At 47.5% G+C, this 69,959-nt stretch overlaps 3 protein-coding genes across 9 annotated transcripts in view; 2 read left to right on the plus strand and 1 right to left on the minus strand.

Moving 5' to 3' along the window:
• Positions 1-15,807: 15,807 nt before the first annotated feature.
• Positions 15,808-40,388, plus strand: CMBL (carboxymethylenebutenolidase homolog). Of its 2 annotated transcripts, none has more exons than XM_004017085.5 (6): positions 15,808-15,993; positions 28,392-28,625; positions 31,901-32,008; positions 35,621-35,763; positions 38,683-38,774; positions 39,645-40,388. In XM_004017085.5, the coding sequence occupies exons 2-6, from the start codon at positions 28,411-28,413 to the stop codon at positions 39,822-39,824; spliced, it is 738 nt and encodes a 245-aa protein (XP_004017134.1). In that variant the 5' UTR covers positions 15,808-15,993; positions 28,392-28,410; the 3' UTR covers positions 39,825-40,388. The 2 variants fall into 2 exon arrangements, with proteins under 2 accessions (XP_004017134.1, XP_004017135.1); XM_004017086.6 differs by lacking the exon at positions 15,808-15,993 and adding an exon at positions 19,709-19,871.
• Positions 40,389-47,302: 6,914 nt separating this feature from the next.
• CCT5 (chaperonin containing TCP1 subunit 5) lies at positions 47,303-58,582 on the minus strand. Its single transcript, XM_004017087.5, has 11 exons — positions 58,424-58,582; positions 55,728-55,788; positions 55,028-55,192; positions 53,579-53,777; positions 51,746-51,938; positions 51,516-51,665; positions 51,195-51,314; positions 50,432-50,617; positions 49,674-49,811; positions 49,080-49,260; positions 47,303-47,858 (listed from the first exon to the last, which is right to left on the minus strand). Exons 1-11 carry the CDS (start codon positions 58,526-58,528, stop codon positions 47,731-47,733), a joined length of 1,626 nt encoding a protein of 541 aa, XP_004017136.1. The 5' UTR covers positions 58,529-58,582; the 3' UTR covers positions 47,303-47,730.
• A 359-nt stretch (positions 58,583-58,941) lies between these two features.
• ATPSCKMT (ATP synthase c subunit lysine N-methyltransferase) overlaps positions 58,942-69,959 on the plus strand; it is a 19,167-nt gene continuing 8,149 nt past the window's right edge. For 4 of the 6 annotated variants that reach the window (XM_060400571.1, XM_015101343.3, XM_060400572.1 and 1 more), the window contains exons 1-4: positions 58,942-58,979; positions 65,606-65,895; positions 66,578-66,715; positions 68,552-68,602. In XM_060400571.1, coding sequence (XP_060256554.1) covers positions 58,961-58,979; positions 65,606-65,895; positions 66,578-66,715; positions 68,552-68,602 — 498 coding nt within the window. In that variant the 5' untranslated portion in view covers positions 58,942-58,960. Of the gene's footprint in view, positions 63,937-65,605; positions 65,896-66,577; positions 66,716-68,551; positions 68,603-68,963 lie in introns of all 6 variants that reach the window. The other 2 variants (XM_042233938.2, XM_042233940.2) reach the window with 2 other exon arrangements.

Below are 69,959 nucleotides of genomic sequence, written 5' to 3' on the forward strand. Positions count from 1 at the left end.
CCACCTGAGCTACTTAAACAACAATGAACAGGGATTTCCCTGGTAGTTCTGTGGTTAAGATTCCACACTTCAAGGCAGGGGACGTGGCTTCAACTCCTAATCAGAGAACTAAGATTCCATATGCTGCACAACAGGGCAAAAAAAAAAAGTAGTCTGCAACAACAATGAACAGTATCTCACACAGTGGTCCAAGGGAAGACAAGGAGAAAGTCACAATGTCTCATATGACCTAGTCTCAGACGGCACAAGCCGTCACTTCTGCCATATTCCATTTATTAAAAGTGAATCAATGAGGATGGTGACTGCAGCCACAAAATTAAAAGACACTTGCTCCTAGGAAGAAAAGCTATGACAAGTTTAGACAGTGTATTAAAAAACAGAGACATCACTTTGCTGACAAAGGTCCATATTGATAAAGCTATGGTTTTTCCAGTAGTCATGTATGGATGTGAGAGTTGGACCATAAAGAAGGCTGAGTGCAAAAGATTTGATGCTTTTGAACTTTGGTGTGGAGAAGACTCTCGAGAGCCCCTTGGACAGCAAGGAGATCCAACCAGTCAGTCCTAAAGGAAATCACTCCTGACTATTTATTGGAAGGACTGATGCTGAAGATGAAGCTCCAATACTTTGGCCACCTGATACGAAGAGCCAATGAATTGGAAAAGACCCTGATGCTGAGAAAAACTGAAGGCAGGAGGAGAAGGGGACGACAGAGGATGAGATGGTTGGATGGCATCACTGACTCAATGGACATGAGTTTAGGCAAACTCCAGGAGAGAGTGAAGGACAGGGAAGCCTGGCGTGCTGCAGTCCATGGGGTTGCAAAGAGCTGGACACGACTGAGTGACTGAACTGAACTGAACTGAACTGAAGGTTAAGCTTCATTTACGTTGTTACAAAATACTGACTATATTCCTTGTGTTGTACAAAAGGTCCTTGTAGCCTATCTTAAGGGCTTCCCTGGTGGTTCAGATGGTAAAGAATCTCCCTGCAATGCAGGAGACCTGGCTTTGATCCCTGGGTCAAGAAGATCTCCTGGAGAAGAGAATGGCTACCCACTCCAGTATTCTTGCCTGGAGAATCCCATGGACAGAGGAGCTTGGTGGGCTACAGCCCATTTGGTTGCAAAGAGTAGGACCCAATTGAGCGACTAACACTTTATGGGGCTTCCTATCTTATACCCAATGGCTGGAATCCCCCATCCTCCATTCCTACATTGCCCCTCCTCCCCTCTCTGCTGGTAACCACCAGTCTGTTCTCTCTATCTGTGAGTCTGATTCCCTTTATTAGCTTGTTGTACTTTTTTAGATTCCACATATAAGTAATATCATATAGTATTTGTCTTTCTCTGTCCAATTTATTTCACTTTGCACAATGCCCTCCAAAGCCATCCATGTTGCTGGAAAAGGCAAAATTTATGGCTGAGTCACATTTCATTGTATATGCAGCACATCTTTATCCATTCATCTGTTGATGGTCAGTTAAGGTGCTTCCAGGTCTTGGCAATTGTGAATAGCAGTGCTATGAACATTGGGGTGCACGTATCTTTTCAAATTAGTGTTTTTCTTTTTTGGGTATCTATATCTAGAAGTGGAATGGCTGGGCATATGGTAACTCTATTTTTGATTTTTTGAGAAACCTCCGTACTATATTCCACAGTGTCAGCACCAATTAACATTCCCGTCAACAGCATATGAGGGTTCCCTTTTCTCCACATCTGTTATTTGTGGTCTTTTTGATGATAGTGGTTCTGACAGCTGGGAGGTGATATCTCATTGTGGTTTTTATTTGCATTTCCCTGATGATTAATGATATTGAGCATCTTTTCACACATGCCTGTGAAAACTGAGTTCTATCCCCGTTAATTGGCTAGCCCTGGGAGGGGCAGTCTTTCCAGGCCCCAGAGATCAGTTCAGTTCCGTTCAGTCACTCAGTCGTGTCCGACTCTTTGGGACTCCATGGACTGTAGCATGCCAGGCTTCCCTGTCCATCATCAACTCCTGGAGTTTGCTCAAATTCATGTCCATTGAGTCAGTGATGCCATTCAACCATCTCGTCCCCTTCTCCTCCTGCCCTCTATCTTTCCCAGCATCCGGGTCTTTTCCAACGAGCCAGCTCTTTGCATCAGGTGGCCAAAGGATTGGAGTTTCAGCTTCAGCATCAGTCCTTCCAATGAACACCCAGGACTGATGTCCTTTAGGATGGACTGGTTGGATCTCCTTGTAGTCCAACGGACTCTCAAGAGTCTTCTCCAACACCACAGTTCAAAAGCATCAATTCTTCGGCGCTCAGCTTTCTTTATAGTTCAGCTCTCACATCCATACATGACTACTGGAAAACCATAGCTTTGACTAGACATACCTTTGTCGGCAAAGTAATGTTTCTGCTTTTAATATGCTGTCTAGGTTGGTCATAGTTTTCCTTCCAAGAAGCAAGCATCTTTTAATTTCATGACTGCAGTCACCATTTGCAGTGATTTTGGAGCCCCCAAAATCAAAACATCTTAATACAAATGGTTAATACACATAGTGACTTTAAAAATTTTAGTGTGAGAGTCAGGAATCTGGGAGTGGCTTAGCTGAGTGGCTCTGGCTCAGGGTCTCTAGGTTATCATCCAGATGCTGGCCAGACCGCGGTCATCTGAAACTGGATGGGGCCAGAGGATCTGCATCCAAGATGGCCCAGGCATCTTGTTTACTCTGTTGGAAGGAAGCCTCCATTCTTTGCTGACTTTGGCCAGCAGCCTCGGTTCTTCACCACATGGGCCTCTTCAGAGGGCTGCTGGCTTCTCCCAGGGCAAGCGATCCGACGGTGAAAGACATAAGGCATAAAAATCAGTGAATATCAGAAGTGACGTACCATCACTTCTGCCGTGTGCTGTTGGTCAGACTAACCATTGTGAGGGGAAGGGCTGGACAGGATATGAATCCCAAGCAGGCGGGATCTCCGTGTGCCAACTTGAAGACCACCATGGTCTACCAAAGATTTGTATCCTTCCCACGGGCAGAATATAGTAAGCTCCTCCCAGAGTCCCCAGAAATCTCACCCTGGGATAGCATCTGCTCAATGTCCGCAATCTCACAGTGCACATCAGGTCCGGGTGTTGTCATAGTTCCTTAAATCCAATTGCTGCATTCCAGTTCTTCTTGCTAAGTTGTCTGCTCCACCCCAACCCCTTGTGTATTAGTCAGCTCAGTCTGCTGTAGCAAAATCCCATAGATTGGGGGCCTTACACAACAGACATTTATGTCTCACATTTCTGGAAGCTGGAAGTCCAAGATCAGGGTACCAGTGTGGTTAAGATCTGGTGAGGGCTCTCCTCCTGGCTTGGAGCTTAGTTTTTTTTTTTTTTTTTGATAGCCTTTTTACTGTATCCTCACATGGAAGAGAGAGAGAGAGACAGAACTAGTTCTCTGGTCTCTTTACAATCTTATCACGAGAATCCCACCCTTGTGGTCTCATCTAAACCTGAGTACCTCCAAAATCTCCACCTCCAAATGCCATCGCATTGGGAGTTACGGCTTCATAATGAACTTTACTGGGCCACAGATATTCAGTTTATACACCCTGCCCTACTGCACACACAGTGGGACAGACACAGAATCCACTCTAGACAATCCTGCTCAAAAAGGGAGAAGATGAGAGCATGGAGCAGTTGCTGGTCCGTACAGGTTCCAAGCCAAGCAACTGTTGTTAAATTCCTTAATTTATGTCTCATGGTTTGGGAACCAGACGACAAGGCTCTGGTATACATATAGCTGAGTCCCTTTGCTGTTCACCTGAAAACATCACAACAGTGCTAATTGGCTAATCAGCTATGTATATGTGTTAATTGCTCAGTTGTGTTGACTCTTTGCGACCCCCTGGACTGTAGCCCCCAGGTTCCTCTGTCCATGGAATTCTCTAGGCAAGAATACTGGAGTGGGTAGCCACTCCCTTCTCCAGGGGATCTCTGTAATCCAGAGATTGAACCTGGGTCTCCTGCATTCGCAGTCAGATTCTTTACCACCTGAGCCACCAGAGACTGTGCTCTAACACAAAATAAAAAGTTTTTTTAAAAAAGGGAGAAGACAAGAGTAGGAAGCAGTTGCTGGTCCATGAAGATTCCAAGCCAGGCAAATGTCATAAGTTCCTTGATCATGTCTCAGGGCTTGGAAACCATACTCCAAGGCTCCTGACTGCCTTCTGGGCTCTTGATCCTTCCCTGTGACTCATCCTTCCTTTTTCAAGAAGGTATCATGTGTTAGTACTGGGGAATATTCTCAGCCTGCTTCTTGTCAGTAGAACTTTGAGGGTCCAAAGACCTCCTTTTTTCTTGCACTACCTCTGTCCCTTTCAGTCCAAATTGGTAATGATTCTGGGCATGTAATTCTCACAAAAACTTTATGGATTCTCTGCTAATCTCCACGGATCTCCTCCATCAGACAAAGGCAACACGCCCAAATCTCTTCGAGATGAGATCTTCTCCACAAAGATAGGGCTTCTGAAGACAGCTGAGGGGCAATGGGCTAAAGCTTCAGGGAGCACTAGGTAATTTTTTGGCTGCACCGTTTGACATGCAGGATTTTAGTTCCCCGACCAGGGATTGAACCTGTGCCCCCTGCAGCAGAAGCTCAGAATCTTAACCACCAGGGAAGTGCCAAGGAGCACCATCCTTTGATTGCAAGGGTCTGTGAGTGTCTCAGATCACTGGGGCTGCTGTAACAAAACACCACAGACTGGGTAATTGATGAACAACAGATATCTATTCGCACAGTTCTGGAGGCTGGAAGGGTTGAGTCCAGGGTACCAGCTTGGTTGTGTTCTGGTGAGGGCCCTCCTCCAGGTTGCAGACGTCTCCTGTGCCCTCACATGGTGAAAAGGGCTAGAGAACTCGGTGGGGTCTGTTTTATAAGAATGCTAATCCATTCAGGGGGCTCCACCCTGTCAACCACAAATTGGCACTGGGCATGGTGCTTGCTGGATTTCCCTCATAGCTCAGCCACCAAAGAATCCCCTCCAATGCAGGAGACCCTGGTTCGATTCCTGGGTCGAGAAGATCCCCTGGAGAAGGAAAAGACTACCCACTCAGTATTTTGCCCTGGAGAATTCCATGGACTCTATAGTCCATAGGGTCACAAAGAGTCGGACACAACTGAGCGACTTTCACTTTCATGGTGCTTGCCATCTACTTCCTCAAGGATTAGGTCATGTACCACTGTAGCTGCTGACCTCAACCACCCCTGAAGGGGTTCAGGGCGGAGAGCAGAAATGAGGCACTCTGGGCTCCCGGAAAACTGGCAGGATGGGTCTTCAGATAATCAGATATTCTCAGGAGCTGACTCTATGAGCCCAATTCTTGTATCTCCTCATATCTAGAAGAGCACTAAAATCCACCATGGCGATGACTGTTTCTCATGACTAGCAGAAGCTTCACGAGACCAGTAGAAATGTTCTAAAAAGTAAATAGGCTTGATCGCATGTATTCTCAGTTCAGTTCATTTCAGTTGCTCAGTCTTGTCCGACTCTTTGCGACCCCGTGGACAGCATACCAGGCCTCCCTGTCCATCACCAACTCCTGGAGTTCACTCAAACTCATGTCCATTGACTTGGTGATGCTGTCCAACCATTTCATCCTCTGTCGCCTTTTGCCTTCAATCTTTCCCAGCATCAGAGTCTTTTCAAATGAGTCAACTCTTTGCATCAGGTGGCCAAAGTATTGGAGTTTCAGCTTCAGCATCAGTCCTTCCAGTGAACAGTCAGGACTGATTTCCTTTAGGATGGACTGGTTGGATCTCCTCGCAGTCCAAGGGACTCTCAAGAGTCTTCTGCCTTCACCTAAATCACACATATACTGACCTTCCCCCCTGTTTCTTTGGAGCAGTTTCTCAGAGCTAGTTGAGGTGCTATCTTCCAGACTGCAGTCCTCATTTTGCCCCAGATAAAACTTGACTTGAAACTCTCACATGCGTTTTTTAAGTTGACCTAAGCACCTTCCAAACGCCCCACCTCCTAATGCCATCGTGTCGCAGGGTTGGGATTACAATGTAGGAATCTGGGGGAGACAGGAGCGTTCAGGTCACAGCAGTGAGGCACTTTTAATCTCATTAGAGGGCTTTTTGTCTGACAAAAGTGCTCTGGGGGTAGGGCTCTATGTCTTTCTGAAACTTTTCAAAATGATTTATAGGCACAGTCTAGGGTCTATCACTGGACCACGGTTTTCCTGGCAGGGCTTTGAATTTGACCTTTTGCTTGGAAGCCATTTCTTGATTCTAGCATAACTTGTCTTCTGGCCGAGCTGAAAACCATCCAGTCTGAGCTCCTTTCAGCTTAACGGCCTTTCTGTTCATTTCTCTCTCCCCCTGACATCTTATTATGAGTAACTAGTGGAAACCAGGCATCCCTGGCTCCAAATCTCCTTGACTAGATCACAAGCCTGCTGGGTGCGTTCTCCTCCGTCCACGTGACTGCAGGCAGCGGCATCACTAGCATCTCCTTCCTCCAGTTTCCGACAACACTTCCCTCACTCTCCTGCCAGCTCTCACCTGAGTCTTTAAAGGCCTTGGCTCTTTTTCTTTTTTTTAAATTGCTTTTAAAAAATGCTTGCCTTAAAAAAATATTTAGAGGGCTTCCCTGCTGGCTCAGTGGTGAAGAATCTGCCTGACAATGCAGGAGACGCTGGTTTGATCCCTGGGCCAGGAAGATCCCACATGCCCTGGAGCAACTAAGCCCAGGCGCCACAGCTAGTGAGCCCATGTACTGCAACTACTGAGGCCCGAGCACCCTAGAGCCCGTGCTCCGAAACAAGAGAAGCCGCTGCAATGAGAAACCCTTGCACTCAGCGAAGGGTAGCCCCCAGTCACTGAAATCAGAGGAAAAAACCCATGCAGGAGCAAAGACCCAGCACAGCCAAAAGTAAAAATAAATAAAATTATTTCCAAAACTATGTTTTTATTTATTTGGCTGCACCCGGTCTTAGTGGCGGCAACTTTGATCTTCCTCGTGGCATGCAGGCTCCTTTAGCTGAGGCATGAGAACAATTAGTTGTGGCATGTGGGATCTAGTTCCCTGACCAGGGATTGAACCCAGACCTTCTGCGTTAGGAACGCAGAGTCTTAGCCACTGGACCTTCCCTTGTGGCTCAGCTGGTAAAGAATCCACCTGCGATTCAGGAGACCTGGGTTCGATCCCAGGATTGGGAAGGTCTCCTGGAGAAGGGAAAGGCTACCCACTCCAGTATTCTGGCCTGGAGAATTCCATGGACTGTGTAGTCCATGGGGTCGCAAAGAGTCAGACACAAGTGAGTGACTTTCACTTTCACTTCAGCCACTGGACCACAGGGAAGTCTCAAGACCTTGACTCTTTTATTCGAAGCTTCTTCAAGGGGCTCCAAGCTCTCACCAATACTCTCAACAAAGCCCACTGGCAGGTGCCAAAGCCACCCCCACATTTTGAATTTCCATCACAGGACCCTGCCTACAAATGGGTACTCTCTGTGCTACCAGCTTAGTCCTGAACTGTGCAGCTTAAAGCAGTAGAAGTTATTACCTTGAAGTTTCTGAGGCTCAGGTATCTGAGTGGCTTAGCCAGTGGTTCCCATGCAGGGTCTCCCAGGAAGCTCCCGTCCAGACATTGGTGGGTGTTGCGGTCATCTGACACTTGACTGGGTCTGGAGCATCTATGCCCGTGAGGCTTTCTTTGCTACGAGGGCCTCTCCATGGGGCTACTAGTGACTTGGCAGCTGACTGCCCCAAGAGCAAGTGATGGGGAGGGGAGGGAGTGAAGACAAGATGGAAGTAGCCACGTGTCTGTTGTAACATAATTCCAGACGAGACCGGCATCACGATTTCTGTATTCTCCTGGACCAACCCTGTACGATGTGAAAGGATGTGAAATCCCAGGAGCACGGAGCATTATGGGTCATTTTCGAGGCTGATGATCACATAATTATTTAGGGGTGAGATGTCATGCTGTCTATAACTTACATACTTCCACAAAAAAAAGAAGAAGCAAACTTAATAACAATACTGTTAAGTCCCTTCATATGAACCTTCCAGTTGTAAACTTCAATGATGTGAATGTGCATTCACATGCCCAATCATGTTAGCTGGTTCACGTGTCTGATGTACATTGGGTTCACTCAGCTCCTGGAATTTCGGGCTGTCGTATACATGCATCTGACAAGTGGTTGGGCTTTGGTGTACCTTACTGCACAGTACTATTAGGGTACAGTAGTGCAGTATCTTTACTTCAGGCTCAGGATGTTAAGAAGCAAGCATAAAAGCAGCGGCGATGTAGCCTGGTGATCAGGCGTGAGTGAAATCACAGCTGGCCCTCCGTCTCCTATTGCTGGTAATTGCTCTGCCATCTCTCACCTCTTCTCCCTCCTCCAATCAGTACCCCCTTCTTGCCTGTTCTCTTGATGCCAGCCCATGTGCCAGCTGTTGTACTGCACCACTGGACTTTTCACGATACAGTACGGTAAGATTTACAACATTTTCTTTATTTTTTGTATTTGTTTCCTATGTATTATTAGTGTGAAAAGTATTATAAACCTATTATGCGCATGCTCAGTCACTTCAGTCATGTCTGGCTTTTTGCAGCCCTAAGGACTGTAGCCCACCAGGCTCCTCTGTCTATGGGATTCTCCAGGCAAGAATACTGGAGTGGGTTGCCATGCCCTCCCTCAGGGGATCTTCCCAACCCAGGGATCAAACCCAAGTCTCTTACATCTCCTGCACTGCCGGTGGATTCTTTACCACTAGCGCCACCTGGAAGCTCCTGTTAATAGTACAGGACTATACAGCCGATTGTGTTAGTCAGGTACCTAGGCTAACACTTTGGACTTGTGAACAGATTTCACTTACTCTTGGCATGGAGATCCTTTGTTTGTAGAGGCGTTACTGTATGTGACCCTTTGTGATCTTATGGGTGTAGCTCACCAGTCTCCTCTGTCCATGGGATTCTCCAGGTAAGAATACTGGAGTGGGCTGCCATGTCCTCCCCCAGGAGATCTTCCCAGTCCAGGGATCCAACCTGCAACTCCTGCATTGGCAGGCGAGTTCTTTACCACTAGCGCCACCTGGGAAGCCCCAGGGGACTTCCTGTAATTATATCTAAATCTATGGGACTTTACTGAGCTTTTCTTTCTACTTTTCTACATATTCACATATTTTCATAGTAAAAAGTGAGAAAGAGAAAACACCAATTTAGGTTTTCCGTGTGGGGGTAACCAGATGGCCTACTGGTTCAAGTATCATCTAGAAACCAGCTTTCCTTTCTCCCCAGCCTTCCGACATTCAGCAGCAAAGCCTGCGCTGCACAGAACTCAGTGCTTTCCCAGCTGGCTACCTGCAGCTGCACACAAAGGGGGGTTTGGCGGGCGAGCTGAGTCAGCAACACGGCCCAGAAATAGGAGCAGATGAACTGCAAGACGCTCTCCCCCAGGTATTCCTGGGAGATGTTCTCAAACACACCAGCACTTTTTGTGATTTTGCTCCTAAATTTCTTTAGAGGAGCAGTTACACAGAATACTTTTCCTGACCTTGCCTTCAAGGTCAGTGTTGATCCCGGGGCTTTAGCAGAGTCAGCGGTCTTGTTTAACTTTGCCTTTGCCCTGTTTGTTAATTCAGCTTGGGTTCACTTCCTGGAATTTCGATCCTGATTTCATGATAATAAATAAAACAACTTTGGAGGGATAACCAGCTGTGACTGTTGAGTCACAATTCTAATTTATTAAGGAACTCTGTGAAATCCCAGTGTTCAGTAAGAGTTTCTATAAGAATAGAGTTAAAAAAGAAATTCTTTTTAGAGTTAAATATTAACTTGTGATCAATTTTCCAGAGGAGTTTGAAACTGAAATTGGTGAAGGTGAAAAACTGCCCTTTGGGGTGTTGCGAGCCGTTTGTACATTTTGAGATAGAAGCAAAAATTTATGTTTAGAGTTGACCTTCAATTTGTCCTGGGTGATAATACTTTGGTGACTTCTTTTACTTATTCAGATATTAAAAAAAATACCTACACATTATTTTGGAGAAATCCTGAGGAAGTTTGAAATAATTCAACTGCAGATGTTTCAGACTGGCATGTGAAGGGTTCTGTTTAATGTTAAACTGGTGTATCTCTAGCAGGACACCTTTGCAGTGGGGAAGATCAGAAGGGAACCAGCCAGGGGTGATGGTTTGCTAGCTCAGCTATATTTCCCAGGATTCCTTTTCTTCTATGTTTCCAGTTTGATTGAGCTATTGAGTTGCGCAGTTGTGTTTGACTCTTTGTGACCCCGTGGACTGTAGCCCACAAGGCTCCTCTGTCCATAGGATTTTCCAGGCAAGAAAACTGCAGTGGGTTGCCATTCCCTTCTCCAAGGGAATCTTCCTGACCCAGGGATCGAACCCACGTCTCTTATGTCTCCTGCACTGGCAGGTGTGTCCTTTACCTCTAGCACCACCTGGGAATGATCTCTAATTGAGCTATAAGAGATATTTTATCCTGAGAGTTGCACCTGCCTTCCTCCAGCCAGGCTTTCCTTGCCAAACAAAATCATGGAAGGTTGACACTGACATGGCCTATACAGATTACCTAGTTCAATTGGATCCTAAAGTTGGTCCATCATAAGACTCATCTGGGAAGCATTTTTTGAAATGTGGTTTCCCTAGTACCACCCTGGAAGATTCCAGGTTAGTAAATCTGAGCTCAGGACATCTGAATTTTCTGAAGTCCTTAGGTGGTTAGAATGGTCAGCTAAGTGGGTTTGCTGGTCATTGCAATTTTCAAAGTGTGGTCTTTGGACCAGGAGTACTAGGATCATCACCTAGAATCTTGTTTTGGACACACAAATTTTTGTACCACCTCCTAACCACACCTTGGACCTTCTGAATCAGAGGCTCTGTGTTTGAGGGCCTGGCACTCTGTGGTTTAATAAACCCGTCAGGGGATTCTGATGCATGATAAAATTTGAGAACCAAATCAAGTTTAATCCCTCATTTCATAGTTAATGAAACTGAGTCTAAAGAGAAGGACACATCTTTGGCTCAATATAAGGAGACAAGTCACTCTTTCCATTTTCTGGAAACAGTGACAGAACTTTATTTTGGGGGTCTCCAAAATCACTGCAGATGGTAACTGCAGCCATGAAATTAAAAGACATTTGGTCCTTGGAAGAAAAGGTATAACAAACCTAGACAATGTATTAAAAAGCAGAGACATCACTATGCTCAGGAAGGTCCATAGAGTCAAAGTTACAGATTTTCTAGTAGTCATGTATGGATGTGAGCTGGACCATAAAGAGGGCTGAATGCTGAAGATTGATGCTTTTGATGTGGTGTTGGAGAAGACTCTTGAGAGTCCCTTGGACTGCAAGGAGATCCAACCAGTCCATCCTAAAGGACATCAGTCTTGAGTGTTCATTGGAAGGACTGATGCTGAAGCTGAAGCTCCAATACTTTGTCCATCTGATGTGAAGAGCTGACTCATTGGAAAAGACCCTGATACTGGAAAAGATTGAGGGCAGGAGGAGAAGGGGACGACAGAGGATGAGATGGTTGGATGGCATCACTGACTAAATGGACATGAGTTTGAGCAGACTCTAGGGAATAGTGGTCAGGAAAGCCTGGTGTGCGGCAGGGGACGGAACTGCAGAGTTGGACATGACTTTGTGACTGAACAACAACAACAGGGAGAGGAGAAGAATAAGCAGCCTCTTATGGCACTCAGGTATTTTGAGGAGAGAATACTCACAGCCTTTGTTTTCAGAAACCTCGGGTTACTACACTTGTGAAAGCAAAGCTATCATCAACTAGAATATAATACACGATTCAATGAACCGGTTTGTAGTCCAAGATGCCAAAGGAATTGTTTTTCAGGAGTGCATATTGCCAACATCCGCTGGATCATCGAAAAAAGAAAAGAGATACAGAAAAACACCTATTTCTGCTTTATTGGCTATGCCAAAGCATTTGACTGTGTGGACCGCAATAAACTGTGGAAAAGACTGACAGAGATGGGAATACCAGACCACCTGACCTGCCTCTTGAGAAACCTATATGCAGGTCAGGAAGCAACAGTTAGAACTGGACATGGAACAACAGACTGGTTCCAAATAGGAAAAGGAGTACGTCAAGGCTGTATATTGTCACCCTGCTTATTTTTATACGCAGAGTACATCATAGGAATGCTGGGCTGGAAGAAGCACAAGCTGGAATCAAGATTGCCGGGAGAAATATCAATAACCTCAGATATGCAGATAACACCATCCTTATGGCAGAAAGTGAAGAGGAACTAAAAAGCCTCTTGATGAAAGTGAAAGAGGAGAGTGAAAAAGTTGGCTTAAAGCTCAACATTCAGAAAATGAAGATCATGGCATCCGGTCCCATCACTTCATGGGAAATAGATGGGAAACAGTGGAAACAGTGTCAGACTTTATTTTTTTGGCTCCAAAATCACTGCAGATGGTGCTTGTAGCCATGAAATTAAAAGACTCTTACTCCTTGGAAGGAAAGTTATGACCAACCTAGATAGCATATTAAAAAGCAGAGATATTACTTTGCCAACAAAGGTCTGTTTAGTCAAGGCTATGGTTTTTCCAGTGGTCATATATGGATGCAAGAGTTGGACTGTGAAGAAAGCTGAGCACTGAAGAATTGATGCTTTTGAACTGTGATGTTGGAGAAGACTCTTGAGAGTCCCTTGGACTTTAAGGAGATCCAGCCAGTCCATTCTAAAGGAGATCAGTCCTGGGTGTTCTTTGGAAGGAATGATGCTAAAGCTGAAACTCCAGTACTCTGGCCACCTCATGTGAAGAGTTGACTCATTGGAAAAGACTCTGATGCTGAGAGGGATTGGAGGCAGGAGGAGAAGGGGACGACAGAGGATGAGACGGTTGGATGGCATCACCGACTCAACAGACGTGAGTTTCAGTGAACTCGGGGAGTTGGTGATGGACAGGGAGGCCTGGCGTGCTGCAATTCATGGGGTTGCAAACAGTTGTACACGACTGAGCGACTGAAATGAACTGAACTGATTAGGGAAAAATCAAGAGCTGTAGCACTAAGGGAAGCTTCATGGAGAAAAATTTTAAAAGCTGGAAAGGATTTGCACAAATGGAAAAAGAGAAGGCGGCTCTTTCCCCAAAGTGGGAAAACCACAGGGAGGGAAAGGCAGAGAAAGGAAAATTGCAGCCAGGCTGAAGTGGAAGGTGCAAGTTAGGACAAAGAGAAAGCTTGTGGGCTGGATCTTGGAGATTATTTTAGGAAAACAGGTGGGAAAACAGTAGATACAAACCGTTCTGAATGTGGTTGTTATTCATTTGCTCAGTCGTGTCCATCTCTTTCCGATTCCATGAACTGCAGCACGCCAGGCTTCCCTGTCCTTCACCCTCTTCTGGGGTTTGCTCAAACTCACATCCATTGAGTCAGTGATGCTATCTAACCATCTCATCCTCTGTTGCCCTCTTCTCCTCTTGCCCTTCATCTTTCTCAGCATCAGGGTCTTTTCTAGCTAGTTGGCTCTTCGCATAAGGTGGCCAAAGTATTGGAGCTTCAGCTTAGGTAGGAGCAGAGGTGTATTTCACATTATAAGGCTGTCTCGTAAAATCTGAATCTGCCACACAACTTTGCTAGTTGGGAGTGATCTGGAGGTTTCCCAGGTGATAAAGAATATGGCTGCCAATGCAGGAGGCACGTGTTCGATCTCTGGGTCAGGAAGTTACCCTGGAGCAGGAAATGGCAACCCACTCCAGTATTCTTGCCTGGAAAATCCCCTGGATAGAGGAGCCTGGCAGGCTAACTGAGCATGCACGTGTACATCGACCTGGAGGACACTTAAAAAACCAAAACAAAAAAAAACTACTTTTAAGTATCTATGTCAATTTAGCACTGGGTTGGTATGTTTTGGCAAGACATGCATAGAGCTTCGAATATGAAATCCATCATGTTCAGTTCAGTTCAGTTCAGTTGCTCAGTCATGTCTGACTGTTTGCAACCCCATGAATTGCAACAGGCCAGCCATCCCTGTCCATCACCAACTCCCGGAGCTCACCCAAACTCATGTCCATCGAGTCAGTGATGCCATCCAGCCATCTCATCCTCTGTCGTCCCCTTCTCCTCCTGCCCCCAATCCCTCTCAGCATTAGAATCTTTTCCAATGAGTCAATTCTTTGCATGAGGTGGCCAAAATACTGGAGTTTCAGCTTTAGCATCAGTCCTTCCAAAGAATACCCAGGACTGATCTCCTTTAGAATGGACTGGTTAACTAGTGTTAATAAATAAGAAGTCACTAATGATGCTTGGAGAGCAAAACTCAGCAAATACCGGAAAAATGATGCCTAATCAGTCACATCTAATCCTTCCTTGTAAATGGTACTTACAAGATGCTTAGAAATAGTCTTATAGAAACAATTTTGTGTTTCCATGGAAACATAGGCTTGTGTAGAGGTCACCCTTCAGGCTGTCTGATTTTTGTCTTTCAGTGTCTGAGAGCTATTTTACAATTCAGTAAGTTGTATGGAAATGACAGATAAACTGACCTTTGCCTCTGTCTTGTGGGAAAAAAGCCAGTTTTGCCTTCGTCTGCATTTTCCTTTCAGCATTCCTTTACTCCACATATGTGTGGACTTCCCCAAAACTTTCTTTTGAACTAATTTTAACATGTGCCTGGTGTTCTCATTAATTCATGAATAAGTAAAATCTTCAACACATGTCATTTTTATATCTGTGTGAGCATTGCTTTCCCTTTTTCGAAAATTACTCTTTAACAATCAGATTAAGTCTCACAAACCTTATTGCTGCAGGCTTTTTATATTATTGACTCATCATCCCTCTGCGGAAAAAATGTCTTATGAAAAAGGTCACCCTTAATCTCGATTCACAAGGTTTCCAATTAGAAGCATCTTAATTAGCAAGGCTCTGGTCTCTCTGGCCATCAGATTTTGGATGAAACTCTTATGGTGTCAAAAAAAACTGCTGTTCCTTTTCGCTCTGCCACTTATTTCACCCTCATTCCTTCCCGTTTCCTTTCTCAGCCTTCCTCTGTGGCCAGCTGCCTTGGTTATCACACTCTCAGGTGGCCTGACAAGGCAGAGGGCGGGAGGTCAGGTATGAATACCTAGCCACCTACTTTTTAAAAGAGCCTAATTTAGATTTATAGCAAAGAAGCCACAGGTGAAGTGGGATGAGGACAGAGGATGAGATGGTTGGAGGGCATCACCCATCCAATGGAGGCGAGCTTGGGCAAACTCAGGGGGATAGTGTGGAGAAGGAAATGGCAACCCACTCCAGTACTCTTGCTTTAGAGGATCCGGTGGACAGAGGAGCCTGGTGGGCTGCTGTCCGTGGGGTCGCACAGAGTCGGACACGACTGAAGCGACTTAGCATGCGTGCATGCCTTGGAGAAGGAAATGGCAACCCACTCCAGTATTCTTGCCTGGAGAATCCCAGGGACAGAGGAGCCTGGTGGGCTGCCGTCTATGGGGTCCAACAGAGTCGGCCACGACTTAAGTGACTTAGCAGCAGCAGCAGCAGGGGGATAGTGAGGGGCAGGGAGATTTGGCGAGCTGCACAGTCTACGGGGTCGCAAAGAGTCAGATATGACTTAGCCACTAAACAACAACAAAGGGGTCACAGGCCTCCAGAACCAGGCACACATGTAAATTTCAGGGGCTCGCGGTCTTTATCCTCTCGGTGGACCTCCCTCCTTCCCTCCTCCCTCCCCGCTCCCCCTCCCACCTCCCCCGTCCCTCCCGCTTCCCTCTACCCTCTCTCCTCCCTCTGGGCCTCCCCGCCCCTCCCCGCCCTCCGACTCCGGCCTTCGCGGAGGCCGGAATCCTGGACGGTCACTGGCTCGCCGGGATCCCGCCGCGCTTCGTCACCGCGTCCACTTCCGTCTCGGCCGAAGGTGCCTCCCCGTTCGGCTGGTCCCCGACTGGCTCCCCTGGGTCCCCCAGGGCTGCGGCGCTGCCCTCTCCTGTCCAGTCCCCTCCTCCTCACGGGGTGGACAGCGGTCTTCAGGCGGCTGGAGGAGGTAAGTGTGCTTTGCTGGCCCGAGGACTGCGCTGCAGGTCGGCGCTGTTCTGACTTGCGTGCGTGCGCGCGCAGGAGGCAAAGGAGGTCTTTGGCAGACGTGCACAGGGAATGAACCTATCCAGTTCACTCTCAACACCTGCTTTCAGCAAAGCAGGACATTGTCCCTTGCAGGACCGCCACCCCGCCATCCTGCTTTGGAGTGTTTTCCTGTATTACACTTTCACTATACATTTTGAAAAGAAAGTTGAACTCATACTCTGCATAAATTTGCAATCTTTTTTTTTTTTTCCCCATGAAACACCATGTCACAATCCTTTCCTGCATGCTACTCTTCGTGACTGAGTTCCTACGGTTGAACATTTTGGTTGTAAAGTTCTTCGTATTAATGTAAAAGTGTGCGGGGGGGGGGGGGGGTTGGGAATGAGCATACCTGGGTCCAGTCGGTTCTCCACACTTTGAAGCATTTATTAACACATGATGGAGAAGGGAGTGACAACCCACTCCAGTATTCTTGCCTCGGAAATCCCATGGACAGAGAGGAGCCTGGCGGGCTACAGTCCATGGGGCTGCAGAGAGTTGGACACGAAGCAACTTAGTGCGATGTTAAGAGAGACTGGGGCTGGTCTAGGAGCATGGCATCCTGGGTGCTGGCTGGGTCCTGCCAGCAGAGACTGTACAGTTCCCGCTGGGCCACGTGTGTCAGGAAGGCCCAGGCCTTGCTGACACTGGGCCCTGTGATTTAGGGCCACTTGCTGATGGGAATGCCACCTGTTGTTTTCAAAACCCATTTAAAGTAAGGTGGTCAGAAGTGAGCCTTGTGGGTATCAGTGGGAATGCCATCTGGGCCTCGCCACAGTCCAAGAAAAGGCCAAAGGCAGGTGTCTGGTTGCCAAGTTCACAGGCCAATCTAGCCTCATCCCATCTTGTTTTCTAATTAATGTTCTCAAGACTGTGTGCTCTCTGGAAAACACAGCCCAGACTGTGTGCATGTCAGTAGCAAGGTGGTATCCATGTCGCCCACCGGTCTCCTCTGTCCAAGGGATTCTCCAGGCAAGAATACGGGAGTGGGTTGCCATTCCCTTCTCCAGGATCTTCCAGACCCAGGGATCGAACTCGGGTCTTCTGCATTCCTGGCTGATTCTTTACTGTTTGAGCCACCAGGGAAAGACATGATTACTGAAAAACAAAAATAACTGGAGGAGTTGATGTTCACAGGACCATCTCTAAGGGTAGAGACTGAAGATCGATTGCCCTGCAAATTCCAATGTTGGCCCTTAGAGGAAGCCCCCCAGCCTTTCCCGGCAGCCACCTTCGCGGTCCTGTAACATTCCTCAGTGTTGCTTTCAGTGTCTTTGCAGGGATCTCCATCTCTAAATCGCCGAGGCTGCTGGCACTTTATTCCTTGACTTCTTTGCTAGTTGCATTTCCCTCAATGCCCATTTGCTTCACTCATTGAGATCTGCTTCTCTGTCTCTGTTAGAGAATCTTCATTGCTTGGGAAGTGTGACTCCCGAGTTATTTAAATCCTTGGGAGGATGAAAGCAGAGACCAGCTTTACCACCCATTTCTCTCGCCTTCTGCCCTCCAGTGAGAAAAGGAGAGTGTTCAGTTACACAGTTAAGGGTACTTTTCTGCGAAAGGCAAAATCATGACTCTAATACAAACATGAGCATGTGCTAAAGATTCTGTTTTATTCATTAAAGAGGGAACTAGGCAGGTGTTATCATTGCTTCAAAAGAAGAAGTCAAGAGGCACACATTCGTATGGAGTAAAAGGATGCCTCCGGAAGGTGCATCTTAGGGGCAGAGGGAGGACACAGCAGCCCCTTGAACTCTGCAGATGGAACACACCCCAGGGATCTCCGTGGGTCTGCTACTGCTGCTGTCGAGTCAGTCATGTCTGACTCTGCGACCTCATAGACGGCAGCCCACCAGGCTCCTCCGTCCCTGGGATTCTCCAGGGAAGAACATTGGAGCAGGTTGCCATTTCCTCCTCCAATGCATGAAAGTGAAAAGTGAAAGTGCAGTTGCTCAGTCTTGTCTGACTCTTTGCCACCCCATGGACTGCAGCCCACCAGGCCCCTCTGCCCATGGGATTCTCCTCCGTCCATGGGACTCAGTCCATGGCAAGAGTACTGGAGTGGGTTGCCGTTGCCTTCTCCCTCTGTGGGTCTAGACTTGTAATTTGGTGGAGACATTTGCTGTGTGAAGGAGGACTGGAGGGTGTTAAAGAAAAAATTAATCATTCGTGATGCTTGTTAAAAAACGGTAAGGTAGAGTTATTCAGGACCATTGTGATAGCTGTAGGGACCAGTCCAGCAGGATTTTGCAGTAGGAGAGAGGCAAGGGGCTTTAACTCCAAATGTCAGGAAAAGTGGGAATTTCTAGCCAGGGAGCAGAGTAGGAGTCAGTGGATGAAAATAAGGGGATTCCGGCTTAAGCTGACGTAACAGGATTCTTGCAGAAAATGAGCCAGGGTGAGCAGACATCCCCTGGGGGGTGGTGGAGGAGGAGGAACCGAGTCAGATATGGAGAGTAGGGGCTGAACCGACTTAGCCCGGAGTCTTACTAACACTGCACAAAGCCCAAAGTCAGAGCCTGGCTGAGAAGAGAGTTCAGAGGGTCCTGACTGGAGTCAGATCAAGGACAGCATCTTTGTTGAGGGATGAGAAAACCGGTCTGTAGAAGGTGGCTCTTGCAGTCACTCACAGTTGTGTGGGGTCTTGCATGGATGTGGTGGGTGGATCGCGGTCTTCACTGCAGCATTATGGGTGGCCTTGCCAAAAAAATTGTGCCCCTTGAGGTCTCCCCTGCTGGGGTCTGTCCTGGCCACCCCTGGTGTCATACAGAGGACTCTGACTTCTGGAGGCGTCCGTGGTGAAGACCACAGGTCTGATCTCGGCGTGGCTGGCACATGTGGCTTAGCCCACCTGCCATGATCCAGAAAAGCCCTTCTCGGTACATTTTAAGAGGCCCCCACCATAGGTGTCAGCCCACAGTCTGATCCCCTTACAGGAGGAAACCTTATCACTCACCATGACCTTGTCATGTCATTGAAGGAACTCTGTTTCAGTGGGAAAGTACCCGTTGACTATAGCACATCCTCTGAGCTGTGTGGTTCCAGGCCTGTTCACTGTATTTGAGCTCTTCTGCAGCTCTGTGAATGTTGGGGATTGCTGATAGGTTTGTAAATTCTGTCCTGTCTGGTGATAAACTAATTGGCTTCCTCCCCTATGATCGAAAAATCTGTTTGGTCTCCACGTACAGTTCATATCAAGATCACTCTCCTGGGGAGACATCTGTGCCCTTTCCTTTTCCCCTTAGGCCCAGTTACAACATCTGCTTTATTTCCTCTTATTACACGAATAATACACAAGCCTTAACATGAAGTCATTTTGATAACTCTTCAGGAGTCAGAATAGTTTTCCTTTGTTTCCTGAAAGTTATGTTGTAACAAGTGTGTACTTGAGGGGTAGGGTGAGGGAAGGGCCCAAATCCTAAAGTGTCTGTGCAGAAAATTTATGTCTAGTACAGTCAGTCGAGCGTCAAGGGCACGTTTCCCAAGGTTCTTGCCCGCAGAGAAACTGTCTGCCCTGCCCGCCGTGGCCTTGGGCTGGGGCACACAGGCTGGGCTGGGCTGCTGTGCCACGTGAAGGCTCTGGCAGGAGTCCAGCCTTCGTGTGTGGCATGGCCAAGCCTGCCCTGGCCACCAGCCCTTTCTGCGGGAGAAAGACCTTTCGGGATCAGCCCAGAGAACGGCTCTCTTGGCTGTAAACATTCCCTTCAGAAAGTGGATAGCAGTGGAAAGTCAAGGAAAAAGATTCTGATTCGAGGTTGCTGCTTTTCTGCTGTCTTGCCTCCTCATTGGACCGCCCAGGTAAGAAATTAGCCGGAGGAATTGCTTTTCAAGAAATCGCGTGCAGTGGCGCATGAAATTCACGGCTATTGATTGCTCTGACTTCTCTTACTAATTATTGTTCTATAACGTTGTTTACGGAAGCAAAGCCGTGAAAGATACAGTCAGATTTTTCTACGATCCAGTGGCCCACTCTGTTTGTATTTTTTCTGGTTTCCAGAGCTCTGCTTAGCAGGCAGTCTTGTTGTTGTTTTTAGCCCGACTCTTTGCAGCCCTGTGGACTGTAACTCGCCAGCTCTGTCCATGGGATTTCCCAGGCAAGAATACTGGCGTGGACTGTCTTTCCTTTCTCCAGGGGGTCTTCTCGACCCAGGGATCAAACCCGAGTCTCCTGCATTGGCAGGTGGATTCTTTCCTACTGAACCACCAGGGAGGTCGTCAAATGACTAACTCTTAATTTCTCTTTCCTTAAAATGTATTTATTGCTAGTTATGAACATTTAGAATCTGGTAGAAAGTACAGGGTAGCATGTAACAGCCACCTATAGTTATATGACACAGATTTAAGATATGAATATTTTGTCCTATGTACTTGAAACCAAAACTTAAAGAAAACAACAACAATTTTATTTATTTATTTGATTTTGGCTGTGCTGGGTCTTCGTTGCTGAACAGGATTTTCTCTAGGTGCCGTGAGTGCGGGCTACTCTCTAGTTGCACTGGGAGGGCTTCTCACTTTGATGGCTTCTTGTTGCGGAGCGCAGGCTGGAGAGTGCTCAGGTTTCAGTAGTTGCAGTCCGTGGGCTCAGAAGTTGCAGTCCATGGGCTCAGAAGTTGCAGTCCATGGGCTCAGAAGTTGCAGTCCCTGGGCTCAGAGGTTGCGGTCTGTGGGCTCAGAGGTTGCAGTCCGTGGGCTCAGAGGTTGCGGTCCCTGGGCTCAGAGGTTGCGGTCCCTGGGCTCAGAGGTTGCAGTCCCTGGGCTCAGAAGTTGCAGAAGTTGCAGTCCCTGGGCTCAGAAGTTGCAGTCCGTGGGCTCAGAAGTTGTAGGCCGTGGGCTCAGAGGTTGTAGGCCGTGGGCTCTCCAGCACAGGCTTAGTTGTTCTGGTGCATGGGCTTTGTTGCCTCACTGCATGTGGGATCTTCCTGGATCAAGGATTGAACCTGTGTCTCCTGCATTTGCAGGCAGATTGGTCACCCCTGAGCCACCAGGGAAGCCCCAAATCAAAGCTTTTTAAGGAATTAAGATGTAGCAAATACAGTTAAAACCAACAGTCTCCGTCCCTTACCTCCTGCCAATAACCACTGTGTGATGTGTGGTGTGTTTTATTGCCACATGTTACACTTTTCCTACAGTGTATTTGTTAATGGAGTATTATTATTTGGAGGTCTTAGTGTTTATTTAGCATCAAAAAGCCATTGTCTTTTTATAAAACATGAGGTTTCGAGAGTGAACATTTTGGTACATATGTATGGAGTTTGTTTACTGAACTTGCAGTGTCGTTTATAAGAATGGATTAGCTTCCTGCAGCTGCTGTAACAAATCACCACAAACTGGGTGATTTAAGACAACAGAAGCTTCCTCTCTCGTTGTCTGGAGGCCGGAAATCTGAAGTGAAGACGTTGGCAGGGCCATGCTCTTCCCGACACCTGTAAAGGAGGGTTTTTCCTTGTCTCTCTTCTGGCTTCTGGTGGTGGCTGCAGTCTTTGGCATCCTTGGCGTGTAGATGCCTCGCTCCAGCCTCTGCCTGTGTTGTCCCGTGACTGTATCTGTACCCAAATTCATTTCTCTTCTAAGGACACCAGTCATTAATTATATTAACACCCACCCTCCTCCAGGATGTTGTTGTTCGGTCTCTCAGTTGTGTCTGACATTTTATGACCCCATGGACTGCAACATTCCAGGCTTCCCTGTCCTTCACTATCTCCTGGAGTTGGCTCAAACTCATGTCCGTTGAGTCGGTGATGCCATCCAACCATCTCATCTCCTGTCGTCCCTTTCTCTTCCTGCCGTCAATCTTTCCCATCATCAGGGTCTTTTCCAATGAGTTGACTTTTCCCATCAGGTGGCCAAAGTATTGGAGCTTCAGCTTCAGTATCAGTCCTTCCAATGCATATTCAGGGTTGATTTCCTTTAGAATTAACTTCCTTGCTGTCCAAGGGACTCTCAGGAGTCTTCTCCAGCACCACGATTCTAAAGCATCACTTCTCTGGTGCTCAGCCTTCTTTATGGTCCAGCTCTCATCTCCGTACATGACTACTGGAAACACCATAGCTTTGACTATATGGACCTTTGTTGGCAAAGTAATGTCTCTGCTTTTTAATACGCTGTCTAAGTTGGTCATAGCTTTTGTTCCAAGGAGCAAGCGTCTTTTAATTTCATGGTTGCAGTCGCCATCTGCAGTGATTTTGGAGCCCAAGAAAATAAAGTCTGTCACTGTTTCCATTTTTCCTCATCTATTTGCCATGAAGTGATGGGACCAGATGCCATGATCTTGATTTTTTGAATGTTGAGTTTTAAGTCAGCTTTTCCACTCTCCTCTTTCACCTTCATCAAGAGGTTCCTTAGTTCCTCTTCTTAACCTGGTTACCTCTGCAAAGACCTTATTTCCAAATAAGGCCACTTTCATAGGTTCTGTGCGTTCAGACTTGAACAGTATCTTTGGAGGGGAACATGATTTAACCCATGACAGTGAGTAAATGACACTGTATCCCATTCTCCTCCTGATGGTCCTTAGGTTGCTTGCATAGGTTGCTTGAAATTGTTGCTACATCTTGATGGCAAGAACAGTCTTCCACATTCTCTGTGGGTGTGTGTGGTGAGCACATACAAACATATGCATGAATTTCTCCAAGGAATACACCCAGTGGGGGATTCTGGGCTGCAGGGTGTGTTCATTGTTGCCTTTGCTGACCTGCTTCCCAGAGTGTGTAGCAGTTTTTACTCCCTTCCTCCTCGCTCCATGGGCATCATCTCTTGGTGCTGAAAGACTTATTGCTGATCTGCAAGAGGTAAAATGGTATGTTGTTTTGTTCTTAGTATAATTTCCTTAAATACCATTGAGGTTAAGTATATTTTCATATATGTTTACGGACCATTCAGGTATATCCTGTTGTGAATTGCCTATTCATATCTTTGGAGCATTTTCTATTGGAGTTGTCTTTTTCTTGTTAATTTCTAACAATGCCTCATGTATTTTATCTGGATCCAACAGCCTCTACTTTGAAAAGAGTAACTTCATTTAGTCTGTATCTTGTTTTCCTCACTTTTTTTTTTATGGAATCTTTTATCTTACAGTGTTTAAAATTTTAATGAGAGTTTGAAAGCTTTTTGTTGTGGAACATCTAAAGGGTGTGTGAAAGTCCAGAGACTAGTACAACAGACACTCCTGAACCCCTCACTTCCAGCACAGTCAGAACTTGGACACTCTCTGCCACCTTCATGGCCTACTGGGAGAGCCCCAGACTTCTGGTCATTTTATTAGTATGTGTGTTAGCATGTTGCTGTAAAAGATAGGACTCATTAAAACCAAAACTATTGCTGATATAATACTATTCCTCTTTGCCTTCCCTCACCACCACCCCCCCATTAAAATGATTCTCAATATCACCAAATACCCAGTCCATCGATTTTCTCCAATCTTTTTCAAGTGTGTATTTACTTATTTGGCTGTGCCGGGTCTTAGCTGCAGCATGCAAACTCTTAGTTGCAGCATGCGGGATCCAGTTTCCTGATCAAGGGATTGAACCCAGGCCTCCTGCATTGGGACTTCGGAGTCTTAGCCACTGGACCACCAAGGAAGTCCCCTCAGTTTTCTCATAAGTGTTTTTTAGACTTGGTTACATCGGCACCTTCTTGCACTTAGAACAGTAGACAGCACTTCAGCACTTCCCATGAAACCACCAGCAAAAAACAGAATTACAAAAGACGTGGCTCTAAATAGACCACGAGAAGGACACTTGTTCACAGCATGCGAGCTGAAACAGGAAGTGAGAGCACAGCCTTGTTCAGCCTTGGCTGGGCATGCGCGTCTCGGTGGCTCAGATTTTTCGCACCTCTACACAGACCTGCAGATGACGCAAAAGCCCTGCAAGTATTGATTTTGGCCTTCTGAGTAAATGTAGTAAGTAGGCAAGTTCATGAATGTAGAATCTGCAGGTCATGAGGTTCGACTGTGTGTGCTGATCACTCTCAAATGCATATCTTCAGCTTGGCCCCCGGCCCTGAGCTCGCGTGTTGTCATCCAACTGTCCCACTCAGGGCGTCTCAGAGCCATTTCAAACTCTCACGCCCCAGACTGAAGTCCTGGTCTCAAACCTGCTCTGTCTCACCCTCCCCTTCTCGTTGAGACCTTCTGTCCTTTCCCAGTTGCTCAAGCAAAAGACCTAGTCACCCCTGACTCTTTTCGGTCAAGTACCCTACCCATGCCATCTGTCAACAAAACCAATTGGCTGCACTTGAAAAATCTACTCAGCCCCTGACTTTTCTCCCTCTTTTCTCCATTGCCCCTCTTGCAGAAATAATTTGGCTTTTCCTCCATATGAGATGGGAGCTATTGGAGGATCCTGGGAAGTGGAATATCCCCCACCACCCTCCCTGATCTTTCTGTTCCAGTTACACTCTTCCTTGTTGTTCTTCACAAACTGAAAGAAAGGGGACGTCCTGGGTGGCTCAGTGGTAAAGAATCCACCAGCCGATGCAGGAGACAGGTTCGATCCGTGATCCGGAGACATCCCACATACCACAGAGCAACTAAGCCCGTGTGGCACAACTATTGGGTCTGTGCTCTAGAGCCCAGAAGCCACAACTGCCGAGCCCACGTGCGATGACTCCTGAAGCCCACATGTCCTGGAGCCTGTGGTCCACAAGAGAAGCCGTGCAGTGAGAAGTCTGCACACTGCAAGTAAAGGAAAGCCCGTGAGGCAATGGAGACCCAGCTTGGGCAAACACACACACACACACACACACACATACACACTGAAAGCAAGCCAAACTTGTGTACCGATCACCTAGGTTCAGTAAGTGTTTGCAGTTTGCCATAACTGCTTTACGCGTCTATATGTGTCTTGCATGTCTGTTTGATGAATGATTTGAGGGTAAACTTAAGATGTTGATACTTCATGCCCACTTGAACATACATCTTCTAAAACTAAGAATGTTCTCCTGCATAACTATCAGTTCAGTCCAGTCCAGTTCAGTTGCTCAATTGTGTCCGACTCTGCGACCCCATGAATTGCAGCACGCCAGGCCTCCCTGTCCATCACCAACTCCCGGAGTTCACTCAGATTCACATCCATCGAGTCAGTGATGCCATCCAGCCATCTCATCCTCTGTCGTCCCCTTCTCCTCCTGCCCCCAATCCCTCCCAGCATCAGAGTCTTTTCCAATGAGTCAACTCTTCGCATGAGGTGGCCAAAGGACTGGAGTTTCAGCTTTAGCATCATTCCTTCCAAAGAAATCCCAGGGCTGATCTCCTTCAGAATGGACTGGTTGGATCTCCTTGCAGTCCAAGGGACTCTCAAGAGTCTTCTCCAACATCACAGTTCAAAAGCATCAATTCTTCGGCGCTCAGCCTTCTTTACAGTCCAATTCTCACATCCATACATGACTACTGGAAAAACCATAGCCTTGACTAGACGGACCTTAGTCGGCAAAGTAACGTCTCTGCTTTTTAATATACTATCTAGGTTGGTCATAACTTTTCTTCCAAGGAGTAAGCGTCTTTTAATTTCATGGCTACAAGCACCATCTGCAGTGATTTTGGAGCCCAAAAACATAAAGTCTGACACTGTTTCCACTGTTTCCCCATCTATTTCCCATGAAGTGATGGGACTGGATGCCATGATCTTCGTTTTCTGAATGTTGAGCTTTAGGCCAACTTTTTCACTCTCCTCTTTCACTCTCATCAAGAGGCTTTTTAGTTCCTCTTAACTTTCTGCCTAAGGGTGGTGTCATCTGCATATCTGAGGTTATTGATATTTCTCCTGGCAATCTTGATTCCAGCTTGTGGTTCTTCCAGTCCAGCGTTTCTCATGATGTACTCTGCATATAAGTTAAATAAGCAGGGTGACAATATACAGCCTTGATGTACTCCTACTATCACACCGTAGAAATTTAATATTAATTCATAATATCAACTATCATCCATATCCATTTCCTCGATTATTCCCCAAATGTCTCTTATAGCTGTTCTTTTAAAAATCATTTTATTTATTTCATTTATTTATATTTTTATTTATTTTTTACTTATTTATTATTATTTTTCTCTATTTTATTTATTTTTGCTGGGTCTTCGTTGCTGCTCAGGCTTTTCTCTAGCTGTGGAGAGTGGCGGTTACTCTTTGTGACAATGTGCAGGCTTCTCATTGCAGTGGCTTCCCTGGCGTGGAGCACAGGCCTAGGGGACGTGGGCTTCAAGAGTCGAGGTGCACGGGCTCAGTAGCTGGGGCTCCCTGGCTCTGGAGCGCAGGCTCTGTTGTGACACACGGGCTTAGTTGCACCGAGCCATGTGGGGTCATCCTGGATCAGGGATTGAACCCACGTCTTCTGCATGGGCAGGTGGACTCTTTACCAGAGTTACCAGGGAAACGCTATAACTGTTCATAATTTGGAACCAGGATGTAGTCAAGATTCACACAGTGCATTTGGTTTTCTTTCTGTTTAATCTCTTAATCTCCTGCTGCCTCGTCCTTTATTTTTTCTTTTCCATTGATTTCTGAAGTTAGGAATGTTTCCCTCTCTCGTATTCTGTGTATCTGTCAGTTTTTTTCTGTTTCCAAATTTAATAGCATGAGGTTATTCGTACTTAATATCTATGAGTTTTAAGAGGAAACATATGTAATTTTTTCATTCCTTGTGCGATTATGTTGTTGCTCTGTGTCTTTATCATTCTGTCCTTTTTACTGATCTGGTTTCCTGGAGATATACCTATTTTATAATTCTTCAAAAAAAACTCAGATTTTAATCATTTTCTGTTTTCTCCATTGTTTATTTTCATCTCATTATTTTCTTCTTTGGGGTTTATTCTGTTTTTTCCCCCCTCACTTTTTTTGTTTTTTTTTTTTGTTTTTTTTTTTAAGCTGAGCTTTAAAGGATCTTAATTCCCTGACCAGGGATTGAACCCAGGGCCCCTGCAGTGGAAGCTTGGAGTCCTAACCACTGGACTACCAGGGAAGTCCCTTCTCTCACTTCATGAATTGGATTCCTAGCTTATTTCTGTTCTTTTCTTTTGTCAATTACGTACACTTGAAGAGCATCAGAGAATGCCATCCTCAAATATGGCACTTGGGCATATTGATTATTTTGAGCTGAAGGCAATTGAGAAACAGCAGATGAAAAAAGAGTTGTTTTTCACTCCCACTTTCTACTTTTCTGCCTAAAATTAGGCCATGACTACCCCCTCCCCCGCTCCCCCGCAATGAGAGGAGCAACTGTTATCACCAGAGATGAAGAGCTGTCACTGAGACGAGTCTGCATTAACAAAGTGGGCTCAAAGATCCTTTTCTTTTTATCAATTCCCCATGTCTTTCCTGGTCACATCTCCACAATTTATCACCCTTTGTTAAAATGGTATATAAGCCACGTGTCTGCTTCTTGGGCTTTCACTTCTTTTCTGCAAAGCCCCTGTGTACTCATTAAAAATATTAATAACATGTATGCTCTCTCTCCTGTTAATCTGCCATTTTTTAAAAAGGAACTTTCACTGAAGTATGATATATTCACTCCTTTTAAGTGAACAGTTTGCTTGATGCTGAAGTATTGAACTAGGTAGCCACCACCAAAACCAAGGTACAGAGCATGTCCATCATCCCAGTAAGCTCCCTGTCCTTTTGCAGCCAGTCTTCTTCCACTCCCAGCCTCTGGCAATAGTGGTTTAATTTCTTTCTCTATTATTTTACCTTCCCTGGAATGTCACAGGGGCTTCCCTAGTGGCTCAGCGGTAAGGAATCTGTCTGCCAATGTTGGAGGTGCGGGTTCAGTCTCTGGATCAGGAAGATCCTTTGGAGTAGGGGCTGGGTACCTGCCCCAGTATTCTTGCCTGGGAAATCTTTCCTATGGACAGAGGAGCCTGGTGTGCTGCAGTTCATGGGGTCGGGTTGCAGAGTCGTACATGACTGAGCATGCCTGCACATACTCTTGTACTTCTCATGTTTGTAATGGGAGTGGATTCTGATCAGCCTTCATCTTATTACTCAGAACTAGAAGTGATCATTGACTTCTTGCCTGAATACACTTCCCCAGTGGCTCAGTGGTAAAGAATCTGCCTGCCAGTGCAGGAGATGTGGGTTCGATCCCTGGGTCAGGAGGGTCCCCTGAAGAAGGAAATGGCAACCCACTCCAGAATTCTTGCCTGGAGAATGCCACGAACAGAGGAGCCTGGCAGGCTGTAGTCCATGGGGTGGCAAAGAGTCAGACACAGCTGAGCAACTAAACAACATCATAGTTAAAATTAATTTTCCCTGTGCTCTTGATTTTAGTTTACTTGTTGTTTGTAAGCTTTGTCTTTGCACCACTCAGAGTATAATGCCTGTTCTCTCTCTGTAGCCCGAGTTGAGTATCTCCAATGGCTAACGAAGCTCATCCTTGTCCTTGTGACATTGGCCACAGAATAGAATATGGAGGGCTGGGGCATGAAGTTCAAGTGGAGCACATCAAGGCTTATCTCACCAAATCCCCTGTGGACGCTGGCAAAGCTGTGGTTGTCATTCAGGATATATTTGGCTGGCAGTTGCCCAACACCAGATATATGGCTGACATGATTGCAGGAAATGGATACACGTATGTATGAAATTCTGTGTGTGGGTTTTTTTTTTTTTTTTGGCTTAAATTCGTGTAAATTTCTGTATTTTGTTTCCTTCAAAGGAAACAAAACCAAAAAACCGTGACTGTGTTGTGACGTACATTATCTATTTTCTTATCTCACTGAAAAGAAAAAAGGAAGTGAAGTCACTCAGTTGTGTCCGACTCTTTGTGACCCTATGGACTGTAGCCTACCAGGCTCCTCCATCCATGGAATTTTCCAGGCAAGAGTACTGGAGTGGGTTGCCATTTCCTTCTCCAAGGGGATCTTTCCAACCCAGGGATCGAACCTGGGTCTCCTGCACTGCAGGCAGATGCTTTACTGTCTGAGCCACCAGGGAAACCCTTAAAATGGAGAATGTCATATGATAGCCAATATCCAATGCAAGCCAACTGCTCCCAACTCAATCTCTTGCCTTCAGATCCTTTGGTTGGCTGGCCGTGTAGACCTGCCGAGTGCTGAGAGAGTTATTTCCCCATGTGGGGCCCCACACAGACACTAGTGCAGGACAGCTGGGACAGAAGTCAGCAACTCTGAAATGGACCCATTACTTGGCTCCTGAAGCATCTCCACCGGGGTCAGCTTTCACACACAGGGCGCCCATGGTTATCCTGGTCTAAACACAAACTGTCATGTCAGAGTGAGATCTCCCTCACCTCCTGAAGGTCATCTCTTGGTCATGTTGTGTGGGCATGACCACCTTTGGTGAATGCTGTCATCTGTTTGCTCCTCACCACCCTGGTGTTGGTAGTAGCTTCAGGAAAGCTTCCCTGATAGCTCAATTGGCAAAGAATCTGCCTGCAATTTAGGAGACCCTGGTTCAGTTCCTGGGTTGGGAAGATCCGCTGGAGAAGGGATAGGCTCCCCACTAGAGTATTCTTGGGCTTCCCTGGTGGCTCAGCTGGTAAAGAATCCACCTGCAATGCAGGAGACCTGGGTTCAATCCCTGGGTTGGGAAGATCCCCTGGAGAAGGAAAAGGCTACCCGCACCATATTCTGGCCTGGAGAATTCCATGGGCTTTATAGTCCTTGGGGTTGCAAAGAGTCGGACACGACTGAGCGACTTTCACTTTCTTTTCAATAAAGCTTGGAGGAGAGAGGGGAGAGACCCTTCCTCTGTCCAGCTTCGCTAAGCGGAACGCCCAGCAAGCCCCGAGTGTGGTGCGCTGGATTCCCTTTTCTCAAAAAGAGGAGCTGCAAAGCAAAGGCAGCGCCTGCCTCGTTCTCCTACAAGGAGAACCCATTTAAAGAGTGCACGCCCACTGACGAGTGATGTGGATTTACTGTTGACCAGAGAGAGGGTCTTCATTTGACTTTTCCCGTTTTCGAGCCCTCAGGTTTCTTTTTGAAGATGTGTGCTTAGCCACTCGGTCGTGTCCGACTCTTTGCGACCCCATGAACTGTAACCTTCCGTGCTCCTCTGTCCAGGCAAGAATACTGGAGTGGGTTGCCATGCCTTCCTCCAGGGGATCTTCCCAACCCTAACCCAGATCTCCCGCATTGCAGGCGGATTCCTTACCAGCTGAGCCACCAGGGAAGCCTCTTGGAGATGAGGCAGCTTAACTCTCCAGGGGCTACCCCAGTATAAAAACAACAGCCAATCCTGGTTGCCTTCTGGCTCGGCCAGACCGTGGGCTAGGGTGGGTCCTGGGCAATTCTCCTTCATCCTCCCAACAACTCTGCCGAGGTAGGGCTGTTGCAGTTCTCATTTTGCTGGTCAGGAAACTGGGGCGTGAAGGCAGAAGTCTCGGGGGCCCTAGGTCACCTGCTGTGACCAGGCGGCTGGATAGGATGGAGGTTTCTATTGTCTCAGTTCCGTTCAGTGCAGTCTTCAGTCATGTCTGACTCTGCAACCCCATGGACAGCAGCATGCCAGCCTCCCTGTCCAGCACCAACTCCCGGAGCATGCTCAAACTCATGTCCATCGAGTCGGTGATGCCATCCAACCATCTCATCCTCTGTTGTCCCCTTCTTCTCCTGCCCTCAGTCTTTCCCAGCATCAGGGTCTTTTCCACTGAGTCAGTTTTTCGCATCAGGTGGCCAAAAGCATTGGAGTTTCAGCTTCAGCATTAGTCCTTCCAATGAGTATTCAGGACTGATTTCCTTTAGGATGGACTGGTTCAGGTGGGTCCATTAGCTTGGGACAGAACATAAAAATTGGGTAAAGATGCCTGTGACTTATAAAGTCCCTTCATACTTGTCTATTTTCCCTTCAGAATAGTCTTCTGAGGTTGGGTGGTGCTTGGCGCCATCTCTGTCAGATCAAGAAAAAGAGGCTGAAAGTGATTAAGTGATTTGTTAAGGTTCCAGGGGGGCGTCCCTGGTGGTTCAGTGGTAAAGAGTCTACCTGCCGATATAGGAGATGAGGGTTCGATCCCTGGGTTGGGAAGATCCCCTGGAGGAGGAAATGGCAACCCACTCCAGTATTCTTGCCTGGGAAGTCCCATGGACAGAGGAGCCTGGCGGGTTAAGTCCATGGGGTCGCCAAAAGGCAAAAAGTTGGACATGACTTCGTGACAACATAAGGTTTCAGGGCAGAACGGGGCAGTCTTGGGACCTGAACTTAGATTCTCCTGACCCGATTTCAGTGTTCTTCCTCCCACCACCACCCCCCGCCCCCGCAAGAGGAGGAGCTGTGTTCCTCTGTCCATGGCCGTGACCTTTACTTTAGGATCTGGGTCTCTGGCTGGAGCCACGTTGCCCAGTCCCTGGGCTGATGCTCATGGAAGGACCTGACGTGGACCCCACAAGCCATCTTGTCCACTCCTCAGCCCTTATAGAGCCTGCCCAAACCAGACCCTCCAGGCAGGAGATTGTGCCCCATTGGCCTCTTGGGCAGAGGCTGAGAAATTGCTTGGTCATGGTGACTGGACCGCTCAGAGATGTGCCCGCTGGCCCGAGGCTAACTCAAAAGGCCTGCTGAGAGGTGTGGCTCCCCAGGGGTAGGTGCCACCCAGAACCTTTGTCCCAGGTGTTACACCTCGTGGGCATTGTGCTGAGGCAGGCGTTTTGGAGGGGTGGGGCTCTGAACAGGCTGCTGGCGGCCGTGCACCTTGGGTTGTGAAATCCAAGATGCTCTGGCCTGGGGCCAGCTGGCCCGTTTGCCATGATTACAGTCCGCCTGGTGGCCACTGCTTTTTCTTTTCGCGTGGTCCAGAACCTCCTCCAGCACGGTAGGTTTCGTAAGGAAGGTAAACAGAGCCCGAGCCCCAGCAGCTCCGACACTAAGACGGGTGGCTCTCCTATTTTACAGAACCATTGTTCCAGACTTCTTTGTCGGGCAGGAGCCATGGGATCCCTCGGGGGACTGGTCCACCTTCCCGGAGTGGTTGAAGACCAGAAATGCCAGAAAGATTGATAAGTAAGTTAACTAGTGTGTCACCAGCCGGCATGGCGGTCTTGGTAGAGCCCCCAGGGACCCAGGAAGCAAGAGGCTGGAGGGAGGGGCGGGTCTGGCTTCTCCATCACATAGGACCTTAGAGGCTACTGCTCACCGAGTCCTTCCTGAGGCAGGAAGACAAGGTCTATGCGGTGGAGGGGTAGAACCGCACAGGCACCCTACCACCAGCAAGCTCACTTGCTTTGCCTTCTGGGAAATTCTTCATAGCACGGATGCTGAGGGAGCTTTCTTGAAGTCCCTGGGGTCCCCTCTCCCTTGGGCTCTTGGGGGCTATAGATCAACATGCCTTCCTCTTCCTCGGGCTGCAGAACCGCTTGAAACAACAGGCAGAGAAGAGAGACTCGAGAAAGCCTCAGGCCCGTTTCTGCTCAGCGGATTGGAAACAAAGCCTTGAGTGCTGTTCTCCCCCAGCGAGCCTCCCCACCTCCCTGGGGAAACTGCGGGTCTTTAGACCAGACCTGCCAGACCAGGGCTGCTGTCTTGCCAGGGTCCAGGGAACAGTGGGAAGAAAAGTGGGGGACGGGAAATCCCCCAGATTGCAGCCTTTCATTGAATTGGCTCCAGCCAGTTCAGAAGCAAGGACCAGAGTGCTCAGCTGCCCCTCGGATCCCTTCTCTGTCTGGAGGGTGAAGGATGGAGATGGGGGAAGAGGCGGGATGTTCTCCAGGGCCAAGCTCCTCCTGAGTTAGAGACCTGAGTCCCGGGCAAACGACTCCACCAACCCCTAGGCCTCGGCTTCCATCATTGGATTTTGTCCTGCCATGCATGTGAGCCTCGTGTTTGATAAGTTGCCCCCAAGCCCAGGCTGGGGCAATTGCAATAACAAAAGGCTCCCTGCCGGTGGCCACCTGGTCCCCGGACTCTCCGCTCCTCTAGAGCTGACCCCGGGCTGTGGGCCCCTCTGTCCCCTGACCTGGGGGACCCCACGCTGACCCCTGCCCCCAGCCCCCAGGGGCCCGAGAATGGAGCTGGCATCAGACAAAGGTGTGGAGATGGGCATCCCGGGGATACCTTCTGAGCTATGGATCAGCCTTTGCTCAGAGTCAGAAGATACCTCCCCAGCCTATCCGCCGTCCGCTGCAGCTCCTCGGCCCCCCTCCCCACGCTCACTGGGGTTCTGGACACCCTTTCTCTGGGTGCCTGTGCAGAGCAGCCGTGACGCTCTATGGCTCAGGCCAGGGTCTCCCTCGGGTCCCTGCAGGTCCATCAGGCTGGGGAGATGCTGCAGGCTGCCCTGGGAGCTCCCCTCTTGCCAGAGCGTATCAGCAAGAGTAACAGCCTCAGGGTCTCACTGCGGGGGAGACCAGGGCCAGCGGCTCCCTTTGGAATTGCCTCTGGGGTGTGAAGCACCTTGTCTTGCGTCCCATCCTGGGAGATCTCACTGCAGGGCTACGGAGGCCTGGCTCCCTTGCCCCAAGCTGGGGGACCCTCAGAGGTCACCCCAGCTCCAAGCTCCCTGAGGAGCCAGGTGAGGCTTTTGTAGAGACTGTGCCACTCCCCACTTTCTGTCCCCATCCTGCTTTCTCCCTTCCCCAGGGTGGACCCCGAGATCACTGGGGACCCAAGCTCCCACACATTTATCCATTTCCAGGCCTCCCTCCCGGGGGTTCAAGCTGCAAGCTGAAGGAAAACAAAATAAGCAAAGAGTTAAGAGTAAATTAGAAGTCAAAACACAAGAAAACCCAAGAGCCTGGGATGTGACTATGAAATTCAGCTTTGCGTGTGGGGGTGGGCTGGAGAGACTAGTTAGGACATTTTGAGGAAGAGCCCACAGGGCTGCCTCCCGTTTGTGAGTTCAGATCTGGGTGGTCCTTTCTGGCGGGCATCAGAGCAGCCCAGAGGGAACCCTCCACAGGGGATAAGGAGAACTGCACCTTTTCAATCAAAATGAGACATAAAATGCAAGCACTAATTTGGAAAGTAGACCGAAGTCCTCGTGCCTGGTCAAGTCTTTTGTGTGAAAGAAAAGCCATCTTGAACTTACTGCTTAAGCAGTCGTGGGATTTGTTGGCTGACAACTGAAAAGAGGTAGTTTCTGGCTCTGAGCAGAGGTTGATCCGTAGCTCAGAAGGTATCCCCAGGATTCAACCTCCACACCCTTGTCTGATGCTGGCTCCATTCTCGGGCAGCGTTTGCCTCTGGATGACAAGATGGCTGCAGCAGCTCCAGCCTCCTGTTGACTCTTTTCCTAGCAACCCAGCAAAATTCCCATTTTGTCCTGATGGTTATGATTGGGTCACAGGTCCATCCTTGAACCATTTATTGTGGCCAGAGATCACTTATACTCTGACTGGCCAGGCCTGAGTCACATATTACACTCCTGGAACCAAGGCCCCCAAGGTATATGGACCAAGCATGGGGAAGAGAGATTTGTCTAAAGCTAAATCCTGGTATTCCTGGGAAAGTGGGGAATATTCGCAGCAGCAAAAGCAAAAATAGGGTCACTCGAGTCGGTTAAAGAATTTTTACAGAAATGCCCTCTTCCTTCTTGTCCCCTCCAATTAAGGCACTTATTCTTCAGATCAGAGCATTTGAGAAAACCCAAAATGACACAAACAGTGGCTTATTCCATTTCATTTTGCAGAATTACTCAGTTACTGCCCTTCTAACATTGTGAAAACTACTTGCACCCAGAATGGTATGATACAAACGTTTAAGTATGTTCCAAGATATCTTATGATTAAAGGAGAAAAAAAGTGCAAGAGAATTGTTTTCTCTCTCCCGTTCTCTTTTTTATCCTTAATTGCAAACAGACAGCATTTCTTTCTTATCAGAACAAGCAGAACTTTCTGGGCAGGGCTTGCAGCCCTACCTCCATTTTGGCATCTTGCGTCTAAAAAAAAAAAAAGTTGTATGAGTTCCAAATGACCAGTTTGCAAAAGAGCCATTTGTGAGAGGAGGGCCGCTGTCCCGGGTCCCCTCGGGCTTGCCTTGTCTTTGTGGCTTTCCCAACACCGCTGGGCTCCTGGGCACCAGAGGAAAGAGGTGAGGCAGAGTTAGAGTGCTGGGCAGGGAGCACGAAGGTGCCCGGTCAGACAGGGCTGGGGGGCTGCCTCCTGGTTGCGGCTGGGCCCTCCTGGGGAGGAGAGAGAGGAGCTGGAGGTGCTTTCTGGGGCAGGACTTGCATCAGGCCCTCGAGCTGAGCTGCAGTCATTGGCTTTGATTCCAAGGCTGTGGGAGACTGTTGCTCAAACTCGTCCTGTTTGTGCCGCCCTGTCGGGCGGTTGGAAGAGGCTGGGCTTGGCAGGGAGACTTCCCGGGGGATAGGGCACTGGTTACTCATCAGCTGGGCAGGAGGGCAGGGCTCTGAAGGTACGAATCTCAGACCTTCCCAGAACAGCTGCTGACAAAGCCCTGTAACCATTGGCACTTGCTGCCCGGCTCGCTTTCAAGGGGCCACACGATACCTTTTTTTTTTTGGCGGGGAGGGGTGGGGGGTCGTGCTGTGCAACTTGCTGGATCTTAGTTCCCTGACCGGGGATTGAACCTGGGCCCTGGCAGTGGAGGTGCTGAGTCGTAACCACTGAACCACCCAGTTATTCCCCTTGAATGACTTTCCTTTCTGTTTCTTAGAGAGTTCGATGCAGTCTTGAAGTATCTGAAGCAACAGTGTCAGGCCAAGAGAATCGGCGTCGTGGGATTCTGCTGGGGTGGAATTGCTGTTCATCATCTGATGTTGAAATACCCAGAACTCAGGGCAGGGGTGTCCGTCTATGGTAAATCTGCCTTGTGTGTTTTTACACAGTGAAAGCCGGAGTGGGTGTTGAGGGACAATGGCCGCAAGCCGCTTCCCCAGCTGAGGGTCTCGAATGTAACACAAAACCCAATTGTGTAGAGATGTTGTGCTGATCTTCAGGAAACGGTTTTAAGAATCTGAAGCTAGAGGTGGATGTTCTAGCTGACCAGAGGAAACGAGGGCCCGGCAGCGTGCCTTTGGGAAAACCCCCTAGCCCACGGGCTCAATTTTTCACCTAGGATGGAGGGGAGAATGTTTATTTCCACGATAAGGTTAATATCAAACAATATTGTTAGCCACAGCTTTGAAAAGATTTTTTTTCTAAGATATGAATTCTCAACTACTCATACATGTGTGCCCTCCTGCACACACACACACACACACACACACACACACACAGAGGTTTCCCAGGTGGCACTAGTGGTAAAGAATCCGCCTGCCAGTGCAGGAGATGGTTTGACCCCTGGCTTGGGAAGATCCCCTAGAGGAGGGAATGGCAGCCTGCTCCAGTATTCCTGCCTGGAGAGTCCCCATGGACAGAGGAGTCTGGCGGACTCTTTAGTCCACGGTGTCGCAAACAGCTGGACACGGCTGAGCAGCTGAACACCCGCACATGAAGAAAGGGGAAACCCACCCTAAAATGTAAATAGCAACATAAACATTTCATCCAGACAGACCAAAGGTATCACAGCAGTGACATAAGAACGTTGTTATCTGTGTCAGTCAGTTCAGTCTCAGTCCTGACTCTTTGTGACCCCATGAACCACAGCATGCCAGGCCTCGCTGTCCATCACCACCTCCCGGAGTCCACCCAAACCCATGTCCATCGAGTCGGTGATGCCATCCAACCATCTCATCCTCTGTCATCCCCTTCTCCTCCTGCCCTCAATCTTTCCCAGCATCAGGGTCTTTTCACATGAGCCAGCTGTTCGCATCAGGTGGCCAAAGTATTGGAGTTTCAGCTTCAACATCTATGTACAGAAACATTAAGTTAGGATGTGAAACGTTTGATTTTGGCTTTTTTTCATAGTCGAATATTCCATAGTTATGCTAGAGATTCTTATTTAGCTTAATGGTTCCTTACTGTGGTATTTTCACTTACTTTCGGCATTTAAAAAGCCCTTTACCTGTTAATTTACACTAAAGTGTTAGTAAAGTTGCTGCTGTGCGCAATGGGGCTGGTCACCCAGGCGCTCCGGTGTGGACTGCTCGCCGACGCCCCCTCGTGGTCGCTGCTGAGAAGTGCCGACTGCGGAGCCTAGCTGGTCTTAGAGCCCTGGGGTCTCAAACGGCGGTCCAGCCACCCAACCTGGCCTTAACAAGATAGTGCAGAAAGCATGGCCCTCTTTCCCATGGCTCTTCTAGAGAAGAATTGCAGCTAAAGGGAGGCTCTCCGGGTTACCTAACTTTGCTACAGAAAATGGGGAAATTTTATCTCCTCCCTCCCTAATCAGGATTCCCCATGACCACCCTTGAGTCAGGCTTCTCTGTGAGTCCTGTTTGCCTAGGTCCCGACCTTGGGCTCTGTCCTTGGCAAGAGTCCTCCACCCTCGATACGTGATCAAACTCCTCATGTCCACCCTCGATGTCTTGTCACCCTGGCCTGCCTCCAGCAAGGAGAAAGTGTTAGTTGCTCAGTCCTGTCCGACTCTTTGTGACCCCAAGGACTCTCCGTGGATTGTACCTCTGTCCATGGGATTCTCCAGGCCAGAATACTGGAGTGGGTAGCCTTTCCCTTCTCCACGGGATGTTCCCGAGCCAGGGATCGGACCCGGGTCTCCGGCACTGTAGGCAGATTCTTTACTGTCTATGCCACCAGAGAAGCCCTGTCTCCAGGGAAGGCTTTGTCAAATGCTATCTGGCCAGCATCCCCTTTCCGCTTGGTCCCTTTGTGACTTTCCATCCACCAGTCCTCACTCTGCTTTATTGTCAGTAAATCCTTCTTGTCCTTACAGTGTGGTTGAGCCTGGTCTCCCTCCGCCGCTGCAAATTCTCATTGAATAAAACATCCATATCGTGTTTAATAGGTGCCAAAATAATCTTTTCTTAAAGCTCCTCTTGAGCTTCCCTGATAGCTCAGCTGATAAAGAATCCACCTGCAATGTGTGAGGCCCTGGTTTGATCCCTGGGTCAGGAAGAGCCCCTGAAGAAGAGAAAGGCTACCTACTCCAGTATTCCGGCCTGGAGAATTCCATGGACTGTATAGTTCATAGGGTTGCAAAGTCGGACATGACTGAGTGACTTTCACTTAGAACTTCTTATTTCAAAATATCAATGGATGGCAAAACTTTTACAGATTTTCCTATAGGACTGAGCACACCCACAGTTGTCTGAATCCATGAGGATTTTGACTAAATGATCTCTAAATTTCTAAAGGCACCTTTAGAAGGATAAAAGCCAATTATTGTAAGTGACCTGCTAGGACCCTGCGCTGTCCCCGGGGACTTCATACGCTTGGTCTTATTTGAGCACAAATACCCCGTTGAACACTGAAGTCAGAACCTCGGGGCTTGAGTAGACTGTGAGAAACTTCCAGAACAGCCCTGGCCAGATGGTCCAGGTTAGAAAGTTATCAGTTCTTGGTAAATGAAGGCACAGCCCGGGAGGGAGCATTTTTCAGGCTGCTCAGCCGCATCTTTACCAGCCAGGCAGCCGGCAAGGTCTACAGTCATCATTTAATGGCCCGATTCCTGGTGAGTGAGGTGGAGAGAAGGGAGAGCTGACTCAGCAGCCTTCTCTTTGAGCCCAGTTGTATGGGCCAGGCCTCTTCCGTGGAACTGCTAAAAAAGAAGAGAGAGAAAACCCCCAAAGCACATGTCTTCCTTTGGAAAATCAAGCTCGCGTCATTTTCTGTGGCTCGCGTACGGGAATCACACCCTTGTGTCTGCCCCTTCTCCAGGCATCATCAAAGACGCTGAAGACGTGTACAGTCTGAAGAATCCCACGCTGTTCATCTTTGCTGAAAACGATGCTGTGATTCCTCTCGAGCAGGTAAGCTGGCATCTTGTTTAAGAGGATGACTTGACATTTCGGGGAAGATATCCCAAAGGATTTGTGTGTTGCTCCAGATAGTTTTCAACATTGAAATTTTAAAAGTGGGTTTTCTTTTGGGGGGTATTGTAGAGAGAGAGCGAGCTGGCATGGAGGCTCCTGGTAAGCAGGCCCTGCCTCCCTGTGCCCCGTGTGTAACCCACCAATTACCATAAGTTCTCTGTCCTTGAAGACATGGTTTTGTTAAATCCAGTATGTTGATAAGGAAAAGGCAGAAGGGAACTGTGGTTCAAAGCAGTTGTTTGGAAATTACTGTAGTTATTCATAACCCTTGTTGTTGTTCAGTCACCAAGTCGTGTCTCTTTGGGACCCCATGGACTGCAGCACGCCAGGCCTCCCTGTCCATCACCATCTCCTGGTCTTTGCCCAAGTTATATCTATTGAATTGGTGATGCCATCCAAATACAATACATCATATTACAACCAATGCATTATATTAATGTTGAATATACATTTCAAACAACTTATATTTGAATCTATTGAAGTACAGATTGAATCCACTGAATATTGAATCCACTGAATCTATTGTCAAATAGATTGAAGTATATTTTGAGTAATATGTGAATATATTAATATAACTTCAAAATAATGGATGTATCATTCTTATCAACATACCGCTCTGAATTCTGTCCTTTGCGAGAGGTTAGGATGGTGTCAGTTATAAAATTAAAAGTGAAAGCTTCATTCTAGCTCTGGCGCTTAAAGCACGGATGTTAAAGCTCTGTGATGAGCATTCAGGGAAGGAGTGGAGACTGGAACATATTGCTGGAGGGGTAATATCCTATCTTCATGACGTCTTTTTCCAACCAGGTCTCTTTGCTGACTCAGAAGCTGAAAGAGCACTGCAAAGTGGAATATCAAATTAAAACGTTTTCCGGGCAGACGCATGGCTTTGTGCATCGCAAGAGAGAAGACTGTTCGCCTGAAGACAAGCCGTACATTGACGAGGCGAGGAGGAACTTACTCGAGTGGCTGAACAAGTACGTGTAGCCACGGGCAAGGGCAAACTTTCTACAAGTAGCTCTCATTCGGAAATGTGCTTTGACATGTTTAGATCATTTTACTTTCACTTTACAGAAAATAAATCAAGGAGTCCTGAAATTCATCGTGTCATTTGAAACACAAATTCAGAAGGAAAAGTTAATGTATGAAATACTTTTATCTTTAACATATGCCCAAAATAAGATTTTTAACAACCAGGGCAATACCTGAAGAATTTGGGCGATAGAGTAATATCCTATTAGCAAAAAATCCTAGAGGTCCCCAAGGAACACGTGACTACTCAGGTATGGCCTTCTTGGCTTGAATTGAGCACAATCTCTAGAACAATTAAATTAGCGAAAGCATGAAATGTAAACTCAGGTAGAGCAAAAGCCCACCGTCATTGTACTTTAATCTCTGTCTTTACAGGAATGAATTTGTCATGATCATATACATATTGAGATTAAAGTAGGGTTCCATTGAACTAATTATATAAAGCTTATAACCTTGATTTTTTGGGTTTTTGAATCTGTGGCTTTTTCTAAAATCTAATAAACAGTGGATGAGAGTTGCCATCTGGCTGTCTCATGGTTTTTCAAACACGGCCATTTTTGGGCCCCTGGGGTTGGAGCTGCATCAAAAACTGCTCCTGTATTCAACCAGGAGGCTGGCGGTGTCAGAGGTGAAGCTTCAGTGTTTACATTGAAATTCATTAAAATGAAATCAAAGCTCAGGGATTTCCCTGGTGGTCCAGAGGTTAAGAATTCACCTCTTCACACAGAGGGGTGTGGGTTCAATCCCTGGTTGGGGAGCTGAGATTCCCACATGCCTTGTGGCCCCCAAACCAGAACATAAAACAGAAGCAATATGGTAACACATTTAATAAAGGGCTTTAAAAAATGATTCTCATTAAAAAAATATCAAAGCCAAGCCCTGGCTCCTCAAGAGCCGCCTCCCGAGTCAAGCCTCGGTAGCCGCGGGTGGGCACAGCTTCTGAGTTTCTGCATCTGTGGCTTTTCCTGCATGCCATGGCCGCACCCTGCTGATGCCATGAGACCTGCAGCCGGTCTTCTTGGCTGCAACTTGGAGACTCTCCACCCAGCCGGGTCCTCAGCCTTCCCTCCCACTGCCCCTGGGGTCTGCAGACACTGAAGGCTGCTTGTGTTCCCCCCCGGGGGCCTGGGCCCTGCAGGCGGTACTCCTCACAGGCTGGGGGAAGGGAGCTTGCTTACGTACTGAGCTGCGGGTAGGCTTTTGGCCCAAGGTGCATGGGCTACTAGACCATTTCTTGTTAGGGCTGGGGTTTTTGGGGTAAGGGCAAATCGGGACCCTTCTCTTCTAGAAGACGGGGAGTGAGACGATCCCTTCAGCCCCAGGGAACCTCTCTTCTGGGCGTGCAGGAGCCCAGGGAAGGGGTGGCGGCTGATTGAAGCTCTTCCTGGAGGGACACCCGAGGGGCCAGGGCTGGAGGGCTGGCCCCTCTGGAGAGTGAGGGGGCCAGGGAGCAGAGGTGCCAGCCTGACCCTGTGGGGGCGGGGAGGGGAAGGGGGGCGCTAGAGCATTAGGAAGGGAGCTGGGAAGACACAGGGTCACCTGAAGTCGCCGAGAGACCATGCAGGAGCAGGGATACCAGAGAAGTGGAGCTGTGGGGAGCAGAGTTTGGTTTCGGCCCAGCCTGGAATATCAGGTCTTCTTAGGCTGCAAATGACAGAAAGGCCCACTAACAAACAGTGGCTCAGACAGTCAGAGCTACGGTGTTTCCAGTGGTCACGTACGGATGCACGAGCTGGACCATAAGGAAGGCTGAGCACCAAAAAAATTGATGCTTCTGAACTGTGGTGTTGGAGAAGACTCTTGAGAGTCCCTTGAACAGCAAGGAGATCAAACCAGTCCATCTTTCATTCATTGGAAGGACTGATGTTGAAGCTAAAACTCCAATACTTTGGCCACCTCGTGCAAAGAGAGGACTCATTTGAAAAGACCCTGATGCTGGGAAAGATTGAAGGTGGGAGGAGAAGGTGACGACAGAGGATGAGATGGTTGCATGGCATCACAGACTCAATGGACATGAGTTTGAGTAAACTCTGGGAGTTGGTGATGGACAGGGAGGCCTGGCGTGCTGCAGTCCATGAGGTCGCAGAGTCGGATATGACTGAGTGACTGAACAGTAAAGAGAGTGATGGTGAAGTCTCCCCCAGACACCCTTAAATGGACCAGGAGTGGCTCAGGAGTGTCAGGATGTGGTAGGTGCCTGCTGCTCTGGGCCTCTCGCCTCCAGGCCTCGTGGGGAGGGAGGGAAATCCTGTCAATTTCTGTTAGGAGGGAGCTCTCCCAGAACCCAGCCTCTCCTCCCCCTAGCTGTCCTCCTGCCATGAAGGAGGCTGAGTGAGCCTAAGCCGAAGGGGGTCCATGGTCAGGACTGACTGGTTCCTGGCGCACCCCAGGGTGGGCCCAGTGGAGGCCTCCTGGCGGGTGGGCAGTAGAGGAGCCCCACGTGGATCTTGGGATTTGGGAACCAACTGCCAGGTGGCTGTGCCCCACGTGGGCATAGGCAGGTGTGGAGCAGGATGAGAGTGAGGTGGGCGGGGAGGGGTCCCAGTATCCAGGCCCCAGCATGTCAAGCTCCCGTGTGGCTTTGGGAAACGCCCTAATGCTCTGACCTCTGGTGGTGGTGGTTTAGGTGCTCAGTTGTCTGACTCTTTGTGACCCCATGGACTGTAGCCCGCTAGGCTCCTCTGTCCATGGGATCTCCCAGGCAAGGAGTGGGTTGCCATTTCCTCCTCTAGGGGATCTTCCCGACTCAGGGATCAAACTCGTGTCTGTTAAATCTCCTGCACTGGCAGGCGGATTCTTGACCACCCACAACCTCTAGTTCTTCTCAATGGGAAATCTACAAAATGAAGAGAGTAACATTCTATTGCAGATGGGTGTGGGCTTGTCATCAGGTGCTGGTCAGGGGGCTGAGCTGTGGTTGCTTCTGACCGTGTGTGTCAACCTGCCTTCATGGGTGCTGCAGAGAGGGGCGGCGGAGCCTGCGCTCAGGACCCAGAGGGCTTTGCTCTGTTCTGTTCTGTGAGGTGAAATGGTGAGAGACTATTTTTTGGGTACCATCTCCAGATAGTGACTGCAGCCATGAAATTAAAAGACGCCTGCTCCTTGGAAGAAAAGCTATGACCAACCTAGACAGCAAATTAAAAAACAGAGTCATTAATTTGCCAACAAAGGTCAGTTTAGTCAGAGCTATGGTTTTTCCAGTGGTCATGTATGGATGTGAGAGTTGGACCATAAGGAAAGCTGAGCGCTGAAGAAGTGATGCTTTTGAACTGTGGTGTTGGAGAAGACTCCTGAGAGTCCCTTGGACTGCAAGGAGACCCAACCAGTCCATCCTAAAGGAAATCAGTCCTGAATATTCATTGGAAGGATTGATGCTGAAGCTGAAACTCCAATACTTTGGCCACCTGATGTGAAGAGCTGACTCATTTGAAAAGACCCTGATGCTGGGAAAGATTGAGGGCAGGAGAAGGGGACGACAGAGGATGAGATGGCTGGATGGCATCACTGACTCCATGGACATGAGTCTGAGTAGGCTCTGGGAGTTGGTGATGGAAAGGGAGGCCTGGCGTGCTGCAGTCCATGGCGTCACAGGGTCAGATATGACTGAGCGACTTCATTTTCACTTTCAAGAGGGCAGGGTGAGGATGCAGAGAAGAGGTTCCAGCCCTGCCCTAGGGCAGCTCGCTCCTGCTCCGTGCCCGTGGCTGCTGGCAGGAACTCCTGTCACTGTCACCTCCAGGGGCCAGGCTGGAGGCCGCCCTGGAGCAGGCCCTGGCTGTGCCCAGAGGGAAGTGCCCCACGGGGCCCTGCATGGCGTGTCAGTGCTTTGACCTGGAAATGATGCTTCTTTCTGTTCATGGGCCCGAGCTGCTTACATGGCCCACTGGCCACAAGAATCCAGAAGTGTGACCCTGTCGGGTGCCCAGAAAGTGCTGGTGTGACAGACACGCACAAACTCTGTGGCTTAAGGACAGACGTATGACCCCACGGTTCTGTGGACTGGAAGCCCAGGTTGGCTCATGTTGGTTTCTCCACTCTGGGTCTCCTGAGGTCCCAGTGCAGGTGCTGGCTGGCCAGGCTCTGGGGAGGATCTGCTTCCAGATACAGTTGACTCTTCAACAACAGGCTTGAACTGCAAGGGTCCTCTTGCAGATTTTGCAAACAAGATTTCTCAATAGTAAACCCAACAGTACTACATGTTTGATGTTGGCTGAATGCTCAGATGCAGAACCGAGCCCATGGAGGACAGGCTGTAATTTTTTCTTTCAACAGCACAGATGGTCAGCGCCCCAACCTGTGTTTAAGGACCAGCTGTTCCTTGCAGCTTAGGACCGAGCTCTCGTTTCCTTCCTCAGGACCTAGAGGCCTTCAGGGCCAGCAGGTGGGCGTCCAGTCCTTCGCACCTACCCGGCCCCGCTTCTGCTGTGGTTGCATGGGGCCCACCCACGTCAGCTTTCTAAGGTCTGCCAGCTAGTACTTGACTCCACTTGCAAAGTCTCTTCACAGCAGCACCTGGATTAGTGTCTGACTGACTGCACCAGCAGGCTGAACCCTGGTGTACACTCCTGCCTACCACAGGGAAGGGGTGGGTGCGTGAGACTCTAGGTGGGAGCACGGGAGCTGGAAGTCCACATGGTCAACTTCAGTTGTTTTTGAAACAGGAGTTGAGATTATAATGCAAGTACTGATAAAGCTCTTAGTGCTTATCTTCAAAACATCTGATATATGAACTTGAGTTTATTTCAGGCTGGTGCAAATTATGTAGCACCTCTTGAATCTGTCCATGACCAGCACTACTCATGAAGATTAGACGTACTAACAGAGCAGTTCTCAAACATTTTGATTTCAAGATCCCTGAATACTCGTGAAGACCTGCGAAATGCCCTACCCAGTTACACTAACTGGCATTCAATGTGTTAATGTAATTTCATATTTTCCAAAATGAAAAAAGGGAGCAGCAGCATTATTTTCCACTTTTGCAAACCTCAATGTATCTGCTTCTAACGTGCTCAGTCCCTCAGTCATGTCCAACTCTTTGCGACCCCATGGACTGTAGGCGCCCAGGCTCCTCTGTCCATGGGATTCTCCAGGCAAGTATACTGGAGTGGGTGGCCATTTCCTCCTCCAGGGGATCTTCCCGACCCAGGGGTCAAAACCATGTCTTTGGCATTGACAGGCAATTTCTTTACCACTGAGTCACCTGGGAAGCTCTATTTCTGTGTGATTGCTTGTAATTAAAGATCAAGCCATTTAACAAACATCAAATAGAGACTTCCTTGGTGGTCCAGTGGTTAGAACTCTGCTTTCACCGCCAGGGGCTGAGGTTCTATCCCTGGCCAGGGAACTAAGATCCCAGAAGCTGAGTGGCATGGCCAGAAAACAATAAAGCAGATGAGTGGCATCGCCAGAAAACAATACAAAACTCGCCTCCAACCCCTGAAACACTGAATAAAGCTGCAAGTGCAGGAACTGGGAACCAACAGGACAGTGCTGGGTACTGCGTGGGGATGTGGCCTCAGGGTCAAGGGCTTTATTGGCATGAGATACTGCTGCTGCTGCTAAGCTGCTTCAGTTGTGTCCGTCTCTGTGCGACCCCACAGACAGCAGCCCACCAGGATCCTCTGTCCCTGGGACTCTCCAGGTAAGAATATTGGAGTGGGTTGCCATTTCCTTCTCCTATGCATGCATGCATGCTAAGTCACTTCAGTCGCGTCCGGCTCTGTGCGACCCCATAGACAGCAGCCAACCAGGCTCCTCCATCCCTGGGATTCTCCAGACAAGAACACTGGAGCAGGTTGCCATTTCCTTTTCCAATACATGAAAGTGAAAGGTGAAAGTGAAGTTGCTCAGTCGTGTCTGACTGTTCGCAACCCCATGGACTGTAGCCTACCAGGCTCCTCTGTCCATGGAATTCTCCAGGCAAGAATACTGGAATGGGTTGCAATCTCCTTCTCCAGGCATGAGATGGGGGTCAGCCAAAGCACAAGGGATGTAAACAAGCCATTTGGAATTGAAAGATAAAGGGCAACGTGGTACCTAGAAGAGGTGCTTTTCCTGGAAAGAATCAAAAGCATGTGAGCAACACATCTACGAGTTTGTTCATCAACTAGGCAGTTTCTTTCAACCAAAACCCTTCAGGAACGTCTGTGGTTCCCTGTTGGAGTGGTTTAGTCTTCACTCAACCACAAACCGCTTCACGTAAGAGACTCTGGTTCAAAGCAAGCTGTTGGATGTTCTTCACAGGCTGAAATCCGCCCTTGTAAATCAACTCATCCAGACAACTAGGTCAAGACAGTTATCTGAGTCGGTCTGTGTCTGCACTGAAACCAAACTTGAAATCGATGCATTCTGACGCTGCCCCCAACAGGTAGTAAATTATAAACGAGCCACTTCAGAGGCCATTTTACGATGAGATACATACTAGGTTGTACGTTCATCAGGAAGAATGATGTTAGTGTTCCTTGCTAAGTTTTCTAATGAAACCACCAATGTATTAACATGGAGCAAACACAATGACTCAACAGTTAAGACTGGCCAGCGTCCAGGTTCTCAGGAGAAACTAACGGCTCCAAACTCTCTCCCCTGGTGGCACGAAAGTGCACTTCCTCATCACATCCTCTAAGCAACATGCTTTTAGAAAAGCAAACACAAGCCAGCAGGGGGCAGAACAGCACGGGGAGGGGGTACCCCAGACAAGTTGGCCAGGGTGTCTGACCCCACTCCACTGAATGCTGGCTGGAAGACGCTGGCCAATGAGGCCATTTGTAAGATGTGAACAGGAAGAAGGCTTTCTCCAACGCACGGTGGTAACAGGTGAAGCGCTCGGAACACAGCCTGGCCTCTGCCAAGGGCTATGCCACTGTGAGCCAGCACTGTTTAGTTGCCAAGTCACGGCGATTTGCTTCTTGACTCCATGGACCATGGCCCACCAGGTTTCTCTGTCCATGGGGATTCTCCAGGCAAGAAGACTGAGAGTGGGTTGCCATTTCCTCCTCCAGGGGATCTCCCAGACCCAGGGATCAGACCCACAGTAAGCAGAACTCACTCAATACCAACCTACACACATGGTAATTGCAAGGTGTTTCCTTCCACTCAACCCTTTTTTTCTGTTTCACTCTAACCTTCACTTGGTTTGTTCCCTGGAGAAAAGCCCAACTGGCTTCTGAATGGCCTTCTAAGCACCTGAGGGGGGGCCAGTCTGTGCCCACCCAGGCCTTCTCCGCACGACACTGGCCAGGGCTCTGGGTGGAGCCAGGCCAGGATAATGCTAGGGGGCTGTGTGAAGATCACACCATTAATGCTGGTCTACTCAGCACTGTGGGAACACCCCAGTCAGTATAACCGAACAGCGTAGAAGACAGTCCACAGTCGTATGGTGGATACTCATCTCTGAAGGGTCTCCACAATCAAAGATTCACCCATTTAGACAGATGCAGCACTTAAATAAATTTAATAGGACCAAGCCCATATTCCTCAATGTTAAAGTAAATCTTGAGACAAACCAAACGTTTAAAACTGTTAAAAACAGGTCGTACATTAAAAAAAAAAAAAAATTAAACTCAAACCCCTTCAATTAAGGCATTTGATGAATGTTATAGTGAATGTTTAACTTAAAGAGCAGAATATAAAGGCTGTTTAGAGTTCCCTTTAATATAACAAATACAAAACCTTGTGAGATCACCTCTACACTTCCATGTCTCTAACAAGTGAAACTATGGTTACAAACAGCTACTGTTGTCACAGCATCTACGACAGTGTCTGATACGGGACGCAGCAATAAATAGCTGTAGATGCAGCACAAGACCCCCATTTATTTAGTCACAGGAGTGGATCTTACTCCTTAGTTTACTCTAAATTCTCTCTACTCTTCAGATTCTCCAGGCTTACGGATGTCGTCAATCTTCAAAATCATTCTGACCATTTGTGTTGCAAGAGAGATCTGTTGCTTTTTGCCGATCAAAGTTTCTATGACATGTTGATGTTTCATATCTGAAAAACACAAATTCATTACTCTAAAACAGCATACTCTGATCATTAATGGAAAGTCGCTCAGTCGTGTCTGACTCTTTGGGACCCCACAGACTGTAACCCGCCAGGCTCCTCTGTCCCTGGTCATTCTCCAGGCAAGAAAACTGGAGTGGGCAGCCATATCCTCCTCCAGGGAATCTTTCCAACCCAGGGATTGAACCCAGGTCTTCTGAATTGCAGGCTGATTCTTTGCTGTTTGAGCCACCAGGGAAGCCCGTTATCATTAATACCTTATTCCTATTTATCAATCAAAGTAAAACTTAAAAGACACAGAACTTTGAAAGCCACTAGTCTCGGTTATGTTTTCAGAAAAATACAATTTCATTACTTCCCAGGACATTCTGGAATGTGGGCCTGGTTACTGGAACACTGTGGAGGACAGGGAGTCCTCTTCAATAACAGGGTGAATTTCTCAGTGACTTGCTAAAGAGGCAATCATTCAGTGACTTCTCACCCCACAAAGTTCCCTACGCTATCGGTTAGTAAGCCCGAAGTCAGATCAGATGGTGCCTGACATGTAAAGCTGCTTCAGCAAAAACACAGACATTCAGACACAGACATTACATTTCATAAAGAAATGTAAACTGTCTGACAAGAAGTTGCTGCTATTACTAAATCCTCGGGTTGTTAACCTAAAATCCAGGATACACCTGTAGTTCTGAGTAAAAAAAATAAGCCATCAGATTCTGTGGTCAGGATTGAGACAGAACCCCAGAGATGGCCCAACTAGTAAGGAATCTGGGGATTCACCAGGACCACCATCCCCCATGCTAGGGCTGCGCTACCGTTTCAGCAATGAATGATGAAGTGCTATGAAGCCACAGTACACACTCCATTTATAAAACACCCTCTGATTTACGGGACGCACCCACAGAATCAGTGGTAAACTGAAAGTCAATTTCATAGCTGTTCACTGATAGACATTCATATAAAAGAAATGAGATGGGAATGACTTTCTACAATGGAAATCACCTTTGGAATAAATACTGCACTGCATTTTTTTGTTGTAGCTTGCTAAAACCAGCATCCTAACAATTTCCCAGGTAATTATATCAAACACTAAAACTCAGGACCTGAGTACCTGAAGTGTGTTCAAGAATTTAAAAAGCCAGGACCAGTTCATGGTACACACTATGCAGCAATAATTCCCCAGCTTAGGTCAGATTGCACCCAGTGCCTCACCATTGGTCCCCTTGTGCAGACAGTCGATCCCAAGGGCGGGGTTCACCTCCTTCACTTGTCTGGCCCGGACCTCTGTCATGGTCTGGATGGGGTTCATCCCGCTGTTCTCGGCGAGCGCCATGGGGATGACCTCCAGTGCGTCAGCGAAGGCGCGCATGGCGTACTGCTCCAGGGTCGGGCACTGAGAGGGCACAGGGTTACGTCAGCGTACTTGACAGAACCCCCAGCAGCTATTTGCGGACATTACAGAATGACACCCTTGGACAAGCTAACTCAGGACGAGTCCTCAGAACAGGCCGTCATATGAGTCGGCTACAGGGCGAGGATGCAGAAGGTACATGTCAGAAGTCAAGAGAGCCAGTTTTCCTGCTGCACCTTTAGTTACAATGTCAAAGCAATTCTCAATTCCAGTTAATACTAAGTGTGCAGAGATCTGTGTCAAGGCTGCAGTCTGAAAAAGGCTGATAGACGCTGGCCTATGGTAACCCACATCCACATCCTCAGGCACAAGGATCGGCTCAGATCAAAGGCCCGGAGTCCAGCCCCCGCTGCACACCATGCGGTCGGTCACACACCGCGGTCACAGGCCCTCACCTTGTCGGCCTCCTGGCTGACTGCCAGGGCGCAGGAGATCTCCGCAGCGCCCCCGCCGTACACCACGCGGTTGTCCCGGATCAGGTTGCGGATGACGCACAGAGCGTCATGAAGGGAACGCTTGGCCTCCTCGATGATCTGGGAAAGCAAAGCCGCCCAAGTTAACGGTCCTATCTTCATTCTACTTTTCCTCCCTATAACGTACTTAGGGGAAAAACTCCCAAAATACCGGAGTGAGCCTAGGACTCAATCCAGGACATATGACCAAGTGGTAAAGGGGGTCAAACAAAAAAGACAAAGCAACAGCCTTACAATGAATGAGTCTTACTCATCGTGATGCACTAGAAACCCATCCCTGGAGAGTGGAGAGCGCACCCACGCTCCCTCAGGTCTGCATTTCTACCTGAGACTGAGGAAAGGCAAGTGTGCCCTGTAGGCCCAACAGTGGCACATGGTCTTCAGGGTTTTACACTGTGACACGAACTTATTTTATCTTTTTTTTGGGGGGCAGGTAGGGGAGAGGCCTGCACTGCATGGCTTAGGGATCTTAGTTCCCCGACCAGGGATTGAGTCCAAGCCCCAGCAGTGCAAGAGCAGAGTCCTAACACTGGACTGCTAGGGAATTCCGGAGGTGTCCCTGCTTCTCCAAGAAAGATGGCCCCGTCCTTCTTCAAGTGTCCCAGCTAAATACATTATGTGAATAGCCCAATCACATTCCAGAATCAGAAAAAATGCAGGACAAATAAGCGAGTCCTTACCATCTTATTTCCTCCTCTGATGAAAATGGTGACGGCTCTGGAGTTCTTACACTGCTCGATGACCAGCATCTTGTCTTTGGTGGTCCCAAACGAGATCTCTTTCACAAGACCCGCAAAGCCCAGCTTCTCAGCTGTGAGCTCTGAGAACCGAGGGACGATGCGGCCACCTGTGGCGATGGCGATCAACTGACGGGAGGAATGGAAAGACCAGCGTGGTGAGCAGGGAACTCTCAACACCAGACCACAGATGAGCCGAACGTGACCCACGACCGCCGTGCTCCCTAGAACCACTGCCCAATCCAGCCCAAGAATCAAGGTCCAGCCCAACGCCTTGTTCAGGGAACAAGGTTCTGAAGGGCGGGCGACCTGCCACTATGACCCTGCACACACTCTCAGCTCTCCCCCTTTCCCTCCCGCCCCCATGAGGACCAACTACGCCTTGTCTGTGGGGCCACAGACCATGTCTGGGCAGCTCTGAATGTTTATGAGGCTGACACAGAAGTGCACAACCAGTCTGCCCCCTCAGAGGGCCAAGCAGACAGCAGTGAGAAAGGAAAGCACCTGAAAATGCCACGGAATGCCAGAAACACATGCACAAACAGCAGGAAGATTCTAGCATTTCCCCCCCTGCAGCTCAGCCTCTGGTCTGTGGAGCCTCAGCACAGTGTGGGAACCACAGCAGGGCGAGGTCATGGGGGCTTCGAGTAGAGATGCTCCGTGAGCTCAAGCCCTGCATGCAATCTCCTCAAAGGGGGCCTCCTACCTCAATTTCAGGTCCTCCGACCCAGCGAACCGCCGGCAGGTCATTCTGGAGAAGTAAATGATTCGCTTCATCGTCAAAGCCCCATTGGCAAATAGCTAGGTTAGCACCAGTTTCTTTAATCTGGGAAAGAAATGCCACAATCACGTTAACAGAAGTATTTTTTATGCTCTTCTACTGGAAAAATGGTTGAAACCAAGGCCAGAAACACAGCTGGGTATATAGGTGGGAGCATTAAAGTACAGAAAAGAGAAAGAAATACACAAGTGGCTATGTTCTGTCAGCTCTAGTTTAAATCTCACTAGGAGCAATCTTAAGGCGCACCTGCCGGATCATCTCTTCAAACTTCTCCTTTTCGTACTTCTGAAGGGCTTTAAAATCTTCCACAGATGTCACATCCAGCTTATGCTTCGTCTTTGGTTTTGGTGGCTCAAATGGACACGTGAGGATCGCAATCTTAGCATCTTCCACTTGCTGCAGGAAGAGACAGAGACGTATGAACTACCTGGAGGGCTCAAGAGGGAGAAGCCTGATGCCACGGAGGCACGGCTCACCTTGGGCATCTGCGGGTGACTGAAGTCCTTGTCCACGATCACGCCCTTGATCAGCTTGGTGTCCTCCAGCCGCCCGCCCACCTTGCCTTCTACCTTGATGAGCTCGAAGTCAACGTCCCTGCGCTGCATGTCGGCCACGGTGAGGACGGCATTCACGGCGATCTCGGCCATTTGCCGGTGACAGCTGTTAACCCTGAGGGGACACACAACACTGACCTTTCCTGTCCACGCGACAGCGACTGCAGCCAGAAAGAACACGCGCTGCAAAACTGAGACAGCACGGCACAGCATGACCCACAGGTATGTTACACAACTAACATATTCAGCGTCCCCAGAAGAATGTCACCGCTACCTGTACTTTCAACAGTCTGGGGAGGGACGCTTAACCCGGGTCCAGGGACTCCAGAGGGAGTCATAAACTGGGATGGGAAAAAAATTGTTAATAACTGTACTGTACTATTTTCTTCCATTATGAATGTACACGAAGAGACCACTAACGTATGTCAAGAACCAAAAATTTACCAAGACCACTACTTGGTAATAGCACTAACACTTTCAAGTCAAAACAGAACAGGAGAGAGAGGAAACTACCAAGGAGAAGCCAATCTTATCTACGGGACGTGCACCACTCAACATCTGAAGCGACTGTTCAATTTCCCATCTGATTCTGAAAAAACCACAAAGCAACTGTAGCCCTCCAAATCCTAAGTTACCTGGAAAAGATAGTGGAGAAACTACAAACATTGTGTGTCCTAAGTAACTGACAAACAATGTTTCAAAGTATGTTGAGTGTATCTGGCCCTTGTTGGTCCAGTTGAACATTTTCTGTAGAAAAGATCTACGCATACCGGAGTTTTCTAGACTTGCAAATAAAGCTGAGTCAACTTAGAAAGCAATAACACAGAATGTGTGCATTTCAAGAAAGGGTAAAGCCTTCCTTCCAGGAGAACCAGAGTGCTGTACTTACAATAAAGGCCACCCCGGGCAGTCACCCACCGAGGCGTGGTCTCGGCTCAGACCTGCGACAAGGGGGCAGCTGGCACCACAGAGGACAGAAGGAAGCAGGCAACTCTGCTGCACTTGCTCCACCCTCTAAGTTGAGCCCATGTCATCCTTTAGGGCACAAATTTAAATACTTCCCAAATTGATGTGGATTAAGACAAACCGTGCAATAAGTTACCTTACATTAGGTTTTTTTTTTTTTTTACATTAGGTTTTTATACTACATTTTAACAAGAGCCCCTAAGTCTCCACTGTTGTTCAAGGTGAGCTTGTCTCGTGGCGGAGGCGGCTGAGTCTCCAGGGGCAAGAGCTGTTTTGTGTCTCCAAGACTCCAGCTCTAGGCCTGGCAAGTAATAAGCACTATGTAAATGTTAGCAACAGCCCGTGTAAGACAATTTCAAGACTGCCCCTTCACACTAAACGAAAATTCTGGGCCATTCAATTCCCTCTTGAATGAATAAGGAGCAGAACCTCTCCATTAAAATGCTTCCTAGCAAAGAAATCGTAGAAAGTGTTAGAAAACAATGAGTACTGCCCACTAGTAGGATCCTTTACCACCCTAGCCTATTTTGAGAAATAAAGAACTAAATAGCTTACAAAAACTATCAAGGGGACTTAACCAAACCTGGAAATCCAGCCTGTAACAGAAACACAAAATGCCCATATTTATATCTGCAGTAAAGAGAAAGTAAACCCAAGTAACAAAACCAGAAGGCAGTCATTAAATCAGTATGAAGCCACCGTGGATAATTCTGAGCTGTCTTTAAGACCCAGCACACGACCACAGCCTCCTGCACGAACGTGCCCTGCAGCCCCGCACTGTACACGCACACTTTGGAGCCCAGCGTGGTCTTCGCCGTCTGGATCAGGGGCTCAGTGTTCTTCATGTCGACAAGGACACTGTCGCTGATCTTGTCCAGGTGCTCGATAGCGATGCGGGCGGCCTGCTCATAGCCGTCGGCGATCCTGATGGGGTGAATGCCGCGGTCCAGCAGCTGCTCGGCCTCTTCCAACAGGGCGCCAGCCAGGACTGCAGATAAGACAGCACACCTGGCTCAGGAAACCGCTAGAACTCAAAACACATGAGATGCTGCCCTGGAAATACCAAGGTTCCAGATGTAAGCTAAAAGTGTTTCAGAGGTAGAGGCCATCCTTAAAAATGGAGCCTCGTGTTTTGGTTCTTACAGGTACACAGATGGATGCTCAACTCTCAGTGACGTACAGAACGCAAAGAATGTAACACACAAACATTTTTATACGGGAAAAAAACTTCCTGTTTCCTAGGCCAAGGGTTTCTATTCAGTGAAATTTATGCTGGCATTATACAGTATTAAATAAAATTTGTTTACTATCCCTCCCATAACCTGTTGCCTTCCCCTCTCATTTTAGCATCACAAAAATTAAGTTTGAATGCTGCTGCACTCCAAGTACATCCAGAACACTGTTTGGTTCCCAATGAATATATAAGATATTTGCTGAATTAATTAATTCAAATTTCAAATACAGAAAAAATAACACTGAAGATATTCATCTCATCAATTCTCCCAAACTTAAAAAATTTTCAAACACTGAAAACAAATTTCAAGAGTAATATAATGAATAGTTTACTTATTAAATCAGACATGTCACTCCTGAATATTTTAACATTCAGCTCCTAAGGACAGGCACAGTCTCCTGCATCGCTGTAACAAAACTGTCACACTCAGGAAATCTTTTTTTTTTTAAGGAAATCTTGACGTTGGTAAGATACTAATACATGACCCACAAATGACCCCACGTATCCCAAACATCCTTCAGAGCTGGGAGAAAGAAATCTGGCACCCAACCAGGTTTCCCATTTGAGCTGCCGTCGCTTCTCTTGAGCTCCCTGAATCCAGAGGAGCTGCCTAACTCGACTCCCCACCCCGTTCCTCTTCTTTCATACTGACACTTTTGAAGCGCCTGGGCCATTTGTCTTGTATCGTGTCCTTCCACATGGATTTGTCAGACTGTCTCCCCATGATGTGATTCAGAATAAACACTTAGCAAGCGTGTTAGGCTTGTAACATTCTTTGCAACCCCATAGACTGTAGCCCATCAGGCTCCTCTGCCCACAGAATTCTCCAGGCACGAATACTGGATTGGGTAGCCATTCCCTTCCTCAGGGGATCTTCCCGATCCAAGGATCAAATCTGGGTCTTCTGAACTGCAGGTGGATTCTTTAATGTCTGAGCCACCAAGAAAGCCCTTAATATTAAATAACTCCTGTCAAATGAGAAAGGACATTTTCCCTTTTCTTACCAACCACTCCTGTGGTTCCATCTCCGATCTCATCATCCTGTGATTTGGACAGTTCAACCATCAGCTTGGCGATCTGGTGGTCAACGTCCATCATGCTTAAGATGGTGGCGCCATCATTGGTCACAGTCACGTCACCATCTTTATCCACCATCATCTTATCAAGCCCTAAGAGACAACCATGTTTAAAATGACTGAGGGTGAAAAAAAACCAAAAACCTTACACTAAACCTATAAAACAGTTACCTTGACTTCTTGACCCAGCACCTATCTAGGAGCTTATTACAAATAATTCAACATACATGAAGGAATATCTCCATGAAGACCTTTTTAGATTGGCTAACCTAAAGCAAAACATTGCAACAATTTAATGATGGCTAAAACCAGAGAAATTGCAAAAAAAAAAAAAAAAAAAAATTATGGAGCACCACTAAATGTAACATCACAAAATATAATGTTGCAGAAAACAATAGCTATGATTTGGAAAATGCTAATGAAATTATGTTAAGTGGAAAAAACGCCTGACCTAAATTTGGATGTAGCATGATGACTTTAACTGTGCTGAAGGTCTGGGATACATCCTAAACATGTGACCATATTAGGGGGAGGATGAGCCCCCCTGTCTCCTAACTTTCTGTAAACAGGTTGAATTGACTATCCTATACAACTTTCCTGAAAAAACACAGAATGTTAAGTTTCTTACCGTTTGGTCCAAGTGATGTTTTCATTGTATTTGCTACAGCCTTCGCTGCCATTATATGAGACTAAATGAAAAAGAAAAAGCCAATATTCAAGTTAGACATAATTTTAAGTTAAGAACATATAACTGATGGCTGTAAAACTCATGACACAGCTTCTATTCTCAAGAAAAGGCAGCAGACAGGTCCACATCTACCTGTGAAAACTGCACAACTCCTAGTGTTAGAAGACAATTCTTGCGTAAAACAACAGAGCCAAGTGCTCTGTGCTCACTCTGTAACCCTCAACACCTCTAACGAGGCAGGTTCTCCTGGCCCATTTTACAGGCAAGAGCAGGGACAGTATGACCCGAGGGGCCGTGCAGGACCATACGAAGCTGACTCCACCCGAGGAGTGCAGCTGTCAACACACAACACCCCGAACTGTCACACCATGGTTTACTGTACACTCCTCTCCCCAAAGGTCCCGAGGTACACAACTCCTCTCCCCAAAGGTCCAGTCAGTACACAACCCACAACCAAGAAGTGCCCACCAAGGGAGTCAATGCTGAAAATAACAGAAGCCCAAATGCATCCTTTCCCTTCCCATACATAATTACACTCATATTGCCTCCAAATACCTCATTTCCTGTCTTCCTATTCCTGCCGTCACCAACCTAACTGATCCACCACACCACACAGATTTCCAGGGTCTCATCCACTGATCCTTCAGATTCATCCAGCTAAGTCACCCATTTTTCAGAACATGTCATTTTCCGCAGTCCCCAGCCCTTAAACGGAGTCACCAGTAAACAAGTCTGTAAGTTTCAGGTGTTCTTCAAAGTCTGAGACCTCGCTCTGTGCCAGTGAGGGCGGCCAAGGCCTAGCTCCCCAACATGCCCTCTGACCCCTGAAGCCTTGATGAAGACCTCTGCTCATTAAATCCTGACCAGTTTACAAAGCAGTTCAAATGCAATGTTCTGTGCAACCTTCCCTTGTCACCCCATCTCACAGGTTAACAAGACACAAAGTTCACTAGGTTTGTAAAATTACTGGTTATTCTTAAAATACATCTTTGACTAATAGGTCTGCATGATGAAATATGTAAAGAATAATGACCACAAACAGGTGGTTCATAACCAGGGGCGAATGTGCGCCCAGGAGACATCTGGCAATGCCTGGAGACATCCCTGGTTGTCACAATCAGGGAGGGACCGGAGAGGGTGGAGGCCAGGTGCTGCTATGCATCCAGTACAGGACAGACTTCACAACAAAGCAGGATCAGCCCCAAGGCTGCGGAGCAGGCTTTAGACCACTGGCTGCAGAGTCAGACAAGGTGGGTCTGAACCCTGGTCCTGTTCTTTACTAGCTCTGGGGCCACGTTTCTCTCTAAGACCTGTCTCAAGAGACCGAGGATTTCAAAGATGTGGCAGAAGCAAAATCACCCGTGGCTTCTGTTATACTGGTATTTTGGGTGCATGTGTTGGGTGTTACTTTCTCTGCTGGTTGCTTCCCATGAAAAACAGAACTGAACACGTAACACAAGTGGCCTGAGTGCCCACCAGTGGTCAAAGGCTGGGTGACCACTTCTTAAGTTGCCCCATTTAATTCTTGTCCTCTGCTTGACAGGGATGTATTGCCCCCACTGGGAAAGGAGGTGTAACTTGCCCTAAGTCCAACAGCCCGGGACAGACCTGTAAAACCTCAAGACACTAAGGGACAGCTCAGACCTGATGACACGGTCATACACACCAACTTCATGGATTCCACCCCAATGCCACCTCCTCAGGCACAGTTCTACCTAAATTGTTACTCTGTCCAAACGCCCTGCAATGGCTCTCTCCCATCCCTGGGGATAACATGGTCACGTCAAGGGGCTCAAGAACTTCCACCTGTGTGAACCCCTGCAACTCAGACTATGCTGCTAAAACCAGACTGCTGTCTCCTCCTCCAAGGTGCCACGCGTTCTCTGGCTTTTGCTGTTCCTCTCCCTAGCAGCTAGCTCTCTCCCGTTCAAAACAGCGCTCCGTCCAGGACCAACAGCCAATCCTCTACCCAAAGTATTAAGGACCCCCTCTGACTTTTGACCAGCACGCACGCCCTCCCATAGCTGGTGATTCAGGTCACACACTGCCTTGTACTACGGTTATTGGTGACCACTTTTCATTCTTGCAGCTGTATTTTCTTCCTTAAAAGTGTACGTTTTTAACTTTTACGAGACCACACCCAGAACACGCCATGTATAAAGGAACTCAAAGATGAAATCACGCTGTCAATGGCTAAACCTTTAGGATGCCACGACGAAAATGACCCTCATTTCCTTTGAGGCCGTTGCTGGGACACCGACTGAAAATTAAGAGCCAGCGTGCTAACCGGGCAGGTGACCTGAGAACACCCCCCTGCATCCTACAGACGAAAACACTGTTCGGAAAACACTGTTCGGTTCGAGAAACCAGTGGGGACGCGCCTTCACCGCCCGAAAATTCAAGCCGCCCCACCCAACTCTGAAGAGCGCCCTCGGGCCACCCTAATCCCCAAATGAGACTAAAGGCTTATACGTCGATTTTCCCGGGAGCGGGGCGAGGGACTGGAGACCAGAGTGGGCTCCCTCAAGCTCCCCCCGGAGCACATGGCAAAACGCCTCGGACATTGCGCAGGCGCAGAACCACCGGCTTCGGCCGCCTCCCCTCATCCCACCGCCAGTGCGTCCCGGGCCCGTTACCTTGAGGGCCTCAAGTCCCATAAGACGAGACTTGCGGTCCTGATCCTTGATGATGAGGAAAGGACGGCCATATTCATCGAAGGCGAGGGTCCCCACGGACGCCATGATGCGGCAGCAAGAGTTACACTCTCTCAACCGGCGGAGACCACGCCGGAACCCAGAGCCCGCCTTCCTCTCGCGGGAGGGCTCAAGAGCTCGCGCAGGCGCAGTGCAGGCCGCCCGAGACCTATTTCTCACTTGAGACTAGTTTAACGCCAGACAGTACCTTCTGGAAGCAACGGCCTTCGGAAACTTCTATCATCTAGGAAGCTCTGGGGGGGTGGAAATTTGAAGACACAACAGGAACTTTAGAATCCAAAAGCTAGGAATATATGTAAATCAGACATTCATTAAAGCTCTAAAATTGACTGTTTCTTGATAGTGTTTCCCAACGAGGAGCTCATTTACTTAGAACATTATTTTCTCCCTCGTTCCCCTCCCGGCTCTGGGAAGGTGGTAGAGTCCACTTCCGGCTTTCTAACTGCCGGAAATCTCGCGATGGATGGAGGAGGAGGAGGTGAGGCTCCCCGCGCGCGGGAGTGGGCGTTTTGGGGCGCGGGCCCGACGTGGGGTTCGCGGTCAGTCGCCGAAGCATCCTGTCAAAGTTGGGCGCGGCGGGCGGGGGATCCGCGAGCCGGTTCCCGGGCTCGCGGCCTGGCGCTCGGTGCTCAGTGTTCGCACCTGCGGTGCGTGCTTGTGCTTGGCCCTGGTTTCTGCCCACCCGGAGCTGTTCTCAAGCGCCTTGCGGCGAATAACTCATTCAGTTCGGCACGATATTCCAACACGCGGGCCCTGGAGTCCCGCTGTCCCGGTTGGGGAATCACAGCTCCGCTTCTTTTTCTAGCTGCGTCTTTGGGGAAGTGACCTGTCTGCAGCAATGGCAGTAATAACACTAGCATCTCTCTTTACGGGTTCAGGGAGACCCGTGCCTGACCCTTGGCAAGCTATGTGTAAGAGATCACTTGTTTTGCACAAATCCTTCGGTAACTAGCCCAGAGTTAACGCAGCTCCTAAGAAGAAAATGGACCTGGCTTTGCACTGAATTTCCACCCCCTGAAGCCCGGAGTTGTGCTGCTTCTGAAAGTTTTTTCCTGGCAACCCTACCGAAGTCCCAGGTCCTCTGAATCCCTCCAGCTGCTTTTTCCTCAGAGCGCTGATTACGACCTAATCGTTTGTAGGCTTAAATTGATTTGTTGTGGGTTTCCAGCCTCAGCTGGTAAAGAATTCGCCTGCAATGCGGGAGGCCTGGGTTCGATCCCTGAGTTGGGAGGATCTCCTGGAGACGGCAAAGGCTACTCACTCCAGTATTCTGGCCTGGAGAATGCCACGGACTGTGTAGATCTTTGGGTCGCAAAGAGTCAGACATGACGGAGCGACTTTCTCTTTCCAGCCTCCCACCATTCTGGCTGCCATAGAACAGGGGCTTTCCCTGTTGTATTATCCCTAGCCTTTTATTGTTTTGCTCAGAAGTTGAATGCGTGGGGCTATAACATTTAACCGTGGCCTGACAGTTGGGAACGGGTTTTGTCACCGGAGCCAGTGGTGATCATTTAACCTTTTCTTACGCTTGGCCCACTTGAGTGATGCTCCAAGGACGTTTAAACTTCTGGAGTCAGGTCTCAATTCATTTTAGCTTGGCCAGTTCAGTGTTTCCTCGTTCACAGTGATGAATCTTGCAATCCATTTGGCTCCTTAGATTGTCGTGTAGTGCAGGGAATGTCTAGTGAGGTCTGCTATGCAATTTTATCTTTATTTTCCGTCAAAACATGGGGAATTTTTTTTTTTTTCTAGTATCAGTACATTCTGTATTTCAAAAAGATACAAGAGATGTTAGACCAGTACAGGAAAGACTTCTCCAGTGGACAAAATAATGCACGTTAAAGGGACATAAAATATATGCTGTAGTTTTTCATCCTGTATGTATATGAAAGTACACAGTGGATAGCCCTAAGATAGTGACGTGCAAATACAAACCCCCGCTTTAAACACAAACGGCAGGTCATAATCCCGGAAAGGCCTCTCCTTTCTTCCTGGCCATTTTACTTTGACTTGAATAAGAACCTTGTACCTTTTTGTGCTCTTGCTCTAGGTGACCCAAACTTGTCACCTAGACCTGAAAATTGAGGTCTTCAACTATTATCAGAAGTCACTTTTTTGGGTCTTCATCTCAAGGACTGGCTCCCTTCAACCCCTCAACAGAAATAGCCTGTGGTCCCCCACAGCTCCCATCTAAAGAGCGCATGTGATGGAAATCTTGTGTAATTTATTTATATGACAGTGAGTAGACTGAATCTAACACATTGCATCAAAAAGATTTAGAGATTTGTAGAAGCTGTCTTTTTTTTTTAATGGGTAAGAAGTGGATTTATTTAGAGAGAAACACTCCATAGACAAGAATGTTGGCTGTCTTAGGCAAGAGTGGCCTCGAAATATGCTGTGGCTAGTTTTTTGGCTTTTTCTTTTTAGTTTTAAGTCTTTTAAATTATGAAAGTATGATAACATGTTTACAGGAGACTTGAGAAACACAGAACAAGGTTACATGTAGTTCCACTATGTAGAAGCAGTCTTGATTTTAGTTTTTAATCTTTAGTGGCTGGTTTTCACTGGTAAAGGTCAATATATTTTTTGTTGAACTGATAATAGCAATATTTTGGATATATAGTTTGGATTTACATAGTAACTTCTTCAAAAGTTTATGTAAATTTTTGTGATGTTGAAAGACTTTTGTAGCTGTAGAGACTGGAGGCAGAAAAGTGCGTGACACCATCAAGCGACACACTGCTGCTGGTGTTGCCTTTTTTAAAACCAAATAGTGTATTGCCTTTGCCCAGAAAGTTTCATCCCAGTGTGTATGAATAAAGGACAAGTTTAGCCTGGTGGTCAGGGACTCACACCCCATACTCCCCAAACACTGTTCGGCTTGCCTTACCTTGATTTCCAAGGCAGCCTTCTTTTGAGAATGTCCCTTTTTCAATAGAAGCCTCCCCTGCTTTTTTAAACTTTACACCACTTTGGTTTTATGAAAAACCTACATTAGTACCTATTTTTCCCAAACCAAAGTCCAAAGAGGATTTTCACTTTCATGCTAAAAGGGGACAAGGGAAGTGGCCTTCTGAGTTTTGCAGCGAGCTGTCCCCAGGGGCAGCATGCACCCCGAGGGGCTCTTTCCTGGGAACCACACTCAGCATCCAGCCGCCACAGCGCTGATCCCTGTCCGTTAGCACCTGTGCTCTGTCTAGATGTGTTCTGTTCATCCCTTAGCAAGGCATGCCCTAAGGTAATTGCTTCTTCACTTTAATCCTGTTCGACTTATGAAAGGTTTCACAGAGACACTGCTTTTGGACAGCATGGGAGACCTGTACCCTTAGGTCCTGCTGAAATCCTGTTTCTACCCACACCTTCCCGGTTCCATCATTGGGATCAGCCTTTCTTCTACCTCCTCTCATGTTCCCACCGCGTTTGGTACACGTTAGAGCATCTCGTACACTTTGTAACTGTCTCAGTATAACCCACCATTCACACAGGCTAAAGGGGTGCCCTGGAGACCAGGAGCGCTTTATTACATCTTTTTGCTGGTTAAGTTGAAGAGCACATGTCTACACAGGTGAAACAGTTGTTTGGGTCCTCTGACTTGAGTTTATCTAATCAGCTGCCTATTGGCTTATGCTCACTAGAGAAACGGATCCGTTACCATCTGAGGTACCAGGGAAGCCCAACTAGAGAAACGATCCATCAGCAGATAGTTGGGAAACAAAATGTGGGCTGTCCATACAGTGGAATATTATTTGACAGTAAGGAGAAATAAAGCACTGGTGCGATAAAGTGCCACACTGGGGATGAATCACTCACTAGGTGAAGAGTCAACCACAAAAACCACGAGCTGCGTGATTTCATGAAAGTCTTCTTTCTTTAGTTTATTTTTAATTGGAGGATAATTGCTTTATAGTATTGTATTGGCATCTGCCATACAACAACGTGAATCAGACATACGTATGTCCCCTCCCTCCTGAACTTCACAGCCCACCTCATCCCATCCCACCCTTGTAGGTTGTCTCGAGTACCGCACTGAGCTCCCAGTGTTATACAGCAGGAAAGTCTGCTTTCTTTAGAGACAGGAAGTAGATTTGTGTTTGCTTAGGGCTGGAGGGGAGAAGGCAATGGCACCCCACTCCAGCACTTTTGCCTGGAAAATCCCATGGGCGGAGGAGCCTGGTGGGCTGCAGTCCATGAGGTTGCAAAGAGTCGGACACGACTGAGCGACTTCACTTTCACTTTCATGCGTTGGAGAAGGAAATGGCAATCCACTCCAGTGTTCTTGCCTGGAGAATCCCAGGGACGAGGGAGCCTGGTGCGCTACCATCTATGGGGTTGCACAGAGTCAGACACGACTGAAGTGACTTAGCAGTAGCAGTAGCAGCAGGGTTAGAGGGGGCAGGGAGGATGAGGGTAATGGCTGAAGCATAAGGGTTCATCCTATGGAAGTAATGAAAACGTTCTAAATTTAACTGGTGATGGATTTAAGGAATTGGCTCTTGTAACTCTGGAGGCCCATACCCACTGAGTGCTCAGTCTCTCAGACATCTCCAACTCTTTGTGACTCTGTAGACGGTAGCCCACCAGGCTCCTCTGTCCATGGGATTCTCCAGGCAAGAGTACTGGAGTGGGTTGCCATTCCCTTCAGGGGATCTTCCCAACCCAGGAATCGAACCCCGGTCTCCTGCATTGCAGGCATATTCTTTACCAACTGGTCTATGAGGGAAGCCCCAACAACTCATCTTGTGCTACACAACTCTGAGTTCTGAGACTCCGGAGCTGTGTGACTGAGATCTTTCTGATCACTGTCCTCTACAGTTGAAACACCGGCAGAAGGACTTCTTTCATACAAGGCAAGGCAGACGTGCCTGCCTTTAACAAAGAAAAAAATCAAATGCTCTTCCATTAGCATGTTAAGTTCCTCCGTGCAATGCTGAAAAGTATGAATGAGAATGTACTTAAAACTCTTGCTTTCTATCAAACACCATCACTTTCCTAAACTTTACTTTACCTCCATCACTGGCACCGTGAGTAGACTTCTGTTACTGTTTCTGAGCTGGTCTTCTGCCATGACACCAGTTGTAAAACTCACTTTAGGAGACCTCAGCCTTCAATAACAAAGCCACGCTGAGCGGGAGATGCTGAGGTGGGTCAGCCGTGGGCTTCCGGTGTGTTCTGTATCCACGTTTGGGCCTCACCTCAGTTGCGGTAAATTACCACATCTCATGGGCTTCTCTGGGTGGCTCGAGTAAAGAACCTGCCTGCCAGTTCAGGAGATGCGGGTTCGATCCCTGGGTCAGGAAGATCCCCTGAGGAGGAAATGGCACCTACTCCAGTATTCTTGCCTGGAAAATTCCATGGATCGAGGAGCCTGGTGGACTGCAGTCTGTGGGGTCGCAAAGAGTTAGACACGGCTGAGTGAGCATGCACACCTCGGGACGGTAAGCAGAAGTAAGTCCAAATCTTACTTCCCAGCACCTGTGAGGACGCTGCTTGAGCCACTCGGCGGATGTGGTTGAGTGAAGGACTTCAAGATGGGAGGCTTGTCCTGGCCTGTCTGGGTGGCCCAGTGTACTCTCCAGGAAAGGATTCCTTTTTAAGAAGGAAAGGGGAGCAGGGGTGTCAGAGGAAGTGTGTTGTGGTGCTGGTGGCTGGGCTGGAGTGGGGCCACTGGCCGAGGAGTGCGGGTGGCCCGCCGTACCCTAGGGCTTCCAGAAAGGACAGGCATGCCCACCCTGTTTCAAAATCTGACCTCCAGAACTGTACCTTTAATAAGCGTGTATCGTTTTTAGCCCGCCTAGTTTATGGTAATTTCTTACTGCGGTAGACAGTGGGAGACTAAACACAGTGACCTTTTGAACAGAAACTGAACACTAATGTCTTCAAATGATGAGACTTGTGTGCCCCTTCCTCTTACTCCGTTTGTCTGCAGATTCCCGTGGTCTTGGCATTAGCGCCTCAGCTAGATGGAGAGCTGGTTCGGGGCACGGTGGTCTCGTTCCGGTGGGGTTCCAGTGCTGCACGCTGTTGTGCATGCTCTTCCTGTATCCCCTTGTCTCATCCTCACAATGATCCCGTGATCCCCACTTTACAGATGAGACTGAGGTTCCGAGAGGTGAAGGGTCACAGCTGTCAGTAAGGGGTGGAGCCAGGATCCGACCTCGGCAGGTTCTGCAGCAGTGCCCTTACTCTCTGTGCTGTGCGCATCATTAATCCATTTCAGAATTAATTTCAAATAAATTTCAATGTAAAAAATGTGAGATCCTATTACGAATGCATTCTAAAGCATAAAACTCAGGAGGATGTTTAAGGTACCATTTATTCCCTTGGTAATCAGTGATTAGAGTTTGTTTTATTCTCTACTGTGATAGCACTGAAATGAGTGGTGTTTTTTTTTTTTTTTTGTCCTTTATGGATCTGCTTTAAAAATCTCCTTATTACCATGGCTATTTAAGATTTTTAGTAAAATTTTGTCTCCTCTGTTAACTTCAGAATTGAATTTGTACCACTGGATTTTTGATGCCTGACCAATTTTGATGTAGAATGCTTTCTTCCTATTTGAAATAGGATAATGATTAGACATTTTTATGCTTTTTATGAAGTTTTGTTCTGAACCACAAAAATACAGAGTGCATGGTTAATATTTGTATTAATGGATTGTTGTTTAGTTGCTAAGTCATGTCCGAGTCTTTGTGATACCATGAACTGCAGAACAGCGGGCTCCCCTGCTGTCTTTATCTCCAGGAGTTTATTCAAGCTCATGTCCATTGAGTTGGTGATGCCATGGGTACTGATTCATACTGATACTGATTCATAAATAGATTTGAACGCATTATTTTCCGGGGATGACTCCTAGGGGGAAAAAATCAGTATGTTGGAAAGAAAAGATTTCAGTCTTCCATTAGTATTGAATAATTTTCTGTTAAACACACTAGTTGATAGACTCTAGAACTCATTGTGGAATTCTACATTTGTAATTCCAATTGTTTTGAGCAAAATTAGCCTTTAAAAGGCACGAGTTTATTTGTTAATAAGAACTGTGGGGGCAAAAAACCCTACCTTGGATTTCTGATTTGATGTTTCATATATCTGTTTCTGCTCTCAACCCAGGGACACCCCTAGCAACACTTGAGGAAGGACGGCCGCCAGAATGCGTTCCACCTGCAAGTCTTGAAGCCAGCAGTTTGAAGAAAAGCAGCTGGGGGGCCTTATTTACTGGCATTGTTGGGGGGACGCTGGTGGCTGTGTATGCTGTGGCCACACCATTTATAACACCAGCCCTCCGAAGAATTTGTTTGCCTTTTGTACCTGCAACTACGAAACAGATCGAAAATGTTGTGAAAATGTTGCAGTGCAGGAGCGGACCCCTGGTGGACATTGGTAGTGGTGACGGACGTATTGTGAGTTACTCGAAGACGTTTTAAGGTTTACATTTTCTTAGGTTTTATGTTTTAAAATTTTTGTTTCACATTTCTTATGAGGCTTATGCAAAGCCTTGTTAAATTGATAGCCTAATAAAGTAGTCATTTAATTTTGTGTTTGTTTGGCTGAACTACTAAGTCCTTCAGTAGGACTTTGGAATTTATTTTTCTCAGATTAATTGTTCTTAAAGGGGAAAGTGCTCTGGATGTCTGGTAAAAAAGAACAATTGATTGATGATTATGAAATTGTTCATTAAAAAACTTAGGCCAACAGAAACATGTTAAGTCATGTAGTTTGACTATTTTACGTTTTTTTCCAAGGATGACTCCTAGGGAAAAAAAAAAATCAGTATTTTGGGAAAAAAAAATTTCAGTCTTCCATTAGTATTGAATAGTTTTCTGTAAAACCCTTTAGTTGGTATTGAATTAATTCTGCTTCTTGTGGGTTCAATCCCTGTGTTGGGAAGATCCCTTGGAGGAGGAAAGGGGTGACCCTCTCCAGTATTCTTGCCTGGAAAATCCCTCAGACAGAGGAGCCTGACAGGCTATCGTCCATGGGTTTGCAAAAAGCTGGACATGATGTAGGGACTCAACAACAGTAACAACTTAAGTAGGGAGTTTCATGTCTTTTTCTGATCTTGAATACAGCCTCTCCCTGCAGGTGATCGCAGCTGCAAAGGAAGGGTTCACAGCTGTGGGTTATGAGTTGAACCCCTGGCTTGTCTGGTACTCCAGGTACCGCGCCTGGAGGGAAGGGGTGCAGGCATCGGCCAGATTTCACATCTCAGACTTGTGGAAGGTTCGTATGGCAGAGGGCATGCTAGAGTACTCCACTCCCAAACTTTATGATTCTTGATTAGTATGACTGAAAACTGAATTAAAATAGAGAGTTAAAGTGTATATTTCGGCATTATGAAACGTGAACAGCTTTTAAATTGATAGATTTTACAGATCAGCCCTTCGTTAGAGTAGAAACTTAAGGTTTATAACTTTACAGGTCATGTGAGTACTTCTAAGGCTTTATTTACTCAATTTTAAATGTTATCATTTCTCTTTATTATGCAGTGATAAGGTTTTTTTAATCTCATTTGTAAGTCTTCTACATTGTCGTATAGGCATTAACTTGTTAATGTCATTCTTGGTAAGTAGTTTTGTGTGTGTGAGTGTGTATTTATATGCACATATAAGTACGTGTGTCTGAGTGTGTTTGAGACTGTGTCTGAGTTTGTGTATGTGTGTTTATGTGTGTGTGTATATGTGAGTGTGTGCACGCTAACGTGAGAGTGTGTGTGGGTACATGTGTGTACGTGTATATATACCTAGGGAGAGACAGACGTAGTGCAGGAGAAAGGAAAGGACCCACCAGCCACGCTGTGATGCTGCTTTGTGCCTTCAGAAAGTATAAGATATTTCCAAGTTTACTTGTTTTCTAAAAAATGCCTGGTAATTTTGCTTTAGGAATGCTCCATAAAATGCTTTTTCTTAAATAAGAATTTTCCTTTGTAATAGTGTCATCAGTAGCTTATAAAAATTCACTTGAGTTTTGTTTGCCTTGGTTTTTATTCCATATATACGTAAATGATCTCTCTATAGAGTAAATAAAACTTTTATTGGGTAATAAGAATTTTGACTGGCGAAGCACTTTTTCCCTCCAGTTTTCCAACTAAAGACCATTTTATTGCCATTTTTACTTAGTGTTTTAGAGAAGAGGAGGGGGACCAGAATTCTAAGGATGACTCCATAGGAGAAACAGGTGGTTCTGAAAAACCTGGAGTCCTTGCTAAGCTTGTTTGGTGTAGAGCAGAGTAGAAAGTGGGTTGGGGTGCAGATGGCCCAGCCTACCAGGGTGACCACCACTGGTCACTGGTGAGTCCCTGCTTTTCTGACCATCGATCTGGGTGGCCCTGTGTGGAGTGGCTGTGAGGATGAGCTGGGATAGCTTCTGCGGAAACTTCTGGAAAACTGTAACAGATGAGCTAACATGGGTGAAAGTATTAACACGGGAAATCTTAAAAAGGGCCACTGTTTGTGAAAACCCACTATGTTTTTGAACTTCTGTTTTGTATTGGGGTATATATGCTGGAAAAAACTGAAGGCCAGAAGAGAAGAGGGCAACACAGGATGAGATGGTTGGTTGGCATCACCAACTCAATGGACATGAGTTTGACCAAACTCCGGGAGGTAGTGAAGGACGGGGAAGCCTGGCATGCTGCAGTCCATGGAGTCACAAAGAGTCAGACAGCTTAGCAACTGAATAACAACAATGGCCGATTAACAGTGTTGTGATAGTTTCAGGTGGACACCAAAGGGACTCAGCCATACATATACATGTATCCACTTCCCTCCAAACTCCCCTCCCATCCAGGCTGCCACGTAACATTGAGCACAATTCCTTGTGCAGTACAGTAGGTCCTTGTTGGATATCCACTTTAAATACAGCAGTAGGTACATGTCCATCCCAAACTCCCTAACTGTCCCTCCCCAGTGGCAACCAGAAATTCGTTTTCTAAGTCTGTGAGTCTCTTTCTGGAAAACGGACCATTTTTGGAAATGGGAAATTGCTACTCATTTTGAAGTAAAGCTGATGTTTGACTTTCCAGAATTAATCTGTGAATTGTTTCTCCCTTCTCTTCAGGTCACCTTTTCGCAGTACTCAAATGTTGTTATCTTTGGTGTGCCCCAGATGGTGAGTACACCCTTCCTGCCACCCAAGTGTCTTTTCTAGGTTAGGAGGGGGTTTCTGGCCTTCTCCCCCGTGTGCAGAATGACAGATCATTGGTTTAATAAAGTACTTTAGGGCCTTAATAGTTTAATCATGAAAGATTCAGTCTTGTAGTTTGAAAGTTCTGCTTTAGATGAAGGCCTCAGGGATCTGCCCTAAGCCCTAACAGTTTGAGTCTGAAAACTGCTTTATGAGCTCCTGGTGTCTAATGTGAGTGGGCTTTCACAGTTGCTCACTTATTCTATCCAGCTGAAATCACTTGGGAAAGTTAATGGGAGGGGGCTTCCCTGATGGCTCAGTGGTAAAGAATGCGTGTGCAATGCAGGAAACACGGGTTCAATCCCTGGTCGGGAAGATCTTCTAGAGAAGAGAATGACTGCCCACTCCATTATTCTTGCTCGGGGAATTCCATGGACAGAGGAGTGTGGCTGTTTATTGTCCGTGGAGTCACAGAGTTGGACACAACTGATGCGACTTCGCAGGCACACGCAAGCGTTGACTAGTTTCCATTGACCTCGGTTGGCTGATTAGTATTGAATTCTGACTCTGTACTTTGGAAAGTGAAAACGCTGCAGCATTGGACTGCAGACGGTCCTAAATTTAGCCTTTGGAAAGAAGATCAGAATGAGAGGCTTTCATTGTAATTGTTGGTTTACTGACTGTAGAAAGAAATCCTCCTTCACTTTTCAAGCTCTATAATTGTAGGCATAGTAATCCTGGCAGATTTTGTTGTTTGCCGAAATGCCACTAAGTTAAGTGATACGGTTTTTATTAAAAAAAAAAAAAAGGACTTTGTTGTTATGCTTTCTTATTCATATCTCAATTTTTCTTTAAGATATCTCATGCTGGAGGAATTTTTTTCTGTTAGAATTTTCAGTGAAATGCTTTTTTCTCTCTTTTTTTAAAAAAGTATTTAGAAGTGCTTTTGTTAGATACTCTTGAAAGTGATAGGATTCTGTATGTTCATAATTCTCAGCAAGCCTAACATGAAGGTGAAACCTGGGTGTCTATACTTTTGTTATAAAAATGAAAAGAGGTAGAAAGGCATGATCTCTGATCATTTAAAAAAAAACCTAAAAACGTATTTAGTATCAGAATTGCTATGGAATTTGATGGTTTTTTTTTTCCTACTTATTGTGAAGTTTGAGCATTCTTTTGGGATAGTTGGCATTTTGAGGCAAAGAACCTTAATTTAAAATCCATGCTTTACACGGATAGAAAGCTGGCATGTTTGCACGGTCTTGAGAGGCCCCGAGGTGCTGTCCCAGCAGGGGGCAGCACTGGCCTTCTCCCGGCTCCAGCTCCTTGGCTACTCACTGCA

This window comes from Ovis aries, chromosome 16 (assembly GCF_016772045.2).
Source record: "Ovis aries strain OAR_USU_Benz2616 breed Rambouillet chromosome 16, ARS-UI_Ramb_v3.0, whole genome shotgun sequence".
NCBI lineage: Eukaryota > Metazoa > Chordata > Mammalia > Artiodactyla > Bovidae > Ovis > Ovis aries.

Bases quoted from the DNA above. Each gene is read 5' to 3' on its own strand.
- CCT5 (XM_004017087.5), bottom strand. From the start codon at position 58,528: ATGGCGTCCGTGGGGACCCTCGCCTTCGATGAATATGGCCGTCCTTTC. The intron at 53,778-55,027 runs GTAAGAAAAGGG...TCTTATCTGCAG, and splicing joins TGGAACCACAGGAGTGGTTG to TCCTGGCTGGCGCCCTGTTG. The intron at 51,666-51,745 runs GTGAGCCGTGCC...CTCTTCCTGCAG, and splicing joins GTCACCCGCAGATGCCCAAG to CAAGTGGAAGATGCTAAGAT.
- CMBL (XM_004017085.5), top strand. From the start codon at position 28,411: ATGGCTAACGAAGCTCATCCTTGTCCTTGTGACATTGGCCACAGAATA. The intron at 32,009-35,620 runs GTAAGTTAACTA...TCTGTTTCTTAG, and splicing joins AATGCCAGAAAGATTGATAA to AGAGTTCGATGCAGTCTTGA. The intron at 38,775-39,644 runs GTAAGCTGGCAT...TTTTCCAACCAG, and splicing joins CTGTGATTCCTCTCGAGCAG to GTCTCTTTGCTGACTCAGAA.